This window comes from Ziziphus jujuba, chromosome 4 (assembly GCF_031755915.1).
Source record: "Ziziphus jujuba cultivar Dongzao chromosome 4, ASM3175591v1".
Taxonomy (NCBI): domain Eukaryota; kingdom Viridiplantae; phylum Streptophyta; class Magnoliopsida; order Rosales; family Rhamnaceae; genus Ziziphus; species Ziziphus jujuba.
In genome coordinates this window covers 12,477,031-12,549,119 of record NC_083382.1, presented here as the reverse complement: position 1 = coordinate 12,549,119, position 72,089 = coordinate 12,477,031, and the positions used below count along the sequence as shown (strand labels likewise).

The 72,089-nt window shown below is 34.3% G+C and overlaps 5 protein-coding genes across 6 annotated transcripts; 1 reads left to right on the top strand and 4 right to left on the bottom strand.

The window, feature by feature from the left end:
* Positions 1–24,487: 24,487 nt before the first annotated feature.
* Positions 24,488–25,950, bottom strand: LOC107432173 (putative calcium-transporting ATPase 13, plasma membrane-type). The gene is made up of 2 exons (XM_060816758.1): positions 24,902–25,950; positions 24,488–24,806 (listed from the first exon to the last, which is right to left on the bottom strand). Exons 1-2 carry the CDS (start codon positions 25,948–25,950, stop codon positions 24,488–24,490), a joined length of 1,368 nt encoding a protein of 455 aa, XP_060672741.1.
* Positions 25,951–32,000: 6,050 nt separating this feature from the next.
* On the bottom strand, positions 32,001–36,012 carry LOC107432171 (calcium-transporting ATPase 12, plasma membrane-type). The gene is made up of 2 exons (XM_016043246.3): positions 35,869–36,012; positions 32,001–34,721 (listed from the first exon to the last, which is right to left on the bottom strand). Exons 1-2 carry the CDS (start codon positions 36,010–36,012, stop codon positions 32,001–32,003), a joined length of 2,865 nt encoding a protein of 954 aa, XP_015898732.3.
* A 5,842-nt stretch (positions 36,013–41,854) lies between these two features.
* LOC107432216 (nuclear pore complex protein NUP133) lies at positions 41,855–49,508 on the bottom strand. The gene is made up of 8 exons (XM_048471403.2): positions 49,193–49,508; positions 48,873–48,997; positions 46,854–48,686; positions 45,488–46,209; positions 45,250–45,402; positions 44,219–44,555; positions 43,121–43,182; positions 41,855–42,585 (listed from the first exon to the last, which is right to left on the bottom strand). Exons 1-8 carry the CDS (start codon positions 49,357–49,359, stop codon positions 42,037–42,039), a joined length of 3,948 nt encoding a protein of 1,315 aa, XP_048327360.2. The 5' UTR covers positions 49,360–49,508; the 3' UTR covers positions 41,855–42,036.
* A 5,320-nt stretch (positions 49,509–54,828) lies between these two features.
* Positions 54,829–58,010, top strand: LOC107432226 (uncharacterized). 2 transcript variants are annotated; one of them, XM_016043322.4, is made up of 4 exons: positions 54,829–54,974; positions 55,259–55,339; positions 56,886–57,078; positions 57,565–58,010. In XM_016043322.4, the coding sequence occupies exons 2-4, from the start codon at positions 55,286–55,288 to the stop codon at positions 57,693–57,695; spliced, it is 378 nt and encodes a 125-aa protein (XP_015898808.1). In that variant the 5' UTR covers positions 54,829–54,974; positions 55,259–55,285; the 3' UTR covers positions 57,696–58,010. The 2 variants fall into 2 exon arrangements, with proteins under 2 accessions (XP_015898808.1, XP_060672532.1); XM_060816549.1 differs by lacking the exon at positions 54,829–54,974 and having other exon boundaries at positions 55,051–55,339.
* Positions 58,011–60,263: 2,253 nt separating this feature from the next.
* LOC107432208 (vacuolar protein-sorting-associated protein 11 homolog) lies at positions 60,264–65,701 on the bottom strand. The gene is made up of 6 exons (XM_016043292.4): positions 65,232–65,701; positions 64,765–64,938; positions 64,331–64,654; positions 62,428–64,197; positions 61,308–61,698; positions 60,264–61,221 (listed from the first exon to the last, which is right to left on the bottom strand). The coding sequence occupies exons 1-5, from the start codon at positions 65,451–65,453 to the stop codon at positions 61,309–61,311; spliced, it is 2,880 nt and encodes a 959-aa protein (XP_015898778.3). The 5' UTR covers positions 65,454–65,701; the 3' UTR covers positions 60,264–61,221; position 61,308.
* Positions 65,702–72,089: the final 6,388 nt, after the last annotated feature.

The following is a 72,089-nucleotide window of genomic DNA, read 5'->3' as shown; positions in this document are numbered from 1 at the left end:
TTTGTGTTGGAGTGAGGTAGGAGAAGAGAGGCTCCTTACAACAACTAATGCGGTCGGATCTGAGTATTTAAGGATGACCTTGGACAAGGTGAAGATCGTTAGGGATCGATTGAAGGTTGCCCAAGATAGACAGAAGAGTTACGCCGATGTGCGTAGAAAGGATTTGGAATTCGAGGTAGGAGATTGGGTATTCCTAAAACTATCTCCATGGAAAGGAGTAGTACGTTTTGGACGACGAGGTAAGTTGGGTCCTCGTTATATTGGGCCTTACGAGGTTACGGAGAGGATTGGCCCGGTGGCGTATAGGTTGGCGTTACCGGAAGAGCTAGCTCTAGTACACAACGTGTTTCATGTGTCGATGCTACGGAAGTATATTGCAGACCCTTCGCACGTACTCGAGAGTCCGGATATAGAGATAAGGGAAGATCTTTCGTATGTGGAGCAGCCAGTACAGATTTTGGATCGCGAGGAACGCACGCTACGCAACAAGACTATTCCTCTAGTTAAGGTCTTATGGCGGAACCACTTGGTCGAGGAAGCAACGTGGGAACCCGAAGCACAGATGCGTGAGCAGTACCCGTATCTGTTCCAGTGACGTGCGGAAATTTCGAGGACGAAATTTTTGTAAGGGGGGAAGGCTGTAACACCCCGTCCCGAATCGCACCGGAATCCGTGCACGTTGACCGAGGTTGACCGTTGACCGAAGGGGTCAAAAGTTGACTTTTTGACTCGGTGGGAATTTCGAGTTGACCAGGGTACCGTGGCGAAGTGCATGACACCCTGAGTTCGTAGACTAGTAGCACGTCGAAAACGGAGCTACGGTTTGAAAGTTATGGGCAAAACAAGTTGAAGTGTAAACTGTCTAAAAGGTGCCGGGAGTTGACTTTTTCTTGTGATGTAATTGTGAGTTGACTCTTGTATGGTTGTAAAGTACTCGTCGATACGAGTTCATAGACTAGCGGCACGCTTAAATCGGACATGTGGTTAAAAAGTTATGGACGTTTGAAGTTTACCGGATACCGTATTATTTTAATATTTTTTTTTGGATTGGTAAACAGTGAAACGCCACGTGTCAGTTTCTGATTGGTCCACGTGGCATGAACAGTGTCATGCAGGGGTTTTATTTGTTAAAACACTCGGGGAAGAGAGAGAAAGAGAGAGAAGAGAGAGAAAGAGAGAGAGGAGAGAGAAAAAGAGAGCCACCGCCGGCCACCGGATTTTGCCACTGTTCCGGCCGAGTTACTGTACACGCGCCGGACAGAAAGCTTGCCCACCTCATTTCCAGCAAAACCTCCAAATTTCACGGCGAACGGCCGCCGGACGCGCCCGGATCGGACGTCCGAAGTTTGGCGGCGATTTTTCCCCTCCACCGCCGGCCACCGTGAATCGGCACTATTCCGGCCGATATACAGTGCACGCGCCATACACCCAGCATCCTCTCCTCAAGTCCGGCCTACCCACCAAAAATCACGGCCATCGGACCACCGACGCGCCGGGATCGGAGCGTTTTCCGGCGAGGGGTCGAAAATCTTCAAACGGTGATTTCTCCGCCGTCCGACCTCCGTTTTGCTCACCGTTGGTCCCGTTGGATTGCTCTCCTCACGATCTACAAATCTGCAAAATTTCACAGCAAACGGCCACCGTCGGAAATTACTGTTCCGGCGACGGTTGCCGGTGACGTGGCGGCCCGCCGGAAATTACTGTTCCGGCGAGTACTGTAACACCCCGTCCCGAATCGCACCGGAATCCGTGCACGTTGACCGAGGTTGACCGTTGACCGTTGACTGAAGGGGTCAAAGTTGACTTTTTGACTCGGTGGGAATTTCGAGTTGACCAGGGTACCGTGGCGAAGTGCATGACGCCCTGAGTTCGTAGACTAGTAGCACGTCGAAAACGGAACTACGGTTTGAAAGTTATGGACGAAACAAGTTGCGGTCCAAACTGTCCAAGGGGTGCCGGAGTTGACTTTTTGTTTATGGGGAATTGAGCTTTGACTCATGCATGGTTGTGAAGTGCTCGTCGATACGAGTTCACAGACTAGCGGCACGCTCAAAACGGACATCCGGTTAAAAAGTTATGGACGTTTGAAGTTTACCGGATACCGTATTATTTTAATATTTTTTTTGGGTCGGTGAACAGTGAAACGCCACGTGTCAGTTTCTGATTGGTCCACGTGGCATGAACAGTGTCATGCAGGGGTTTTATTTGTTAAAACACTCGGGGAAGAGAGAGAAAGAGAGAGAAGAGAGAGAAAGAGAGAGAGGAGAGAGAAAGAGAGAGCCACCGCCGGCCACCGGATTTTGCCACTGTTCCGGCCGAGTTACTGTACACGCGCCGGACAGAAAGGTTGCCCACCTCATTTCCGGCAAAACCTCCAAATTTCACGGCAAACGGCCGCCGGACGCGCCCGGATCGGACGTCCGAAGTTTGGCGGCGATTTTTCCCCTCCACCGCCGGCCACCGCGAATCGGCACTGTTCCGGCCATTTTCCGGCCACACGCGCCTGACAGCCTTGATCCTCTCTTCAAGTCCGGCCTACCCACCAAAAATCACGACCATCGGACCACCGACGCGCCGGGATCGGAGCGTTTTCCGGCGAGGGGTCGAAAATCTTCAAACGGTGATTTCTCCGCCGTCCGACCTCCGTTTTGCTCACCGTCGGTCCCGTTGGATTGCTCTCCTCACGATCTACAAATCTGCAAAATTTCACAGCAAACGGCCACCGTCGGAAATTACTGTTCCGGCGACGGTTGCCGGTGACGTGGCGGCCCGCCGGAAAGTACTGTTCCGGCGAGTACCCCGAAAATTCCGGCCAGCTCCAGTCCGCAGTGTTCGACCTCCTGAACCCAAATCCGACTTCCGTTTCCACCAATTCGCGACGGTTTGGGAGAATTGCAAAGCCGAAACCCAAAAAGCTTCCCGATAAAATTCCGACCCCGTCGGGTACGATCATCGGAAATTAAGACCGGATCTGTGATTAGCATCACTCGAGCTTCGATTCGGTATATAATTCGTAAATTTTAGTTATCGTTTGGTGTTCGCTCCCCGGGTACCCATTTGGGGATTACCCGAATAAAATATTAATATTTGTGGTTTTGGTACTGTGGATGTTTTAGGTGCACGTGCAAGTAGCGGAGTCGATCCTGCGGAGGATCTTGATTGAGATACGTGCACAAGGTGAGTGACCCACCTTCAAATTAATTTTGGGGAATTTAATTGATGAATATATTATGTGTGAATTAAATATTTGGAATTTAATTTCTATGTGCCAAATATTTATTGGATTTATTGTAGAATTATTTATGAATTTATTGGATTTAAGAAAATGCGAATTCTACAAATTTATGCCGTGTGGAATTATTTTATGGTTTTGAGGATTTTGAAATTGGTGTGGTTTTAATGGTAAATTGGGTACGATTTGATTTTCAAATATTTCAAGGAAAATATTTGGTTATGTTGGTGATTTCAATTTTTATGAAATATGCCCATAAAATATTATGGGATTTGATTATGATATTTCGAGAAATTATTTATGCTTGGAAAAAATGTGGATATTTGAATTGATGGATTTGGGAGTTGGTGGATTTGAAAATCATGGAATTTATGGTATGGATTATAAGGAAATTGTGGAGAATTTCCCGGTTCAAGCGGATGGATTATGCCCGCTATGCTTATGAAAAATGTGAAATTTGTTTTATGATTTAAATTTATGGATTTTATAATTTTTAGATGCACCGTGCACGTACTGGTGTTCTGATTATGTGATATGGTATATGTGATATGGTTAGTGTGCACACGGTTGTGATTAGCGCGCAGGTGGGTGTGAGTAGCGCGCGGTTGATATTATGAGGGTGTCCTGTGGATGCCATCGGAGAGGGCGGCCACCCCCCTTTGGCCGGGACACCAGGTTAGCAGCGGCGCAGTGGGACGCCACGCGACCGTATGCCGGTTTCTTTCTATAACCTCCTGTCTGGCGGTACCTTGGGACGCTGGGTACTGTTGGCGCCACTGGTATATAGTGGGTGCATCAAATGATTTTCAGAACTGTGTTTTAAAAATAAAATGTTTGGAAACTGTATTGGAATTAAAAATATAATATTACTGTTCTGGTATTTAATTGATGTCTTGGTTTTCGGGAAATATGAATAAAGGGTTTTGTGAAAATGTTTTAAAAGGGGAACCTTTCCAACTGAGAGAATTGTAAGGGTTTTGAGAGACATTATTATTTCCAAATAATTATTATTTATATACCTATTACCGTGGTATGATAGTGTAGAGTAGTAGGGTCGCTCACTGAGATGATTAGCATCTCACGCTCTTAAATTTCGTTCCTCTAGGTACCAGGTAGTCGGTGTTCACTCGGAGCGGACTCGATCTTCCTCGCTGTATTTGTTCGCGCAGTACCTTGTTCTTCTTTTACTGCAGTTGTAATATTTCGTTCACTTTTGTTGTATTCTGTATTTTGTAGTACTTCATAAAGCTCTGTATACTGTATGGGACACTTATGTATTTGTATTGCACTGGATTACTGTATTTTTATTTTGGAGTGCTGAAATTTGTGGAACCAGTTCGTCGTACTGTGGGAGGAATAAGGGAACAATTATAGAAGTGTGTTTTCAGTGCAGGAAATTTTGTGGTAAGTCCATCCCTTAGGGGAGGTTCTGCCGGATCTTCCACAGAAGGGTCCGGTAGGGTTTCCCTGGGATCAGGGCTTGTCTAGGGTTCCGGTGGGGAACTTTGGACGGGTCCTGACAGTTGGTATCAGAGCATAGGTTCTTGTAATCCTAAGGGACTGTGCATTGCTGTACAGCCCATCCGTAAAGTCCTTCCTTTTGTAATCGTGCTTAAGTGTCCCTGTTTCTAAACTCTTGTTTGTTTCTTCAGTTTTTAATCGACTACGATGAGTCGGCGGGACACACGTAGAACTCGGGAACGCTCGGCTGAGAGTTCCGGGAGTCGATCAAGCCTTAGAGATCTGGTCTCTCAGCTAACTAGAGCCTTAGGAGGTTCAAGCTCTAGTAACCGATCCGTGGATCAGGCTCGACGTTTAGGAGCCGTGGAGTTCGATGGAAGCCAAGGCCCAGCTGCAGCCTTGAAGTGGCTATCCAGCATGGAGAAAATCTTGGAAGAGGGGATGCAGTGCCCCGATGAGGATATGGTGAGGATTTCTGGGTTCATGTTAGAGGGAGACGCCCGGAAGTGGTGGCAAATGGAGAAGACCCGCAGAAGGCATACGTGGGACCAGTTCAAGCTTGCCTTCTCTACTGAGTTCTGTCCTCCTGCCTACCGTGAGGCGAGAAGGAGAGAGTTCGAGGGACTGCGCCAGGGAAACATGACGGTGACAGAGTACGAGAGGAGGTTCCGGGAGCTGTCAGAGTTCTGCATGCACTTGATTCCCGATGATCACGCGAAGAAAGTGAGGTTCATAGACGGGTTGAACGAGAGCATCGGCTACACCCTTTCTGGGTCAGTACACCCCACCTATCAGTCCGCCAGGGATGCAGCGCTCGAGCTAGAGAGACAGGCGGAGATACACAGACCCTCGAGGCGCAGACCGTTCGAAGGTTCGTACAGCGGGGTACCCCGACAGGGGGCATCTAAGAAGAGTCATAGTTCAGGCTCAGACAGTGGTGGGTTCAGCCCTCGAGGCAGATTTCAGAGGAGAGGCGGCTATCGTATGCCCCAACCAGCGCGCCATTCCATCAGCGGCGGCACGAGCTCATATCAGCACTCTGGGTTTAGCCCCAAGCCATTCTGCAGACGTTGCAATAGAGCACACCATGGGATTTGCCAGTTTGAGGGTGTGTGCTTTCAGTGTGGACAAGCGGGACATATTAAGAGAAATTGCCCTTATGGAGAGGCGGGAGTGTTAGGGGCGAGCCCACCATCACATCAGACCAGTGGATCGCGGGGTCAGAGTTCCCGAGGGAGTTATGCAGTAGGAGGTTCATCGGGATCAGTCCCACAGCCTGTTGGACCGAGCAGGGGTAGAGGACGGAGGCCCCAGCAGACAGGGCAGGGTCGAGTGTTTGCGATGACGCAGCAGGAGGCCCTAGCTACACCGGACGTCGTGGCAGGTACGTTGAATATATTTGGTAATGATGCATTAGTACTTATAGACCCGGGAGCAACACATTCATTCATCTCCAAGGAATTCGTCACTCGGGTCGGTATGACCCCTACTCCTTTAGAATGTCTAGTAGAGATAGCCACTCCTGCAGGAGAATCCTTGTGGCCTAGCCAGTTAATCAAGGAATGTTTCTTCTGCATCGAAGATCAAGTGATGGAGGCGGACTTGATCCTGTTGGATCTGTCCGGACTTGATGTAATTTTGGGCATGGATTGGTTGGCAAGGAACCATGCATCTGTAGACTGTTTCAGCAAGGAAGTTACATTCAGGAGGCCAGGGTTGCCAGAAGTAGTATTCCGTGGAGGAGTTGGAAGGCCCTTACCGAGGTTGATATCTACCCTTACCGCCAAGAAGCTACTGAATAAAGGTTGCCATGGGTATTTGGCTCATGTGATAGATACCCGAGTAAGTGGGGTCAGGTTGGAAGACATGCCCGTTGTGAGGGATTTCCCGGACGTGTTTCCTGAGGAGTTACCAGGATTGCCTCCGGAAAGGGAAGTTGACTTTCCCATTGAATTGATTCCAGGCACCGTGCCTATTTCTCTACCACCGTATCGGATGGCTCCAGCAGAGTTAAGGGAGCTAAAGGTCCAGTTGCAAGATTTGGTAGATAAGGGGTTTATTAGACCAAGTATATCGCCGTGGGGAGCCCCAGTTTTGTTTGTAAAGAAAAAGGATGGTAGTCTAAGGCTGTGTATAGACTACCGACAACTTAATAAGGTCACCATTCCTAATCGCTATCCGTTGCCAAGGATAGATGATCTATTCGACCAACTCCAAGGTGCCAAGGTGTTCTCCAAGATCGACTTGAGGTCGGGATACCGTCAGTTAAGGATCCGAGAGTCGGACATTCCTAAGACTGCCTTTAGGACGAGGTACGGACATTATGAATTCCTAGTGATGTCGTTCGGACTCACCAATGCCCCAGCAGCTTTCATGGACTTGATGAATAGGGTGTTTCGTCCGTACTTGGATCATTTTGTCATTGTATTTATCGATGACATTCTGATCTATTCAAGGAGCCAAGAAGAGCACGTGAGGCATTTGAAGAGAGTGCTCCAAACTCTAAGGCAGCATCAGCTATATGCTAAATTCGACAAGTGTGAATTCTGGTTGAATCAAGTGGGTTTTCTCGGACATATCGTGTCGGCAGAAGGTATCTATGTGGACCCTGATAAGGTAAAGGCAGTGTTGAGTTGGGAGCGCCCTACCACTGTGAGGGAGGTACGAAGTTTTCTTGGATTAGCGGGTTACTACCGTCGTTTTATTGAAGGGTTTTCAAGGATTGCCGGGCCGCTTCATAGATTGACCCGAAAGAATGTTGAATTTAGTTGGACGGACAGGTGTGAACAGAGTTTTCAGGAGTTGAAGCAAAAGTTGACATCCGCACCTGTTTTAACTTTACCTGATGGGAATGAAGGTTTTGAAGTTTATTGTGATGCATCCCATCAAGGGTTGGGTTGCGTGCTAATGCAGAATCAAAGGGTGGTAGCGTATGCATCTCGGCAATTGAAGCAGCACGAACAGAATTACCCTACGCACGACTTAGAATTGGCGGCGGTAGTCTTTGCTCTAAAGAAGTGGAGGCACTACTTGTATGGGGCCGCGTGCCAAATCTATACCGACCACAAGAGCCTCAAGTATATTTTCACTCAGAAGGAGTTAAATATGAGGCAAAGGCGATGGATGGAGTTGTTAAAGGATTATGACTGTGTGATTGACTATCACCCGGGTAAGGCGAATGTAGTGGCAGATGCTTTGAGTAGGAAGGCTACTGAATCCCTTGCTCACATCCAAGTCATCCAACTACCTCTCATGGTGGAGTTGAAGAAGATGGGGGTGTTAATGCATATGCATCCTTCAGGAGTTCTCATGGCTAGCTTCCAGGTACGACCGGTGTTGGTGGATCGTATAGTAGAGACCCAAATGAAAGATCCTAAGTTTAGGACAATTAAGGGCAAGGTACAAGAAGGTCTTGATCCGGAATTTTCCATAAGGAGGGATGGAGCCCTCGTGTATAAAGGACGACTTTGCGTTCCGGATATCCCAGGACTCAAAAAGGAGATTTTGGAGGAGGCGCATAGCTCGATGTATGCGATGCATCCTGGGAGTACCAAGATGTATCGGACGCTTGTTAAGTATTATTGGTGGATTGGTATGAAGAGAGAAGTGGCAGACTTTGTATCAAAATGTTTGATTTGTCAACAAGTGAAAGCAGAAAGACAGAAGCCTTCGGGACTACTCCAACCTTTACCGATTCCCGTGTGGAAGTGGGAAGAACTCAACATGGACTTCGTATTCAAGCTTCCTTCCACACCTAGAAGGTACGACGGCATTTGGGTAATCATTGATCGTCTCACCAAGTCGGCACACTTCCTACCGGTACGAGAACGTTTTTCGCCCGAGAAGTTAGCCCAGTTGTTCGTGCAACGCATTGTAAGTCTTCATGGAGTACCGTTAGCCATCGTCTCCGATCGAGATCCGCGCTTTACTTCACGACTATGGCGGAAGTTGGCTGATGCACTAGGAGCAAGACTTAACTACAGCACCGCTTTTCACCCACAATCTGATGGACAAGCAGAGCGCACAATCCAGACATTAGAAGACATGCTAAGGTCTTGCATTATGCAATTTAACGGTAGCTGGGATGAACAACTGCCACTGATAGAGTTTGTCTACAACAACAGTTATCAAGCGAGTACTGGAATGTCCCCGTATGAAGCTTTATATGGGAGGCAGTGTCGGACACCTTTGTGTTGGAGTGAGGTAGGAGAAGAGAGGCTCCTTGCAACAACTAATGCGGTCGGATCTGAGTATTTAAGGATGACCTTGGACAAGGTGAAGATCATTAGGGATCGATTGAAGGTTGCCCAAGATAGACAGAAGAGTTACGCCGATGTGCGTAGAAAGGATTTGGAATTCGAGGTAGGAGATTGGGTATTCCTAAAACTATCTCCATGGAAAGGAGTAGTACGTTTTGGACGACGAGGTAAGTTGGGTCCTCGTTATATTGGGCCTTACGAGGTTACGGAGAGGATTGGCCCGGTGGCGTATAGGTTGGCGTTACCGGAAGAGCTAGCTCGAGTACACAACGTGTTTCATGTGTCGATGCTACGGAAGTATATTGCAGACCCTTCGCACGTACTCGAGAGTCCGGATATAGAGATAAGGGAAGATCTTTCGTATGTGGAGCAGCCAGTACAGATTTTGGATCGCGAGGAACGCACGCTACGCAACAAGACTATTCCTCTAGTTAAGGTTTTATGGCGGAACCACTTGGTCGAGGAAGCAACGTGGGAACCCGAAGCACAGATGCGTGAGCAGTACCCGTATCTGTTCCAGTGACGTGCGGAAATTTCGAGGACGAAATTTTTGTAAGGGGGGAAGGCTGTAACACCCCGTCCCGAATCGCACCGGAATCCGTGCACGTTGACCGAGGTTGACCGTTGACCGTTGACTGAAGGGGTCAAAGTTGACTTTTTGACTCGGTGGGAATTTCGAGTTGACCAGGGTACCGTGGCGAAGTGCATGACGCCCTGAGTTCGTAGACTAGTAGCACGTCGAAAACGGAACTACGGTTTGAAAGTTATGGACGAAACAAGTTGCGGTCCAAACTGTCCAAGGGGTGCCGGAGTTGACTTTTTGTTTATGGGGAATTGAGCTTTGACTCATGCATGGTTGTGAAGTGCTCGTCGATACGAGTTCACAGACTAGCGGCACGCTCAAAACGGACATCCGGTTAAAAAGTTATGGACGTTTGAAGTTTACCGGATACCGTATTATTTTAATATTTTTTTTGGGTCGGTGAACAGTGAAACGCCACGTGTCAGTTTCTGATTGGTCCACGTGGCATGAACAGTGTCATGCAGGGGTTTTATTTGTTAAAACACTCGGGGAAGAGAGAGAAAGAGAGAGAAGAGAGAGAAAGAGAGAGAGGAGAGAGAAAGAGAGAGCCACCGCCGGCCACCGGATTTTGCCACTGTTCCGGCCGAGTTACTGTACACGCGCCGGACAGAAAGGTTGCCCACCTCATTTCCGGCAAAACCTCCAAATTTCACGGCAAACGGCCGCCGGACGCGCCCGGATCGGACGTCCGAAGTTTGGCGGCGATTTTTCCCCTCCACCGCCGGCCACCGCGAATCGGCACTGTTCCGGCCATTTTCCGGCCACACGCGCCTGACAGCCTTGATCCTCTCTTCAAGTCCGGCCTACCCACCAAAAATCACGACCATCGGACCACCGACGCGCCGGGATCGGAGCGTTTTCCGGCGAGGGGTCGAAAATCTTCAAACGGTGATTTCTCCGCCGTCCGACCTCCGTTTTGCTCACCGTCGGTCCCGTTGGATTGCTCTCCTCACGATCTACAAATCTGCAAAATTTCACAGCAAACGGCCACCGTCGGAAATTACTGTTCCGGCGACGGTTGCCGGTGACGTGGCGGCCCGCCGGAAAGTACTGTTCCGGCGAGTACCCCGAAAATTCCGGCCAGCTCCAGTCCGCAGTGTTCGACCTCCTGAACCCAAATCCGACTTCCGTTTCCACCAATTCGCGACGGTTTGGGAGAATTGCAAAGCCGAAACCCAAAAAGCTTCCCGATAAAATTCCGACCCCGTCGGGTACGATCATCGGAAATTAAGACCGGATCTGTGATTAGCATCACTCGAGCTTCGATTCGGTATATAATTCGTAAATTTTAGTTATCGTTTGGTGTTCGCTCCCCGGGTACCCATTTGGGGATTACCCGAATAAAATATTAATATTTGTGGTTTTGGTACTGTGGATGTTTTAGGTGCACGTGCAAGTAGCGGAGTCGATCCTGCGGAGGATCTTGATTGAGATACGTGCACAAGGTGAGTGACCCACCTTCAAATTAATTTTGGGGAATTTAATTGATGAATATATTATGTGTGAATTAAATATTTGGAATTTAATTTCTATGTGCCAAATATTTATTGGATTTATTGTAGAATTATTTATGAATTTATTGGATTTAAGAAAATGCGAATTCTACAAATTTATGCCGTGTGGAATTATTTTATGGTTTTGAGGATTTTGAAATTGGTGTGGTTTTAATGGTAAATTGGGTACGATTTGATTTTCAAATATTTCAAGGAAAATATTTGGTTATGTTGGTGATTTCAATTTTTATGAAATATGCCCATAAAATATTATGGGATTTGATTATGATATTTCGAGAAATTATTTATGCTTGGAAAAAATGTGGATATTTGAATTGATGGATTTGGGAGTTGGTGGATTTGAAAATCATGGAATTTATGGTATGGATTATAAGGAAATTGTGGAGAATTTCCCGGTTCAAGCGGATGGATTATGCCCGCTATGCTTATGAAAAATGTGAAATTTGTTTTATGATTTAAATTTATGGATTTTATAATTTTTAGATGCACCGTGCACGTACTGGTGTTCTGATTATGTGATATGGTATATGTGATATGGTTAGTGTGCACACGGTTGTGATTAGCGCGCAGGTGGGTGTGAGTAGCGCGCGGTTGATATTATGAGGGTGTCCTGTGGATGCCATCGGAGAGGGCGGCCACCCCCCTTTGGCCGGGACACCAGGTTAGCAGCGGCGCAGTGGGACGCCACGCGACCGTATGCCGGTTTCTTTCTATAACCTCCTGTCTGGCGGTACCTTGGGACGCTGGGTACTGTTGGCGCCACTGGTATATAGTGGGTGCATCAAATGATTTTCAGAACTGTGTTTTAAAAATAAAATGTTTGGAAACTGTATTGGAATTAAAAATATAATATTACTGTTCTGGTATTTAATTGATGTCTTGGTTTTCGGGAAATATGAATAAAGGGTTTTGTGAAAATGTTTTAAAAGGGGAACCTTTCCAACTGAGAGAATTGTAAGGGTTTTGAGAGACATTATTATTTCCAAATAATTATTATTTATATACCTATTACCGTGGTATGATAGTGTAGAGTAGTAGGGTCGCTCACTGAGATGATTAGCATCTCACGCTCTTAAATTTCGTTCCTCTAGGTACCAGGTAGTCGGTGTTCACTCGGAGCGGACTCGATCTTCCTCGCTGTATTTGTTCGCGCAGTACCTTGTTCTTCTTTTACTGCAGTTGTAATATTTCGTTCACTTTTGTTGTATTCTGTATTTTGTAGTACTTCATAAAGCTCTGTATACTGTATGGGACACTTATGTATTTGTATTGCACTGGATTACTGTATTTTTATTTTGGAGTGCTGAAATTTGTGGAACCAGTTCGTCGTACTGTGGGAGGAATAAGGGAACAATTATAGAAGTGTGTTTTCAGTGCAGGAAATTTTGTGGTAAGTCCATCCCTTAGGGGAGGTTCTGCCGGATCTTCCACAGAAGGGTCCGGTAGGGTTTCCCTGGGATCAGGGCTTGTCTAGGGTTCCGGTGGGGAACTTTGGACGGGTCCTGACAAGTACCCCGAAAATTTCGGCCAGCTCCAGTCCGCAGTGTTCGACCTCCTGAACCCAAATCCGACTTCCGTTTCCACCAATTCGCGACGGTTTGGGAGAATTGCAGAGCCGAAACCCGAAAAGCTTCCCGATAAAATTCCGACCCCGTCGGGTACGATCATCGGAAATTAAGACCGGATCTGTGATTAGCACCACTCGAGCTTCGATTCGGTATATCATTCGTAAATTTTAGTTATCGTTTGGTGTTCGCTCCTCGGGTACCCATTTGGGGATTACCCGAATAAAATATTAATATTTGTGGTTTTGGTACTGTGGATGTTTTAGGTGCACGTGCAAGTAGCGGAGTCGATCCTGCGGAGGATCTTGATTGAGATACGTGCACAAGGTGAGTGACCCACCTTCAAATTAATTTTGAGGAATTTAATTGATGAATATATTATGTGTGAATTAAATATTTGGAATTTAATTTCTATGTGCCAAATATTTATTGAATTTATTGTAGAATTATTTATGAATTTATTGGATTTAAGAAAATGCGAATTCTACAATTTATGCCATGTGGAATTATTTTATGGTTTTGAGGATTTTGAAATTGGTGTGGTTTTAATGGTAAATTGGGCACGATTTGAATTTCAAATATTTCAAGGAAAATATTTGGTTATGTTGGTGATTTCAATTTTTATAAAATATGCCCATGAAATATTATGAGATTTGATTATGAGATTTTGAGCATTATTTATGCTATTGGGAAAATGTGGATATTTGAATTGATGGATTTGAAAGTTGGTGGATTTGAAAATCATGAAATTTATGGCATTGATTACAAAGAAATTGTGGGAAAATTCCCGGTTCAAGCGGATGGATTATGCCCGCTATGTTTATGAAAAATGTGAAATTTGTTTTATAATTTAAATTGTGGATTTTATGATTTTTAGATGCACCGTGCACGTACTGGTGTTCTGATTATGTGATATGGTATATGTGATATGGTTAGTGTGCACACGGTTGTGATTAGCGCGCAGGTGGGTGTGAGTAGCGCGCGGTTGATATTATGAGGGTGTCCTGTGGATGCCATCGGAGAGGGCGGCCACCCCCCTTTGGCCGGGACACCAGGTTAGCAGCGGCGCAGTGGGACGCCACGCGACCGTATGCCGGTTTCTTTCTATAACCTCCTGTCTGGCGGTACCTTGGGACGCTGGGTACTGTTGGCGCCACTGGTATATAGTGGGTGCATCAAATGATTTTCAGAACTGTGTTTTAAAAATAAAATGTTTGGAAACTGAATTGGAATTAAAGATATAGTTGTTACCGCTTCTGGTATTTAATTGATGTCTTGGTTTCGGGAAATATGAATAAAGGGTTTTGTGAAAATGTTTTAAAAGGGGAACCTTTCCAACTGAGAGAATTGTAAGGGTTTTGAGAGACATTATTATTTCCAAATAATTATTATTTATATACCTATTACCGTGGTATGATAGTGTAGAGTAGTAGGGTCGCTCACTGAGATGATTAGCATCTCACACTCTTAAATTCTGTTCCTCTAGGTACCAGGTTGTCGGTGTTCACTCGGAGCGGACTCGATCTTCCTCGCTGTATTTGTTCGTGCAGTACCTTGTTCTTCTTTTACTGCAGTTGTACTATTTCTTTCACTTTTACTGTATTCTGTATTTTGTAGTACTTCATAAAGCTCTGTATACTGTATGGGACACTTATGTATTTGTACTGCACTGGATTACTGTATTTTTATTTTGGAGTGCTGAAATTTGTGGAACCAGTTCGTAGTACTGTGGGAGGAATAAGGGAACAATTATAGAAGTGTGTTTTCAGTGCAGGAAATTTTGTGGTAAGTCCATCCCTTAGGGGAGGTTCTGCCGGATCTTCCACAGAAGGGTCCGGTAGGGTTTCCCTGGGATCAGGGCTTGTCTAGGGTTCCGGTGGGGAACTTTGGACGGGTCCTGACAACTAGAGTTTGAAAAATACAAGTATAATACAGAAACCACATCAAAAGAAAAAAATTCAGTTTCATCACATTACTATAACACTCCGTTTGGATTGAAGGGAGGAAAAGGAAAAAAATAAAAATAATAAGTTTATGAAGAAGGAAAAGGAAAAGAAAAGAAATGATAATATTTATTAATAATAGTTGTTTGAATAATTAATAAATGGAAAGGGAAGGAAATGTTTCAAAAATAAATTATTTACATCTCTAACAAGTCAATTAGATAATAATAAAAATATGGGTAATTTTGAAATATTGAAAAAAAAATTAATTAAAATGTTTTCCTTTCCTTCCTTTTCCTCTCAATTTTAGTTGGAAAATGGACTTATTAAAATAAAAGAATCAGTTTCCTCACTTTCCTTCTTATTCTCTCAATCCAAACATAATGTAAAAGTTCTTTAACCATAAATAAATATGTAGTTAAATATTCATTCATGTTTATCAAAAAAAATAAATTCATACATTGTGATTTATTTTTATGGTCAATTTATAAGTTGTGATTTCAAATATATAGTCTAAATACACTTTAAAATATTGCGAAAAGAGAAAAAAATAAATTAATTAAATAGTGATTATCCAATGATCAAAGTGAAATGTAAGTACATATGAGTTATATGGTTATAATATAATTTTTGTAATTTAAAACTTTTAATTCATTCTATACTTCAGTAATGAATTGTTCTATAACTTTGTATTCTACTGTTTTCTGAAATAATTAATGATCATAAATAGGGACCTCATCTAAAGCATCAAAAAATATTAATTAATTGTTTTCTATTGTGAAAGCCAAACACGCGGTGGAACTGTTATTGTCATGGCCCCATGCAGATAGTTGGAAGATGGTTCTTGGCAACAACACTACGATGTCCCAAGCCAATTTGTATACACCCTCTCTCTGTCTCCCACATATATGTTTCTCTACACGGATTCAGTGCTGGCCGTTTAACCTTTGGAAAAAAAAGCAGAAAAATGCTTGGGCAACTAGTCATGGTCAAAAGGCAACTCAGCCCAACGCCTGGACTCAATCCAATGAATATTAAAATTGAGACACAAAAATAGTAGAAAACAGTTATACTTCAAAACTACTGTTTGTTTATGCTTAAATAGCAGTAGTATTATAGGCACACATCCAAACAGTAGAAAACAGTTATACTTCAAACTAATAATAATAAAAATAAATTCTAACAAATATTACCGATCAATCCAATGAACAAAAGCAGCCCAATGTGTGAACGAAATATATTCACCAAAAAAAAAAAAAAAAGGCGTGAACGACGCACCGACACAGTAGAAACAGTTTTTACTTGAAAAGAAAAAATAATAATAATAACAATACAAATAAAAAAATTAAAAGAAAATTAAAGATTACGCCATGCCATCGATACAATCATCGAATTATAGAGAGAGAAATGCCGAAAAGTTTATGAGAGAGAAATCAGCTCTTTGACAATGGGGGTTTTTAGGGTTTGTTGATAAACAATTCCGATTCCGATTCGTTAAAAAAAAAAAAAAAAAAAAAAAAAAAAAAAAAAAAAAAACACGTAGCTCCGGTTTAACAACAAAACCAACAACAGGGAAGGTGGAGAGAGGGTTAATTCGATTGGGATGCAAGAGGGCCATATATATAAATATTTCTCGTCGATTCTTGGTAAGGATTGCTACGCCTATATATATATATATATATATATATGCTCTTTTTTATTTTTTATTTTTATTATCCTCATTGGCTTTGTTTTGTTGTCAAATTGTGTTGTGTTGTTGTATGTTACATGTTTATAAGGGTTTATGCTTTGGATTTTACTTCTTCACTTGCAAACTATAAGGGGCTAAGATTATCTGCTACTCTCTATCCTGTTCAATCTTAGATAAAATATTATGGACTTAAAAAAAAAATAGCTTTGGCTCTCCAAGATGTTTATGCTTGGGCCATCAAAATGTTAGTTAGTACCACTCAATTACTACTTGATGGATTGCTAGCGCCGCTAGATTTTTCAAATTTTTATGGCGGAGCTATTGTACGTATGGCTGGGTTGGCCATGTCCCCAAGGTTTTCAATTTATTATTATTAATTTTTTTACTTCATATATATATATATATATATATAGATATAATAAGAGGTTGTTTTTACAATTTCATTTGAACTGTATGTTAGATATAAAGCCTGATATATGTAATAAATATATAATAAATCTACATACTACTAGTTTAAATTTTTAGAATCAGTGGTAATTTAACACTGTATACAATTGTCATATATAATAATATACCAAAAGTCCCTCTGCCTTCTTCTCTCCTTATTTCTTTCTTTCTTCTATTAGGGTTTGGGTTTTATAGATATAGTAGTACTCACCGCCTCCACCATCAGAAAAAAGTCGCTGTCACTTTGCTTTCAAGTTCCAGCATACCTACAATGAGGATCTAATGGTTCTCCAACGCCAGCTAGGCTCTAGTGACATACAAGTTTTTTATTTCTTCTTTTTCTCAATTAATTCTTATGCATTCCCATGAAGCATCTAGTTGTTAGTGCAATGCAATCTACTTTTAAAAGTCTACTAAGTCGCCTAAAAAATTCTTAAGACCTTTTACTTTACATTTTTTTCTAATTTTTCCAAAAAAAAAAAGAGCTAAAATTGAAACACTTCATAGATTAACCAAAAAAAAAAAAAAAGCTTTAAAGTTCCATATCGCTAAATTTTTTATTAAAAAAACATGTCACCGTAGATCTGCAATTGGCACTATCATAGGATGACATTGCATATTAGAGGAAAGAAGGTTTTTTCTTAAAAAGAAAAAAAAATGAAAATGAAAAGGCTTAGGGGTAGAGGAAGAGTTTTAAAAAATGGAGATTGTATAGAGTTTTTTTGGTAGTTTAATTAAAACTTTTCATATATAATATCGATTAATATATTTTTAAAAAACTTAGTTAAAATTTTTTGGCCCCCTTAAATAATGTTAATAGTTTATGATCTAATAAAGTAGTTTTTTAGATAAATAAATCAGTAAGATAATTATTCTTTTGATTTAGATAATTTAGTTTTCCTTTTTTATGATATTTGTTATCGTAATCTAGAATCCTATTATAATTAGTTTTTAAATTTCTTGAGAGTGTAGGAGGTCCTGGGTTCAATTCTTGTGATGCTCCTATTTTGATTTTATTTTTTTCAAATGTTTAAACAAAAAAATTTTAAAAAAAAAAAAAAAAAAGGAACAGGCGACGCATTTGTTGAAGAATGCGTCACTTGTTCCTGTATTTGGCGACGCATTGTTTGAATAATGCGTCGCCTAACACTATATTAACCAATTTTTGCTGTATCAATATATATAAGTCATTTGGCCTGGTGGTGTGGTGATTTCTTGAGAATGTAGGAGGTCCTGGGTTCAATTGTTGTTATGGCTCTATTTTGATTTTTTTTTTTTAAATGTTTAAACAAAAAAGTTAAAAAAAAAAAAAAAAAAAAAAAAGAAAACAGGCGACACATTTGTTGAAGCAACGTTCTTGTATTTGGCGACGTTTGAATAATGCGTCGCCTAACACTATATAATCAATTTTTGCTGTATCAGTACATATAAGTCATATGGCCTGGTGGTGTGGTGATTTTTTGAAAGAGTAGGAGGTCCTGGGTTCAATTCTTATTATGGCCCTATTTTGATTTTATTGTTTTTAAATGTTTAAACAAAAAAATTGAAAAAAAAAAGAACAAGCGACTCATTTGTTGAAGAATGCGTCGTCTATTCTTGTATTTGGCGACGCATTGTTTGAATAGTGCATCGCCTAATACTATATTAACCACTTTTTGCTGTATTAATACATATAAGTCATTTGGCTTAGTGGTATGGTGATTTCTTGAGAATGTAAGAGGTTTTGGGTTCAATTCTTGTTATGGTCCTATTTTGATTTTATTTTTTTTTAAATATTTGAAAAAAAAAAGAATAGGCGACGCATTTGTTGAAGAATACATCGCCTGTTCATCTATTTGGCGACGTACTCTTTAAGTAATTCGTAGCCTAACACTATATTAAGCAGTTTTTGTTGCATTAGTACATACAAGTTATTTGACTTGATGGTGTGGTGATTTCTTGAGAGTGTAAGAGGTTCTGGGTTCAATTCTTGTTATGGTCCTATTTTGATTTTATTAAAAAATCAAAAAAAAAATAGTGAAGAGAGAACAGGCGACGCACAATCTTATTAGTGCGTCGCCTGTTAACTCTATATATATATATATATATATATATAAAAACCTCATTTTTTGTGCACTAATATTTTTATTGATTGTTATTATTAAAATAAAATTAGATTGATTAAAAGATCTAAAAAAAAAAAAAAGTGAAGAGAGAATAGGCGACGCACAATCTTACTGGTGCGTCGCCTGTTACACGTATAACAAAAAAGAAAAAAAAAACAACCTCAGTTATGTTGCTCTAATATTTTTATAGGTTATTTGTTGTTGAATTAAAATTAGATTAATTAAAAGAACTAAAACAAAAAGTGGAGGAGAGAACAGGCAACGCACAATCTATATAGTACGTCATATATTTATTGAATTTTTAGTGATGCATTAACCTCAGAGTTGCGGTTTTGTTTTTTCAGATGTGTTTGTTTCGTAGCGTTGCTAAATGAGTGTCGCTAGATCTAAATTTTCACGTAGTGAATGGTTATGGTAGTGGTGTTTTTAGTTATCTTATACCTCCAATCAAATAATATATTCATCTTTTAAATGAATCCATATTACCTTCTCTACTTGGATAAATGGTTAGTATTGATAGAAAAAATATTTTTGGCACATCTACAATTGGATGGAAAATTTCTCCGACATGATAAGCTCGAATACCTATCGTTATACCCATCAAACATCTGCATATGGTTATCAATTTGAATAACTAATGAGTACTTTTTAATATTAATGATACATTATGAATTATATTTGAAAATATTATGTATCTCAAAGCATGTTTGGAAGTGCTTTTTTGTAAACATTTATTTTTATAACACTTAAAAGTATTTTATAAAATAAGTGATAAAATGTTTAATTGTACAAAATAAAAAACACTTTTAATCTATTTTCAATATTTTTATTTTTTAATCTATGCATGGAATGCCTCTTTTTTCCCAATCCTGAAACACTTATTTAAAGAAGCACCTTTGGTGCTTATTTATTTTATTTTATTTTATTTTTGGCCAAAAAAATACTTTTTAGTTTTTTTATCAAATATAATCACAAATTTTATATTTATTTATTTATTTTTACTCCTGAAAGCACTCATTGTAGCTCCAAGACCACATCCAAATATACCCCTTAATATTTATTAAATTTATTATACTTTGGTAGTAACAAGCACTATATTTGCTTTATATACAATAATTTTTAATATTTATAAACTATTATTATTATTATTATTTTACTGTATTAAAATCTCATAAACAAAATTTGTGTTCTAAGTTACATATTTATTTTTTTTAATTTTTGCAATATTTCTATCAATATTAATATTTCCATTGAAATTTTTATAAAATTATATCTTAGACATTTTTGTCGATACCAACATTTTCATCACCATTCACTCTTTTGATTGGAAGTTTGAAAATTGTCGGCCATTTAACAAAATGATATAAAAACTTAATTTAAAAGAAAAACAAAGAAACAAAAGTAAAAAAATTCCTATTTCAAATATCAAATATCAAAAACAAAACAATCCCACTGTAGTAGGCGTGGACAATGTTTCTTTTTTTTCTGAGTAAAATGTAGACAATTTCTTGATTTATGCATGTCATCCATATAGAGTGCCACATTTGTCAGGACCCGTCCAAGATCCCTTACTGGAACCCCAGAAAAATCTTGATCCCAGAGAAACCCTACCGGATCCTCCAATGGAAAATCCGGCAGAACCTCCCCTGAGGGTTGGACTTACCATAATTTCCCTGCACTAAAAATACACTTCTATATACACCATCTTATTCCTCCCACCTTACCACAAGTATTACCACAATTTGCAGGACTTCAAATAAATGACAGGGAACCAATGCAAAATTAAATAAATAAACGTCCAAACAGTATACAGAGAGTTATTAGTACAATTGATTATGAAATTTATTACAATATAAGATAAAAAGAAATAATACAAGATAGTAATGAAAGGAAAAGCCTTTTGGTCTTTGACAACGAACCAAGACGTCGAGCTCACCCTCGGACAATCAACGTCAACTAACCTGGGCTTAAGGGAACGGAATTTAAAAATATAAGATGCTAATCATCTCAGTGAGTAACCCAATTACTATACAATAATAATAATAATAAAAGGGTAAATAACTTAGTTAATTGATTAATAAGAAATAAGTAAATAAATAATAGATAGTTAAAAATAATATTTTCCCTCAAAACCCTCACAATTCACTCAGTTGGAAAAGTTCCATTTTTAAAACGTTTTCGCAAAACCCAACATTTTATTCCCCAAAAATCCAAAACGTATTTAATTAGAAGGCAATAAATTAACCATCCAAAAATTTTAGTGAGAAATAATTATAAAAATAAGACTAATGACAAATATTAAATTGGAAATAAAGTATTGTAAACAATTAATACGAAAACACAAAAAAAATTATATTAACAAAAATGATCCAAGAAATATTTAAATAAATAAATAAAACCAAAAAATTAACAATAAAACTCAATTTAGAATACCAAAACAATTTAATTTATAAAACACTATTAAAAACATTTTAATTTAAATAAAATTCTAAAATATTGTATAACTAAAATCATGTCGTGAAAACCATATCATGCACCCACTATATATCATTGGCGCCAACGGTACCCAGCGTCCCAGGCACCACCATACAGGAGGTTAAAGAGAGAAACCGACATACGATCATGTGGCGTCCCACCGCGTCGCTGCAAAGAGGCATCCCGGCCATGGAGAGGCGGCCTACCCTCGTCCGATGGCAACCACAGGATAACCCCATAATCACCTGTGCGCTACTCACACCCACCTGCGCACTCACCGCATCCACCTGCACGCTAATCATATCCATGTATAAAGAACACTAGTACGTGTATAGTGCATCTAAAAATCATAAAATCAATATTTTTATTTTCAAATCTCAAAATCTCACAAATACTATCGGGTTTATTCTATCCAATTAAACCCGTAAATTTTCCACAATTCCTTTATAAATCATCGTCATAATAAATTCCATCAATTTCAAATCCATCAACTCTCAATTCCATCAATTTAAATATACAAATTTTCCAATGGCATAAATATTTTTGAACATAATAATTTAAATCAATATTTCTTCCTCAAATCTTCCAAAAAAAAAAAAAACAATTTGAATCAAATATGTCATTTCAACCTCATAAAATCCACAATAATCAAAATTCTCATAAATATACATTTTCAAACACATAATAAATCCATCAATGAAATTAACAACAATTTAAAATAAATATTTCGTAAATTCCTCAAAATTCAAAATATAATTAAATTCCACAATTCATCAAAATATAAATACATTTTTATAAAACACAAATTAATTCAACAATTCAAATTCATAATTTCTTTAAAATAGAATTTCATAAAAATAAAATCTTCATAATCTATCAAAATCAAATTATGATTTAATACACATACATTTCAATTATATACAATTAACACATGAAATATCACATTTTCAAATAATCAATTAGCATAAAATACATATAATTAAACACCCAAAATTAAGTTTGAAGGTGGGTCACTCACCTCGAGCACGCAATCCAACCAAGATTCTCCATAGGATCAATTCTACGACTCACACGTGCTCCTAAAATAATAATATTACATAGAATCAAATAAATTAATATTTTATTCGAATAAATAATACCCGATACTCGGGGAAGCTAACACAAACGGTAACCAAAATTCGTAAATAAGGTATCAACGGAAAGCTAAGTGGATGAGGAATACGTTACCGATCGCCGTTGGACTCAACTCGACCGGAGGTGGCCGGAAAGTGGACTGAAGGTTTCGGCCGAACTTCAACTTGTTGTGTCTCCCAAACCGCAGGGAATTGAGCTGAATGGACCTCAAAATCGAGCTCAGGAGGTCCAAAATAGGGGGAATAGGATATGAAATCGAGCTGGGTTGGCCGGAAAATGACGAAATCACCGGAAAAACAAATTGGGCCGCCGCGGCTTGAGCAACCGATTTGGGCGCGTCACCGGTTGGCCGGTCGCCAAACTTGGCAGCTGAGCTCACCAACGACTGGGCTTCACCGGTGGCCCGCGCGTGTGGCCGTCCGATGGTCAGAAAAGATGCAGCAAAGAGAGAGAGAGATTGACGGCAAGGAGAAATGAAGAGAGAAGGAGAAGAAGGAAGAAGCCTGTGGGGGCATTTTCCCACGTGGGGGAAAAGGAAAAAAAAAAGAAAAAGAAAATAAAAATAAAAATAAATATATATATATATATATATAAAATAATACAGTATTAAAAAAATACAGTATTAAAAAAAAACCTTTGTAAATCCATAACTTATAAACCACATATCCGTTTTAGGCATGCCACTAGTCTATAAACTTATATCAACAAGTACTTCACAACCATGCACGAGTCAAAGTTCAACTTTGCACGAACAAAAAGTCAACTTGGGCACCCCTTGGGCAGTTCAGACATTAACTTGTTTTGCCCATATCTTTCAAAATGTAGCTCTGTTTTTTACGTGCTACTAGTCTATGGACTCGAGTCGATGCATACTTTGCAATGGTACCCCGATCAAAGATAAATTTCATCCGGATCAAAAAGTCAAATTTTGACCCTCTCAGTCAACGGCGGTCAAACCCAGTCAACGTGAAAAAAAATTTCCGATGTACTTCGGGACGGGGTGTTACAACATTAGTCTTGTTCGTATCATTTCAATTTTATCATATTGGTGTTACATGTAATCTATATTAAAAAAAGAAAATTACTTTCTCAACCTCAAAAAATTGTCCATGTCCACTCCTTGTTTGGTAAATTTGTTCAAATATCATATATAAAATCAAAATTTGGCCATGCATGACAGTTAAAAGAAGATATATTTAATTAATAGAACAGAAACCAAAAGAAAAATTAGGTGAAGAGAGACAAGTGTCTATGTCAATTTTTTTTCTAATTAACAAAATAAATTAAATATACATGGTCCTGGGAAAATGTGTTTTTATTAGTTAATTAATTGTTCATTAAAGGATTAGGGAACTTGGTTTCGAACAAGAAATTGTACATTTTCTCTTTTAAAACAATAAAAATAAAAAATAATTATTAAACTATTGTCAAGTGATCTGTCAATTAGTACTAGTGCGAGAGATGACATACTATAAATAAGAGCAGGAATTTAGCAAGATTGCAAGCTTCAGTAATAATTAATTCTAGTCGATATAATTAGAACAGCAAGGAAAATAATCACTGAAACATAAAAACAAAAGGAGCTTATATATAAATTTAGTTATTCATATTTTAGGGAGAAACTCCATCATCGTCATCAGTTGCCCTCCCATGACATATACATAGATTAAGATCTAGATTACACACTTCTGAACCATGTTGACATGCGAAGAACAAAAGTACTATAAACATTATCCATAATAATATATGGAAAATGTAGACCCATATGCAAATATATGAACATACAGTTTTATTACAGTGGACATTTATGCTTATTTTATGATGTACATATCAATGCCCTTTATATATGAAGAGGCATATAATTTTTAACACTATGAGATAAGCATGCATGTTCCTATGGCAAAATTAATTATATATATATATATATATATATATATATATATATATATATATATATATATATATATTATTTAATTTTATATATATATATATATATATATATATAGATATATATTTAATATTTATATATTATAACTTTGAAATACAAAGGTCTGACACATAGGAATCAAAAGCCGACCTTTATATATAACTTTGAAGGGAAGCCAAAACCTGTTTCATTGCCCAATCAAAACCCCATGAAAAAGCAGCAAGAAGGAAACAGAAAGTCCATTGCACTGCATTCAGTCTCACACAACTGGCTACATCTTTTCCAACCTCAACAATCAATATGTGCATGACCATAACAGTCCCCAAAGCTACCAGAAAACAGTAGTATTTGTGGAAGACAACCTTTAACACTTCCTTCTTTACCAAGTCTATCACATTGAAATGATTGAAAATTTGGCAGAGGATGAAAGTATCAAAGATCATGGTTTTCCTCACCCCTTGTTCCCCCAAACTAGGCAAAACATTACCAACAAATTCAATTATGAGAAATAGAAGGGCCTGGTATGAAACTTGAGTGGCTATGTTTTTCCATATCACTTTGGTTACAAGTGATTGATTCCTCTTAGCAGCAGGCTGATCTGGGACGTATCACCCTCCAAGTTCATCACCATCATGAAGCCGCCGAGAAGGTAAATAATCAAATTCGTCCATATCAATTGCAATGCTGTTAATGGGGAGTCCCCGGAATGTATGGTGAAGGCAAAGGATATTATCAACGCGGATATCAAGGCGGTGAGTTGAAGCTGAAAGAACTTCTGGATGTTGTGGTAAGCACATCTACCATACTTGAAAATCAGACTCAATGATGACATATCATTGATGGAAATATCAGAAAGCTCTCTCGCCATTTCAGTGCACCTGAAATTCTCCGTGATTACTATATCACAACTTTTTAGAGCTGGAGCATCCCTTGCAGTCAAGCTTCCATAGAATGCAACAACATGACCATTTTTCTTTAAGTCCTCCACCATGAGAAACTTGTTATTAGGGAGACAATTTCCCATCACAGTAGTCTGATTTACCTTCTCGATCCTTGATGATGACTCAGTCATTTCTCGAATTTCTTGACCTTCCATAGCCACATTAATGTTTGAACTCTGGCTAGAGAATAATCCTAGCTCCCAAGCTATGGCTTTTACTGCTGGTAACTCATCATCTGATACCATTTTAATAGTTACTCCAGCTTTTCTCAAAGCTTCCATCTCGGACTTGATCTCATTCTGACAATGGTATTTCAGACCTATAATTGCCAACAAGTCCAATCCAGTATCTTCTTTAATTTCCTCAATATCTGTTTGTCCACAAGCAAATGCAAAGGGTCTAAGACCATTGTGTTCCATATCCTCAATCACTTTCTCAAACATTAATCGTTTTTGAGATATATTATTCATGTCATGTCTTTTCCCTTTGGTATCATAAAAGTGTGAACACATTTTCAATATTGTTGATGCAGCCCCTTTGTAATGCAAGTGTAGAATATTGCGTTCTTCACTATCTCCTATTTTCCCTATTAAAACCCCACTAACTTTCTTGCCAGAGGCTCCTGATCTTGTTTTCCGCGCGAGAATTCTAAAATTCGTATCCGGAAATTCCATATTTATATGCCATATGAAGTATATATATATATATATATATATGTATATATATACATATTTGGAATTGTAGTGGCCAAGGAGGTTGTTGTTGTCATTGAACATGTTTTTATCTGTAGGTACTACTGGGGTTATGTATGGATTATATAAATAGAATTTAAAGGGGAAAAAAAAAAAAGAACGCATAAGGAGCAGCCATTTTTGACATTTTGAATAGTAAAAAATTGACCAAAATTTGAAAAGACTTGTCATCAACAGTATAGAGTAAGAATATTATATAAGCATAGCTTGAAAAATACAAGTATAATAGTTTGAAAAATACAAGTATAACACGAGCTACATTAAAAAAAACGTCAGTTTCATCACATTACTATAACACTCTGTTTTGATTGAAGGCAGGAAAAGAAAAAAAATGATAAATTTAATAAAGAAAGAAAAGGAAAAGAAAGGAAATGATAATATTTATTAATAATTGTTGTTTGGATAATTAGTAAATGAAAAGGGAAGGAAACGTTTCCCCAAATAAGTTAGTTACAAAATTAACCATAATGTACATCTCTGGCAAGTTAATTAGATAATAATAATATTGGTAATTTTGAAATATTGAAAATTTTATTAAAATATTTTCCTTTCCTCTTAATTTTGGATGGAAAACAGACTTACTAGAATAAAAAGATCAATTCTCTCACTTTCCTTTCTATTTTATTTTAACTATCCAAATAAGGGATTTGAATGATTTCCTTCCTATTTCCCTCAATCCAAACATAATATAAAAGTTCTTTAACCATAAGTACATATGTAAATATTAATTCATATTTATCCCCAAAAAAAAATAATTCATACATTGAGATTTTTTTTTTTTTTGGGGATAAATTTATAAGTTGTGATTTCAAATAAATAGTCTAAAATATACTTCTAAAATACCGCAAAAGAGAAAAAAAGAATGTAAATAGTAGTTCTCCAATGATCAAAGTAAAATGTAAGTAGTTATATGGTTATAATATAATTTTTGTAATTTAAGATTTTTAATTCATCCTATACTTCTGTGATTTATTGTTCTATAGCTATGTTTTCTATTGTTTTCTCAAGATCATAAATAGGGATCCCTGTCTAGAGCATTAAAAAAAATAATAATAATCAAAAAAAAAATTCTTTTTTTTATTATTAATATTTTTTTTTTTTTTTTGGTGAAAGCCAATCGCGCGATGAAACTGTTATTGTCATGGCCCCATGCAGATAGTTGGAAGATGGTTCTTGGCAACAACACTACGATGTCCCAAGCCAATTTGTATACGCCCTCTCTCTCTCTCTCTCTCTCTCTCTCTCTCTCTCACATATAGATGCTTCTCTTGTCGGATTCAGTGCTGGCGGTTTAACCTGCGGAAAAAGCGGAAAAGGCCGTCGGCAACTAGGCATGGTCAAAAGGCAACCCAGCCTAAAGCTTGGACTGAGTCCAACGAATATTAAAATTGAGACATCGAAACAGTAAAAAACAGTCACACTTCGAACTTACTGTTTCATTGGGATTATGTCTAAGTAACAGCAGTAGCATCGAAACAGTAAAAAACAGTTATACTTCAAATTATTAATAATAATAATAAATTCCAAAAAAGATTACCGATCACTCCAATAAAAATTTAAGAGAATATTAAATTCCAAAGTAGAAACAGTTTTCATTTGGAAAAAAAAAACATTAAAAATAAAAAATTTAAGAGAATATTAAAGATTACGCCATGCCATCGAATCAATTGAATTGTAGAGAGAGAAATGCCGAAAAGTATATGAGAAAGAAACAAGCTCTTTGATTATTAGGGTTTGGTGATAAACCAATTTCGATTCCGGTTCATTATGGGGGAAAAAAAAAAAAAAAAAAAGAAGAGAGGGAGAGAGAGAGAGAGAGAGAAGAAGTAGCTCCAGTTTAACAACAAAACCAACAAGGGGGAAGGTGGAGATAGGGTCTAATTCGATTGGGACGTAGGAGGGCCATATATATTTCTCATCGATTCTGGGTAAGGATTGCCATGCCTATATACATATATATATATATATATATATATACATCTGTATATATATATATATGCTCTTTTTTTCTTTTCTTTTTTAATCCTCACTGGCTTTGTTTCGTTTTGTTGTCAAATTGTACTGTGTGTTACATGTTTGTAAGGGTTTATGCTTTGGATTTCACTTCTTCATTTGCAAACTATAAGGAGCTAAGATTATTTGCTACTTTCTGTCCTATTCATTCTTAAATATAATATTATGCACTTAAAAAATAAAAAATAAAAATAAATAAAATAAAATAAAACTTTGGCTCTCCAAGCTGCTTTTGCTTGGGCCGTCAAAATGTTTGTTAATACCACTTAATTACTACTTGATCGATAGTTGGCGCCGCTTGATTTTGAATTTTCATGGCGGAGTTATTGTATTTATGGCGGAGTTTTCATTTGGAAAAAAATAACATTAAAAATAAAAATTTAAGAGAATATTAAAGATTACGCCATGCCATCGAACAATTGAATTCTAGGGAGAGAAATGCCGAAAAGTTTATGAGAAAGAAACCAGCTCTTTGATTATTAGGGTTTGGTGATAAATCAATTCCGATTCCGGTTCATTATGGAAATAAAAAAAGAAAAAAGAGAGAGAGAAAGAGAAAAGAAGTAGCTCCGGTTTAACAACAAAACCAACAAGGGGAAAGGTGGAGATAGGGTCTAATTCGATTGGGACGCAGGAGGGCCATATATATTTCTCATCGAATCTGGGTAAGGATTGCTATGCCTATATACATACATATATATATATATATATATATGCTCTTTTATTTTTTATTTTTTTAATCCTCACTGGCTTTGTTTCGTTTTGTTGTCAAATTGTATTGTGTGTTACATGTTTGTAAGGGTTTATGCTTTGGATTTTACTCCTTCATTTGCAAACTATAAGGAGCTAAGATTATCTGCTACTTTCTGTCCTGTTCATTGTTAAATATAATATTATGCACTTAAAAAATAAAAAATAAAAAAAATAAAACTTTGGCTCTCCAAGCTGCTTTTGCTTGGGCCATCAAAATGTTTGTTAATACCACTTAATTACTACTTGATCAATAGGTGGCGCCGCTTGATTTTGAATTTTCATGGTCGAGTTATTGTATTTATGGCCTGGGTTGGCCGTACCTCTTTGGTTTTTTTTTTTTATTTTTATTTTTTTTACTTTATATATATATATATATAAGAAAATTCAATGGTGTGAACTGATCCGTATGCGAACCACATCTAAGCCAATGCTTTTTACAAAAAAAAAAATGGATTTTTGCTGTATATGTGTACACAGCGTACACAAGACGTTTTTGGAAAAAAAAACATCAGCTTAGATGTGGTCCACACTATAAAACTACTATATTTATATATATATATATATATATATATATATTGTTTAATATATTTTTAAAAAACTTAGTTAAAATCTTTTAAAATACTATGTTTTAGCCCCCTTAAATAATGTTAATATCTTATAATCTAACTAGGTAGTTTTTCAGATAAATAATCCAATAAGTTAGTTATTCTTTTTCAGATAAATAATCAAATAGGGTAGTTATTCTTTTGATTTAGATAAAAAAAATTTTATGAAATCTTTTATAGTAATCTAGAATTGTACTATGATTAGTTATTAAATTGAAGTGTTGTAGTTTTTGCCTTTTATGCTTTTGATTTTTGATATATAATTTTGTAGATTTCTTCACATTATTGTTTTAGTATTTTATGACTACGATAAGTACTTAGAAATAAAACTTACCAATGCACAGGTTTTTTTTTTTTTTCCAATAAACAGAACATGCATTTTCATTAAATTCAATTAACAATTTATTTGTGTTATTAACCTATCAATTAGCTAGACACTTAAATACTTAAATTTTTATGCAGTTTCCATATAAGTTGTAATTCATTCAATATCTAATAAGTAATAAATATTTTATATTGCATATCTATATATATATATATATATATATTTATAATTTTACACACAAATTTAGATAATTTTATTTAGTAAATTTAAAATTGTTAATAAAAAAATTGAAGCATCCCCCAAGGTCATTTTTGGCTCCACCATATTTGCACATGCTATTTAGGATTTTGATAATGGTACTTGAATAGTAGGTTATTGTTTAATAAGGTACCATTGAATTTCCATAATGATTATGCATTATCAATTATATTTTGGTATTGATTATGCATTATCAATTATATTTGAGAATTTCTTGTATCTTAAGATAAATCTAAAAATAGTTTTTAATATACACTTATTTTTGTAGTACTTTTGTTAATAAATGCTTTATAACATAAATGATAAAATGTTTAACTATACATAATAGATAAAACTTTTAAATCTATTTTTTATATTTTTATTTTTATTATCCAGAAATACTTATTTACAGAAGCACCTTTTATGCTTATTTTTTCAATTCTTTTTTTTGGGTAAAAAATGCTTTTATTTTTTTGCCAAATATAATCATAGATTTTATATTTATTTATTTTTCCTCTTGAAAGCACTTATTGTAGCTCCAAAAGCATATCCACATATACCCTCGATATTTTTATTAAATTTACAATACTTTGGGAGTAAGAAACACTATATTTGCTTTATATACAATAAATTTTTAACATTTATGAGTTATTTTATTACCATTTATATTTTAATTATTGTATTTTTTTTTTTACTATATTAAAATCTCATATATAAAAATTTATATTCTAAGTTAAATATCTATTTTTTTCTAACTTTTCCAACATTTTTATCAATGTTAATATTTTCATTAATATTTTCATAAAATTATACCTTAGACATTTTCATCAATATTAATATTTTCATCATTGATTCACTCTTTTGGTTGGAAATTTTGAAAATCGTCGACCATTTAATAGAATTACATAAAAACTTAATTTAAAAGAAAAACAAAGAAACAAAAGTTAAAAATTCCTCTCTCAAATATCAAATATAAAAAATAAAACAATCCCACTGTAGTAGGCGTGGACAATTTTTCTTTTTTCCTTTTTTCTGAATAAAATTTAGAAAATTTCTTGATTTATGCATGTTATCCCTACACAGTGCCAAATTAATCTTCTTTTTATCATTTCAATTTTATCAGATTGTTGTTACATGGAATCTATCTTTAAAAAAAAAAAAAAAAAAAAAGAATTACTTTCTCAACCTTGAAAAATTGTCCATGTCCACTCCTACTATAGTAAATTTGTCAAATATAATATATCAAATCAAAATTTAGCCGTGTGACAGTTGAAAGAAAAAATATTTAATTAATAAAACAGAAACCAAAAGAAAAATTAGGTGAAGAGAAACAAGTGTCCGTATCATTCTTTTTTCCGATTAGCAAAATAATTTAAATATATGTGGTCCTGGAAAAATGCGTTTTTATTAGTTAATTAATTGGCAATTAAAGGATTAGGGAACTTGGTTTCGAACAAGTAATTATACATTTCCTTTTTTTTTTAAAAAAAAAAATTATTAAACGAGCGTCAAGTGATCTCTTCTATTAGTACTTGTGTGAGAGGTGGCATACTATATATAAGAGCAGGAAATTAACAACATTGCAAGCTTCAGTAATAAATAATTCTAGTCGAAATAATTAGAACACTAAGGAAAAGAATCACTGAAACACAAAAAACAAAAGGAGCTTATACATAAATTTGCTTACTCATATTTTAGGGAGAGACTCCATGATCATCATCAGTTACCTTTCCATGACGTACACATAGATTAAGATCTAGATTACACACTTTCAAACCATGTTGACATGCGAAGAACAAAAATATATATATATATTATCCATAATATAATATACAGTTTTTACAATAGTGGAGGTGCATGCTTACTTTATTGTGTATATATATATTAACGCACTTTACATAAAATGAGGCATATAATTTTTTACACTATGAGGTAAGCGTGCATGTCCTTTATGACAAAATTATATATATATATATATATATATACACACAAAGGTCTGACAGAGAGGAAATCAAAAGCCAACCTATATATACAGAAGCTTATATATTATAACTTTGAAGGGAAGCCAAAACCTGTTTTGTTGCCCAATCAAAACCGCATGAAAATGCAGCAAGAAGGAAGCATAAAGTCCATTGCACTGCATTCAGTCTCGCACAATTGGCTAAATCTTTTCCAACCTCAACAATCAAGATCTGCGTGACCATAACAATCCCCAAAGCTACCAAAGACCAATAGTGTTTGTGGAAGACAACCTTTAACACTTCCTTGTTTGCCATGTCTATCACATTGAAATGATTGAAGATTTGGCATAGGAGGAAAGTATTGAAGATCATGGCTTTCCTCACCCCTTGTTCCCCCAAACTAGGCAAAACATGACCTACAAATTCAATTATGATAAATAGAAAAGCCTGGTATGAAACTTGAATGGCTATGTTTTTCCATATCACTTTGGTTACGAGCGATCGATTCCTCTTAGCAGCAGGCTGATCATGGAACGTATCACCCTCCAAGTTCATCACCATCATGAAGCCGCCGAGAAGGTAAATAATCAAATTCGTCCATATCAATTGCAATGCTGTTAATGGGGAGTCCCCGGAATGTATTGTGGAGGCAAAGGATATTATCAACCCGGATATCAAGGCAGTGAGTTGAAGCTGAAAGAACTTCTGGATGTTGTGGTAAGCACATCTACCATACTTGAAAATCAGACTCAATGATGACATATCATTGATGGAAATATCAGAAAGCTCCCTTGCCATTTCAGTGCACCTGAAATTCTCTGTGATTACTATATCACAACTTGTTAAAGCTGGAGCATCTCTTGCTGTCAACCCTCCGTAGAATGCAACAACATGACCTTTTTTCTTTAGGTCCTCCACCATGAGAAACTTGTCCTTTGGGAGACAATTTCCCATCACAGTGGTCTGATTTACCTTCTCGACCCTTGATGATGACTCGGTCATTTCTCGAATTTCTTGACCTTCCATAGCCACATTAATGTTTGAACTCTGGCTAGAGAATAATCCTAGCTCCCAAGCTATGGCTTTTACTGCTGGTAACTCATCATCTGATACCAATTTAATAATTACTCCAGCCTTTCTCAAAGCTTCCACCTGTGACTTGATCTCGTTCCGACAATAGTATTTCAGACCTATTATTGCCAATAAGTCCAATCCAACATCTTCTTTAATTTCCTCAATATCTGTTTTTCCACAAGCAAATGCAAAGGGTACAAGACCATTGTTTTCCATATCCTCAATCACCCTCTCAAACAATCCTTTTTGAGAAGATATATTCATATCATGTTTTTTACCTTTTGTATCGTAAAAATGCGAACACATTTCCAGTATTGTTGATGCAGGCCCTTTGTAATGCAAGTGTAGGATGTATTGTTCATCATCTCCTATTTTCCTCATTAAAACCCTACTAACTTGCTTGCCTGAGGCTCCTGATCTTGTTTTCCGAGCATTAAGGATTCTAAAATTCGTATCCGGAAAGTCCATATTCATATGCAATTTGCACTTCATCCAAGAAATGAGAAAGTCATTTGCAGGGCTAACTGATAAATCTGGAAGAACCTCCGGCAAGCCAATCCCTCGACGCAGTGCTTCCAGAGCCTCTTGATCGATACTACTGCTTTCAGAGTCCAACTGATCAATATTGCTGATATCTTTTCCACCTATCCATAATTCCTTCACCTCCATTTTGTTACAAATTTGGTCACCATTTGCATCAACTACTAGGGCTGTAACTAAACCCATGGAGCCACAAGCAGATAGCTTCCTAGGATATGCCTCATTTGTCGACTCCCAAATCTTCCTCCAGCGACTAAGAGAACCTGCAATCACCAAATGATTTCCATGTCTTATCCCTATTACACTAGCTACAAGAATATTCACCAAGGTGGAAACCTTTCTTTGAGGTTTGAAGAAAAATCTCTCAAACAAATGCATTACAAATTTCATTGAAACTTTCCCTTCTTCCTGTGGCAATTGATCATGATTAATATTGCTGCCGCTCTTGTATTTTAATCCGGGAAAAATTAGCAGGCGCATTAGGAGCACCATAGCAATCACTAGCGAAACACAAAGAGTAAGTTTATCAATACAAGCGTCTGACTTGTCCACTAAACATTGTAATAACGTCTTGTCATTCTCATTCTGATGGTGATCAGTAACCATCACCATGTTGGCACCAATTGTCGATTTTACACGCATGCGACCTCTGCCCTGCGTGATCTTCGATCCTGCAATAAGATTTGGGTTTCGAAACCGATCCATTTTGGAGTTAAAAATTTCATCTGATACCAATTCCCCACCATCTATAAGCAAACCATCAGCAGGAACACGATCACCTTCCTCCAAATCCAGCGTATCACCTACCACTAGATCAGAAATGGCAAGATTATGTAGGGTATTTCCATTTCTTACAACTGTCACTTTTGGCTTGCTCTCATGCTTCATTAATTTCTCCTTCGACATAATTCTTTCATTGTAGCAGTTTCCAACTGAAGAGATAATAACAAGCATAAGTATGATGATGAGAATGACAACACCATTGTGCCAACCATATCGGATTCCTTGCACCTCGATGTCGGTGGTGAAGACCAACATAGCTAATAGGAACAGGAGAAAGATTGTTTGGCGTTTAAGAGCTTGAATTAAAAAGTAAAAGAAGCCATTTGGTTTATTCGCTGGGCTACTAGTATTTTTCCATGCTTCTATGCCATGACCACCATGATTATTGACATCGTCTTTGTCCTGCCAAAAAATATATAGACAGCAATAAGTAATATGATTTTGAGACTAATGAGTAATATGATAATATGGGGAGTCAATCCAATAGCAGCTCGTATTGTGTTGAGATTTCGACAATTAAATTAACAAAGCTTTTCCTCAATAAAGAATTCATAGACTCAATTACAGGTTTATGAATCCAATCTTTATCACAAATATATGTATCTATATATATATATATATTGCACTACACCAATGTTCTTTGAATTTGTTTATATATCTTCTCCAATATTCTTTGAATTTGTTTATATATCTTCTCCTTTACTTGCTTCATAATGTTAGAGAAAATATAAAGGAAATGAAAGTCCATCTATTAGCAAAGAATTAAAAACACATGTAAGATTCAAAAAAAATTTAAAAGAACCAGATCTACATATGAAGATGAGTATTAAAGAAAATGTAAATAAAATGAAAATATATCTTTTTAAATTTTTGAAATCAATGGTAATTCAACTCACAACCATACTTATTTTATACATATTCTTCATTCTTCACTCTTTCTTTTTTTTCTTTATTTTGTTACATCTTTTATTCCCTTGTCCGAAGACACTTTCAGTACTATTTTTGAATTGGAAAACCTTCTTTATGAACTAAATATTCTCTGTAATTAAACTAATAATTATGGTTTTCAATCACAAGGCCGGAAGGTGAAAAGAACATCACATTTGGTTAGTAACATGTAAACATTAAACTTAGACCCCACAGAGATCAAGACACTAGTGGTATTGGAATTAACACATGTTTTAATTATTGATATTGTTCTTGATGTTGTTATAAAAAATAAAACATAAAAAATGGAATTATGTTCCCATTGCCGACGTGATATGTTCTTTTTTTTTATAAAAAAAAATTTGTTAATTCGTATAAAAAAAATGGTAATTTTTTTTTTTGAAGTAATTTCTAAAAGTCTCTTGAGCCTTTTGTTTCAGTAGTTTCTTTTCGCTTTATTGATAAACCAAACACTACTGATCAATACCCTTTCAATCCCCCACAACCAAGTGATCTCTTCAATATTCCCAGGTCTACTCACCACAAGGTCTGAGTCTACTAATTAAGCAACTCGATCGAATGTAGCGAATTAAAGGCCAACATATTATATATACTTATATACCTGAGGCTGAAGGCATTCATGATCACCACCGCCATTTCTGTAGTTTTCCTCTTTTACGGCCTGATGATGATGAACTCGCCTTTCTGGAAGCCCTATTCCACCAACTCCACCTGCCTGATTCTCACCTAGTTGCACTTTCACCATTTCTGACAATACTAAAGCAAATGAAGATGGTGCAGTACTGTAAGGATTGGTAATTAGGTCTACTCAGGGATAGAGAAGAAGGCACAAGCTGCCAGAGGGAGCCAGAAAGAAAGAGACAAGGGACACAGAGAGAGAGAGAGAGAGAGAGAGGGGAGGGGGGGGTGGAGAGAGAGAGTCTTTAATTTCCAAAAGACTTGTCTTTAATGTCCCCTTACCTCCAACAATATAAAATATTAGTGCCAATCAAAGCCTTAGAAAAAATAAAGAAGGAGGAGGCAACTTAAAAAGTCTTTGATATAATAATATTTTAAGAGCAACAAAAAAAAAGCCAAAGTATTTGTAAAAAGGGTATACGGCTTACTAAATAGGGTAAGAGTATACGGCTTACTAAATAGAGTACAAGACTTGCACAAAAAAACAAAAAAAAAAAAGAGCAAATGGCATTCTAAAACAAGAACAACTGTCATCCCTGAAGGAAGCACAGTGGTGAAGCCCAGAAATGGAAGAAAAGAAAGAAGGTTTTCGAGATGGGTCCCAAAGCCACCGACCGCTGCCAGCATCAGCATCAGCATCCCATTCGTGAAGACCACCAGAATGAATGTGCACAAGTCCAACGACGTCGTCCTCCGTTGATGAATATCTGGCCAACGGTCATGACAATGCCCACCAGAAGATTTTGTAGCATCAGAGCCACACCGCTCCCACCATGGACCCCGGCCAATCTATCTTTTCAGCTAGCAATAAACACGCTTCCGACAGCCCTGCCCCATCTGCCTCCTTCTCCTCCTCCTCCTCCGTATCTAGGAATCCCCACCACCACCCCCACATGAATAAATAATAATAATAATGAGTTGGGGTGATATATATATATATATATATATTCAAAAAATAAATAAATAAATAAAGCAAATTGACTCCAAAACCCTAAAAAGGAAACCCTACGGAGAACCACCTGATATGTTCCGGGTTCCAAGAATAAGAAAGAGGAAGAGAAGAAGAGCGGAGGAGATCACATCAGAGCAGAGAGAGAGAGAAGAAGAAGAAGCAGCAGTTGGAGAATACATATATAAAGTGGGAATATGGAATTGAATAACAACCACACTAGCTCGTCCTCCTCCATAGTTCTATCGTCCCAATTCGACACCCGAAAAAACGCCTATCTAGCTATCACACAAACCAGCTTCCAAAATGAAAGCAAGCATCCCCATAAACATAAATAAATAAATAAATAATACAGTGAGGAGGGTAATAAAAATATAAAATAAAATAAAGATAGAAAACCTTTCAGCGACGTAAATGATTTAAACATTAACCTAAGAAATGTAAAGCAGTTAGTTAAATTTTTTTGACTTAGGAGTTTTTTGATGTATTTTCACCGCCTATATAAAGCCTATAAATAGGCAAAACCACTTTCATGTAATGTAAGCTAATCAAGCCGTTTAAGTGCATTAGTAAAATCAAAGTATTAAATTATTTCTTCTCTCCTAAAATTCTATCAGTCTCTCCTTTCCATTTTTTCGAATATCATTCCAATTAATTCAAGTCTTTTCTAATACCAAAATAGTCATACCTCCAAGTTACTTTTTATAGCTTCCGCTATTATCCAACACTCTCTAAACCCGCACAAGCATATTCCTTCCCAAAGAAGTACGAGAGAGTTTCTAAAATGAAGAATTATGAATTAAAAAAAAAAAAAAATCAGGATCTTTTTTTTTTTTTTTTTCATTTGGGGTCAATAATTTGTTTTCTAATTGAGAAGCTATGCTAATGGTGCAACATATATAGATGCAAAAACAGGAAGCGGTGGTCTTGGGACAGTTGCACGTAACAACACATGACATGAGGCACTAGTGCTTGAAATGTAATCCTGTTATGGCGTAGGGTTGCGAGAAAGACATTACTATGGTGAAACTGCTATGGCTATGCATGATGATTATCGGAAAGAAACTTCTTCTTTGAAGATAAAAGAAAACGTGGTGGATCAGATTTAAAGAGCTATACTGTCAAATTTTCCTTCACCACTAAAATTATGTATTTGCTTAATAAGATTGAATCACTTGATTATACATGTTTTTGTTGCAAGAGTGTGAATATATGTATGTATATACATATATATATATATATATATAAATGTTAGTGTAGAGGAAGTTGTCCACCACTTGGTGGGCAACAGCCTTTCATTGCCAATTTCACCCATATATAAATTCTTCTACAATGCACATAAAGGATTGAGATTTATCAATCATTTTGATGGTAGTTTTCTAATTAGATCTCATTTATCACTGGCCTTGATGACTTTTTTAATGATTGAGATTTAAATATATAGTTGGGATTTAAATGATATCAAATAAAATAGGAAATGTCCCACATACATATATATATATATTTTTTTTTATTTATTTATTTATTTATTTATAAAATATTATATATGTATAATCATATTCATTTTAGATCTCATAGCTTTTATATTATATCAAAGACTAAAACTAAGATTTAAAATTTAATTATTAATCAAATATTAATTTAGTAATATACTAAAATTCTATTTAACAATTTGAATGGCTAAAAATTAAATTTGTAAAATTGGATTAACTTGGTTGGAATCTTGTCCTATTGTATATGTATATAAATATATAGTTTTATTTTAGTGGACTATCTAACTCATCTTATAATGTCAGATATTGATATGATACAAAATTAAATGGGGATAAAAATAGAAAATGCATAAAATTTTTAGTTGTTGTCTAATGAAAAATTCAATATTATTTAAATATCATGTGAGAATTTAATTAATTTCCATTAAATAGTTCACTTTTTCTAATTTTTAATATTTAAAAATGTAAAAAAAATATACTTTAAATTAATATTATCACTTATGACTTGTCTATCTTATCCGTAGGTAGAGATATATATATATATATATATATATATTATGTATCAATAAATTTTTCTATCATATTATAAAGGTTTGTGATCTTTAAAAATAAAATTGTAAATAGGTTCGAATGGTTCGAGATCGGCTCATGGTCAATTTAGATTTAGTTCGCTCAAACTTGACTCGGAAAAAATATGAGTCAATCTTGAGAAAAATAATGAAGCTCAAATTATATACAAGCCACTTGTAAATAGCTCATTAGCAACTCGAATATGTGTTTATACACATTTATAAATTATATTTTTATTTTTTTTAGCGGATAAAATATTTTATTAATTTAGCGTATAAAATGATGTAAGCCTCTTCTCTCTCTCTCTCTCTCTCCCCCAATTCCCACGGAAGTGGCCCAGCGCTGTCCAGCAGCCCAATTCCCACGGACATGCCCCAGCCCAGCGCTGTCCAGCAGCCATGCTCCTTTTTTTTTTCTTTTTTTTTCTTTTTTTTCTTTTTTTTCTTTTTTTCTTTTAGGTAAATGCCCAGCAATATTCTTTGTTTTGTTTGTAGTGAAACATATTGTAAATTAAAGGTACGTGCAATTTGGTCTTAAAGTTAGCTAATGCAATTAACCCTTCATCGTTTGCATCTTGTTGTAGGCTTGGTCATGGGATGTACATATGATAAATAATAAAAGAAAATTTGTTCAGTTACTCCGGCGGGGTTAGCAATAAAATTGCCCATAGTCTTGCTAGCTTCATCCATACGTTGCAGTTTAGGTGTTCACTTTCTTGATATCATAATTCAATTTGACCAAAAATTAAAAATATTTTTTATGCCCAAACCAAAAACAAAATTGGACCAAAATACCAAAAGTTAAAAAATAAAAGTTATTTTTAAAAAAAATTAAAAAAATACATCTGTTATTTTTTCATTTTATATTTGTTTTTTTTATTTGAAAAATTATATCCATTCCATTTTTATTTAAATTAAAATAACCACAATTATGATTAAAATATTTATATACCGTAAAGTAGACCAAAAAATAAAAATTAAAATAAAATTGGAATTTTTGATTGTTAGAAAAAAATCAAAAATTAAAAAATTAAAAAAATACGTTTGTTGTTTTTCTATTTATATTTATGTTTTTTTATTCGAAAAGTTGTATCCATTCTGTTTTTTATTTTAATTAAAGTACCCACAATCATAATTAAATTTTTTAGATCTAAAATTAGGTCAAAAAATTTAAAAAAAATAGAATTTTTGTCTAATAAGAATAATGTTATTGGACCAAATATTAGACAAAATATCAAAATAAAAATTAGATCAAATTTTGAAAATAAAAATAATAATTTTAAAAATTAAGTTAAAAAAAATTACATATTTTATAAACCAAAATGGGGATCAAAAAGGGAAAAATGGAAAGAAAAAAAAATTGATTAGAATAAACCAAAATAGAAAAATTTTAAAAAAAATCAAAAATGGAATAATGGTCTCTATTTAGTTTTTTTTGGTCTAATTTTTATTTTTCCTTTTTTTTCAGTTTTAGTCGTCATTTTGGTTTAAAAAAATAAATTTTGCTATTTATCACTACTACTGATGACGATCATAAGTTTATGCAGTAAATTTTTATTGAGATACTTAATTTTAATATTTTTTATACTTAAAGCCTAAAAGCGAGCCATTTAAATGGCCATATGACATTTAGATCCTACAAGTGATTATTTACCGATGGTGAAAAATAATACTTTTTTATAAAATAGTCAAATCTTTTTCAAATTTTTTTTTATAATTATTTTTTTTTTTAATGTTTGGTCTAATTTTTATTCTAGCATTTTGGTCTAATTATTTTTAATTTTATTTTCTAATAGAATTATTCTTATTAGATCAAAAATTCTAATTTTATTTTATATTTTTTGGTCTAACTTTATGTCCAAAAATATCTAATTATAATTGTAGGTATATTAATTTACATACAAAAAGATTGAATACAATTTTCCAAATAAAAACCTATAAATATAAAATTAAAAAAATAATAAATGTATTTTTGTAAAAAAGTTTTAAAAAATTATTCTTTTAAAAAAAATTATTTTTATTTTTATTTTTAAATTTTTGGTCTAATTTTTATTTTGCATTTTGGTCTAATTTCTTTTTTTTTTTTTTGTTTTCATTTGGGCATAGAAATTATTTTTAATTTTTTTATGATAAAATTGTTTTTATAAGACCACTAATTCCAATTGTATTTTAATTTTTATTTCTTGGTCTAATGTTAGGTCCAAATAAGATTGTGGGTATTTAATTTAAATAAAAATGGAACACATATAATTTTTCAAATAAAAAACTATAAATATAAAATGGAAAAATAATAAACGTATTGTCAAAATTTTTTTTTTTATTTCTGAAAATTGAATTATGATATCATACTAAAGTTACATTGATGTCAGCCGTTAAGTTTTAACGATTACTGTTAGGAATTAGATCAATTTGTATCGATTTTAAAACTTCAAAACCAAAACCGTTGAAATTAAAACTTCCGAACCGAAATCGCAATCTTAAATTTAGGTTACTAAAGTACAATTTTTCATGAATTTTTTCTTATAAAGATCAATGGTTGAGATTAAAAAATAAGCAAAATCAAGGATGAGGAAAAAACAAACAGGATCTTAATTATCCTCTGCAACCTGCAAGTAAAGCATTCGCATGGATAACTAGACCATAATAAATTCTCAAAGCAAAAGAAATAAATAAGAACAAAAACAAAACCAATGAAAATGCCAAAGAGGCCTATGGGCTGGTTTTAGCACAAAAATCATCCATACCCGAAACCTTCCATTTGGAACGTGTGGTCTCACGTAGCATACAAGCTATCCTTAAAATAAGAAGACATGGACAAATGGTTAAATGGCAATTCAAGGACTAACTATATAACCTGAAAAGGGATTGAAATTAACCCCGAAAATAAACTGAAAAGAATTAAGAATTAACAAATATAATCCTCATTAACTATACTGTCGAGATACAGATTTGATGTAACAGAACGTGAAAAACTCATCAAGACTAGAAACCTAGTGATGTTACAAACTTACAATCATATATATATAAAGAATTAGCGACAGATTCCAAGAAGTCATTGCTAAGAACCATTCTTCTTGATGTCACTCCATTGGAATTGGACCCTCTTCTTCTCTGCCACCATCATCCTGCAAGCTCCCCGACATGATTGCAGTCAGCATCAATTTGCCTGCCTCTGGATAATCCTTATGCTGCATCAGTATTGACTCCACAGACAAACCAGAATCCTTCAGACTCCGAGGCTCCGAGATTTCCTGTCTCAGCGGCAACACTTGGTCAAATCCTTCTTCATAAATTTCTGCTTGTGGTCCATAACACCTACTTGAAGCACTGAAAAGCACCGTTTCCTTCAAATTCTGCAATGTTATCTCATCAGCCCATCCTTCTGTTATTGATGCCTGATACAGTTTACTCCAATTGTCAATATCAGTAGCGTTCTTCCAGCAATCCTCCAAAAGCTTTTTATAGGTCTTACGGAAGGAGGAGCTAGTCCACGCGAACACATCAAATGCCCATAATGAAAGCTCTGGGCTTTTATGTTCAAGGCACAACTTGATAAGTTCTTCTGGATGGAGGAGCCGCTCTCCAATACTCTGCTTTTTTTCACTGGGAAAGAGCTTCAATATTTCTTCCTGCAGTAGGTAACCATCAGATTTGCAAAAATCCATAGAAACAACTCATCATAACTCAGTCTCCCACAATACAAGCCACATTCGCATTGGAGGCCCTAATAAAGGATAACAAGTAGCTGATAATCACAATATTTTGATAATTCTAAAATGACCTGCTTGTTGTCCATACTACTAGTTCAGGCAAAGACAGTCTTGAGGATTAAAGTAATAAAAGCCACTTGTTTAGAATTAGGGTTTAAAGCCAGTATGAGTAATTAATTGATTGTATTTTCAGTATTTGCAGAGTGTAGAAACGGTTATCTTTTCTATTACTTTATCCTTAGAGGTAAAGTTCCATTAGTTTAAAAATAAATAAATAAATAAATAAAACAACATAAAATTTAACATGGTTCATGACCAGAGTCGGTCATGTAACATTACTTACCAAAAAAAGGAAAATGGAAGGGGGAAGGACCAAAAAAAAAAAAAAAAAGGAAAATCCTCAAGCAAGTGTTAAAATGGAAATTGAATATGGTATCTCAAAAACAGAACATACTTGTAATTTAAGAATCTTCAAATCAGCTTCAATTCGCTTCACTTTGGTCTCAGCCTCCTTACCTACAAGTGAAGCAAATGAGGTAGAGAATTATATTTCATATCACCGTCGGTACATAAACAAATATAGGAATTCCATATATCATAAATGAAAACAACAGCCAACAGAAAAATGAAGATTGTTCTCTCCCCTCATTAATCCTTCAATCAAGCATCGATACCTCCAGAACCAACAAACCACATAAATATTACATCCTGACAAGAAGAGCTATATTATAGAAGACAGCATGTGTTTGCTGAACTATACACTTCTCATTGCCAAGCATCTTCCAGAATAAGCACCTCCAAGAATAATGAAGCTATTATATCCTGACAAGATGACCAAGTGTCGAAGACAACCAAACAACAAGCAAGGCTACACTAAACCAAGAAGCGCACATCTCATCTACAAGGTGAGCTTCTACCCTTCAAAATAAATGCCAACTTCTGTGTCCTATACTTGTTTCAAGAACCTCATTAGGCAACCAATTAGGTAATTTCCTAGTTTAGTTAGATAATGTAACTGTGGAAGATTACTTGGCGACAATTCAAATAAATTGTCTTTTCAACTGCTCATGCCATGCCCATAGAAATATTTCAAATAAAGGTCATGAGACCAATGAGCTTCTAAACAAAACATAATCTGATTCAACTTAATTACATGAAAATCATGTGCACAGGTAAATGGAAAGTGTCAGGTTTGGGAGCAGAAAAATACAAAGTACACAAAATTTGTTCAACAAAAACAAAAAGCAATTACCATAGTCTTGAATGAAAAAAGGAAGTTTCTAGAATTATAAAGAAAGAATGCCGGTGCTTAGCATAAGTGTGGCTTAAGTCATTTCAAACAACTAAACTTGCTGGTTCACACAAGTTAAATCTCCAGTTAATTTTGTGGATCAAACATAAATAAAATACATTTTAAAATTTTTTTAAATTAAAAGGACAAATAAAGGATAAAAAACACATGGTATGCAACAAAAAGAAACAGATGACAGAGAGATGAATGAGAGAGAAAAATCTTCAAAAGTGGTGAAGCAAAGGTAGTGAGTAAATCAACCTGCTATTGCAGATATCTTTGAGAGATTCAAAAGACGCTTCCTGTCCACTAATTTTGGTACCATATTTACACTGTGAGGGTGTGTCTCCTCTTCAGCATCTGAAAGTGAGCTTTCATCTTGAGAAAGAGCTAACGAATGAAGAGTTTCTGCAGCTGAGAAAAAATCATGAAGATGCAGTTCATGAAGCCAAAGTAGGTCCGGGTGACGCTTTAGAAAAATAGATAGCTCTTCTGGAAACTCTTCCCCAAGCCTTAGGAGTTTAGCAAATTGTTTTCTCACATACAGTTGTTTAAACACAAAGTAACTGAACCCTCCATTAGGTCCCATGCTCTCACGCTATACAACAAAACGAAAAAGAAAAAACATTTTTCAATTACAGAAGAAGTTAAGTCGCTTGCTCTCATGCTATACAACAATTCAAAAAGCACTTTCAACAAAATAGAAGCTTTAATAAGACAATGGAATACAAAAAACAAGATATATATCAAGCATCATCTACAAAGACATAACTTAATTTTGTTACTGACTTACTACAGAAAAAGAGTAATTGAACTCATACGATAATATATCATAAGTAGAACAAAATATAGAAAAGAAAAGAACATATAGAAGTATATATAATTATTGTTCTACCTCAAAAGAGAACATCAAATTAAATTTTCAGAAATTGGCAAAATATACTGTACTGTTTTACCTAAGTGAACCATCTAAAGGATACCATGCTGTGAAAATGTAAAACATCTGTGTAAACTAATAAGACCAATTATGGCATAGTTTCTCTGACACATCCTGAAAACTTACAAAAATGCAGGAGAATATGACATCAAAATGCTTATCAAAATTATGATATGAATAATGTCAATTAGCAGTTTAGCATCTACAATATAGCAAACAATAAAGGGGCACGAATAAGCAACTGGCAACATGCCTCATATTTCAGAAACCAAATAAAAATAAATGTGGAAATATGCCAAATAACAATCATAACCAGAATATTGAAATAACCAAACTTGAATGATCTTGTCCTTACCATCAGATTTCGAAGTAGTTCTGAATCATTAAGGTCGCAACATATTTTCCATAAAGTATTGTAGCATTCATGTCGCTTTGCAATGGATAGCAATTGTGAAGAAAGCTTCCTTAGAATTTCTTCTTTCTGCACATCAGTTCCTTCACTTAAGTCCTGCAATGATAAGCAGTTCAAGAATGAATATGTATTTAGCATGGGGATAAAAGAAGGAAGAACTGAGCAAAGGCAAGAAATTAACCTGGTGCCCAGATCCCACAAATTCTTTGACATGTTGATAAAGCGAGTCGAGAAGTGCATCCCTCCTATTCCAATACTCTTCCAACAGGCCTTTGTGTTCAAGTTCATTCTCAACTTTAGCTATGATTGCACCAGCATAAGTTTCAAGTAGAACTTCTGCCAGCTCTTCTAGATGAGTATAAAGATCTGATGTTGCGGACATATCAAGTTTGGATGCTTCCTTTAGAAGCTGAAGCATGAAGGAAGCAATGCGCCACATCCCGTTGCGTACCACAGGTTGACAATACCACGGTGTTAAGCCCTCCGGCGGTGGATACCACAAATGATGCTCATTTTTGTAGTGCATGGCTGTGCGTAGTACAGTAACACATGCATTTGACAGTTCACAAGCTCTCTGAATCTGAACTCCTAATGGCTGTTCCATGCCTATTATATACTCTCGCTGTCTGTCTAAGCAATAAAATACTTCTTCAAGATCAGAAACTTTACTGTAGAATACTTCAGCATTATCTCTGTCCATCAGAAGAACAGTACTTCTTCGGGCACTTTCACCAACTAATTGAATAAGATCCCACAATGCACCTGATGTTTGACTTTCTGAAATAGAATGGGAGGAGCCAACTCCAGAAGAGTGCTTCTGGCTAATAACGTTTTGCAATTCCCTTAGCTGAATCATTGCAGCAAGCTTTTCACCATGCTCCAAGATAGTCTGCAAAGAATATCCTGCCAACAAAAATTGAAGTTTAGGCCCAGTATATTTCATTTCTTTATGTTTTTCCTTCTGTTAACTTTCAAATCTCTTTCGTCTTCCTTTATTTGCATCTCAATAAATAGAACATGTTGAATCCCCAATCCCTCCATATGCTTTTATCTCCATGATAAAAGAGTTTAGGAAATATACTCATCCAAAATGCATAAATCTACACATGCACATATTGATCATGTTCTGATGACAAATTTGTAGTCAAACACAACAGTAAACAAGAAACTGCTCATATATATTACTACAAAGATCCTACGACACTAAAAGTATAAGATAAATATATGATAGCCTAAAAGAATAGTTCAGCTTCTTGCCAATTGCCAAAGACCACACTGATCTTGCTAAAGATTTTGGACATAATAACAATTCAAGATATATTCTGCACAGCTCCTGTGTTCAACAGTAAGCATGCACAATAAATGTGCTGCAAAGGGTAAAGGATTCCAGATATCCATGTTCATTGATCACAGTGGCTCACAAGCAATGAAGAAATTGCATCCCATCCATCATTATAAAGCATGACATGTCACACGCCAATCATACTGGAAAGGGGAATTGATAACAAAACATGATAAGATATAAATAAAATAGGTATTATACATACTCTGTTCTGAACAAAGCTCCTCATGGCACTTAGATAAAGCAAGAAACTGGAGAAACTTTTGATGCTTCTGCTGCTTATCCAAGAGTTGGGAGGAGACAACGGCCATAGCCAAAATCTCAGCTCCCCTGGTTGTTGTCCAGTGTTTAGCTAAACTGTCTACAATTGATTTGCTCATCCTTGCAAAAACATTTGTTTCTCCATCCCTTCCAAATGCCCCAGAGTTTTTAAGCTTTTCAAGCGAGGTATCAACCTGCCCAGACAATAGAAAATTGTGAAAAAGTTGACCCAGTAAGGTCTCTGATTCTTCATCTTGAGCATTTCGATGTGCAATCATGTTCATAACAGCCTTTTGTCTGTCTCTGGCATCAAATGCTTCAGAGCTAGCCCTTCTAGGAGCAATATTGCCCAAATATGAAAGGTTTTTTCTGTCTTCTTGTGCAGATCCTTCATTTGAGCTGCCTTTGCGGGACAAACTTCGTTCAGGTGGTTCAACACCACCAATTATAACAGCCTTCTCAGGTATTGCCCATATTCCTGCTTTTTCAGTCAGTACAACCCATGGCCCTTCTTCACCATCATTGGTGGAAGGAAGAATTGAAGCATCTAGAACTTTTCCAGCATCATAAGGCAGGTCAAATTGATAGAGCCTTGTAGAGTTTCTGTAATAATGGGATACTGTTGCCATTCCATCACCAGAAAGTATAACTGCTGAGCCTGAAGGCTTGCCTCCTACGCGAAGTCTCATGGAGAACAGGAAGTCCTCATCTTCAACTCTTGCTTTTGGAATTATCACTTGGATAGGAGCTTTCTTTTCTAAAACCGTTTCATGAGTAGGTTCTTCAATCACCCCAGATTTATATTGCATGGTCAGAAGAGAATATTGTGTGTAGCTTGAACTGCTAACCCGATCCTTACAAAAGGTAGCAACAAGAATAGTAATAACTCTACCATAATTGTCTACCTGCACATCAAGAGGCCAAATTCGTTTCTGTCCAGCCAGATCCTTTTTGATTCCCAAATCACCATCTGTGCCAATAATTTCATGAGACCAGACATTTGACACAGTTATATAAGGGTAAAACCCAACACTAAAACACTGTAACTCATGATCTGTGAGAAGAAAAAACCGCCGGTTGGACCCCTGTGCAGATAAATGTGAGTTAGACCAGATCATTGACCTTGGATACCCTTTGCTACGTACAATTTGACCACTATCACCACCTTGGAAGGATATACTTGGAGTATCCTGGTATACTTTGACACGGTCAATGCCAGAACAGCTGCAGTGGAATTGCCATAACTCACCATTTGAACTACATGCAAATGCAATGCATACATTTTGGGAATTAGGAACAGCAGACGCAATCAAAGAGTTAAACGTACACAATCCAGTCAAAATACCCCTGTGCCTGCTAAACTGTTGCTTCCTATTGGGGGTTGTCTTCCCATTAGCAGGTGAGGAAGTAACCTCTGATTCATCAGAAGTTGCAAAACTGGTAACTGGAACATTCTCCCCATCAGAGTAAATGTCGGGCCAGTATATAACAGCACGAGTTTTTCGATTACACAATACAATACCAGCAGAGTTACAATTTTTTACAGCTTTCTTCTTTCTCCCAGTTGTGCTATCCCAACCAACAACACAAAGCAACCAACAGTTACCATCATTCCTGCCAATATCTTCACTGCCTAAAACGTGTGAAGGGAGTTCGAGAACAACGCATTTCATTGAAGTTGCAGGAGATATGTAATTCCAAACAAATAGTCTGTTACCACATATAATCCAAGCAAGAGATGTTCCTTTTTCCATTCCACCAGATACGCTCGCATCACCTGACCAATAAATAACACAAGAATTCTTGAAATTTACACGGGACGGGAATAATACAGAGTTTAGACATTTACAATGATAGGAACTCTTTACCGAGTGTAAAGCCAATGATATAGCAAACCCAACTCAAATGTCTTCAAAATGAATATTAGCATTAACAACAAAGTGATGATGAATAAACTACTAACCACGAACACGCTTCTGCAGCAAACTGGTCTGCTCATCACGCACCACTTGGGGGAATTCTCCAACATATACAGGCTTAATCGGATCAACCTCCTCCCCTTTCTCATTTTTGCTCACTGTTGGAATTCTAGTAAAAAAGTACATTTTGCAGAATTATTGAAAAATTATCCAATTGCGTTGATAAAAAGGAACACAAAACAAACCCATTCTATATCTGACCAACTTAAGCTAGTTCTCTATAATTATCACTTCTATACTACCACCATTACAGTACAAATAGCCAAAAAGCTATATAATATATATATATATATATAGGAGGTACCTGGCGAGTACAGATAGTCGAGGAGCCCAAGGAGCTGGAGTGCCGGTGCTGGGGCGGTTAGGCACTGAATTATCGAAATCGAAGCGGCGATTCTCGGCAAGAGGAGTTGCCGGAGAACCCTGCCTCGTGTGCCCTAGATTCGGCCTCTTTGTTCCTGGAGAGAACATTTTTTCCTGCTCAGAGCCTGTGAAACTACAGAATGAGAGGGAAAGTTGGGGTTTTGGAGAGGTTTGTAAACTATGCGAGAGAGAAACAAAAGTTGCTGAACCCAGATCCGGTGGGTTCGGGTTCAAGTTTATGGTTCTCTTTTTTTTTTTTTTTTTTTTTTTGTTTAATTTTTTTATGGGTATCCCACTATAAATAAAGCTTTTGAATTGGATCTAATTTGTTTTTGAAATTTCTTTCTTTGCAAATACTTTAATTAATTTATAAGAAAAAATCAATCAATTAAAATTAAAATGTTTTTTTTTTAATATCACCAGTGAGTGATTTAAAACTTAAATTATTATCCAAAAAATAATAACTTTTATTATTGGATAAACTAAATACCTTTGATATTTGATAGTTGGATTTAATGTAATCTATAAATTAATTATTTTATACAGAGTTGTTGAATTCTATATTTTGTTTTGGGGTATTTTTATACATATTACAAAATATATTAGTTACAGTGCTATTTATATAAATTCATTTTAAAATTTATTTTGGCTAACTACATTAATATGTATACCTAATTTATCTTTAATAATTTAAAATTAAACCCACTACTTTTGTAATTTCCTTTAATAGTTTTATGAAATAAAACATTAAAATATATATATATTAAAAAAAGAACATTTTTTTTTCTTCTTCCTCTTCTGTAACTATAAATTGAAACCATGCTTTTTTTTTTCTTTTTTTCTTTTTTTTTTTTTTTTTGTTTCCCACTTTTTGAAGCTATGTATGATTTATGGTTTTAAAAAAACTTAAGAATGGACAAAAGGAGAACGATCAAATCTTGGGGGGGTGGGAAAAATCCTTCTTTTTTTTTTTTTTTTTTTTTCATCCAATCCCAAATTGCAAACCTTGATCATATTAGTTTCAGTGGCTGCTCTTTTAACTCCACCACTTATGAAGGCCCTCCATTCCATAAACCTTTGCAAAATCAGAACCCACCTTCTCTACTTCCTTTTCTCCATCCATCTCTTTTCTTTTAATTTAATTTTTCCTTATTATTTTCTTCATTCACTCATTCTACATATGATCTGCATCTCTCTTTTTTTTTTTTTTCCATTTTTTTTTCCTCTTCTTTTGTTTTGAATAAATTAAAACCCCACCCACACCAGCACTTTCTGTATCGGAATTTGTAAAATGCAAAATAAAGGAAGTAGAAAAAGCAAACCCATTGAAAATAAATAAATACGCAATAAGTTACAAATCATCATTATTTAATTCCATTGTGAACAAAATCCATTTAAAAGCAATTTTAAGTAGATATTATTTATTAAATAGATAGTTTTTTTATATTCCATGTTATACTTTAATTGATAAAATTATTAAAGATGCCTTTATGACAATCACTTGACTTTTTTTTTTAAATCATCAATATGATTAACATTTATATTTTGCTTAAATTGTGTTAGAGATAATATAGATGTAATTGAATAAACGAATTGATATGTAGTTATAGTGTATCTAATATATATATATATATATATATATATATATATATATATATATTTAATACTTAAGAATATTTAAAATATTTTACTCATGAATATTGCTGGAATATTAAAAAAATTATTAAAATTATAATGCAACTAGTATGTTTTGCAATGTAAATAAACTATCTACTTTATTTTTGGTACATTATGAAATAATTTTTTATTATTAAATTTTGAATATACAATTGGTTAATTTTAAAATATTTGAATTATATGACTTGGGTTGGGTTTTTTAATTTTCTACATGAAATAAGATATGGGCTTCGTAAAGACATTCATATGGATGCTCTTGGCCCCAGCATGATACTGAACATAAAAAAATTTATATATCATTATTTTTGAAATATTATTATTTAAATATATAAAAATATCAAATAATTTTATATAATATTTTTAATATCTAAAATATCTACAATTTATAAAATCTTAATCAGGTTTAAAAAAAAAACACATTTTTTTTCCTCATAAATCATTTACAAATCAAACATCATTCTACACAAACTTATAATAATGCTTTTGAACAAAAATGATAGTCATGAAAATTTTATAAAAATTTTTTTTCAGTTAGAACACTTTTGGACAATGGAAATATGTATTTTATTAGAGTATTCAATTTCAAAATTATAAATATCTCTAAAAATATACTATCGTATAATTCTAAACACATTTGAAATATTCAATTACATACTTCTGAATATATTTAACCTATATGTATCTAAAAACAGTCAGTTACATATTTTTGAATATATTTAAAATGTTTAGTCACATACTTACAGATATATCTAAGATATTCATATTAAAAACATTTAATTGCATGCTTCTAAAAATATTTAGGATGTTTAATCATATACTTTGAACATATTTGAATTATTTAATCATATATCTATAAACATAAATATGTTTAATTAATAAATATCTTTAATAATAATTTTAAATGAAGGTAAAAATATAAATTTATAATTGAACTATACATAGTTCATTTGATAATATAACTAGAACTTCTCTTTATCTTGATACAACTGCAAATTTTCAATTTTTTTTTTTTAAACCATCTAAAGCCTACAACTTTTCACTTTCTTTCTGGTTTTAATTCTTTTTTTTCTCTCTAAATCCTACTCTTTATATATATATATATATATATATGTATATATATATATATATTAAATGTTTTAATATCAACCAATATTATAAAAGGGCCACCATTAATCAAGATTGAAACAAACAACAAGCGAACAAAAAAATTATATACATATATAATTGAAATCAAGATTCAAGCCTTCTGTTTTTTTTTTTTTTTTTTTTTGTGATAAAAAAGTATTAAAAGTTAGGTTATATCAAGAGTGTGAGGGAAAAATAGTGAATGTGAAATTGCGTTGCATTTGGCTACAATACAAATACCCTTTTTGTAATTTAGTGTTTGCATTTGTTACTATATTTTTAATTTTCTTTTTTAGTTAAATTTAATTTTTTTGGGAATTTGGCAAAGTTTTTTGAATTGTTGGATTTGGCATATAAAAATATATATATATATATATATATCTTTTAATGGAATATATAAAATAATGCAACAACACATGGATATGTGTAAAAATTGTCGATTTATTTATTAAAATATATATATTTATTCTTTTCTTTTTTATTATTTATTGGGTTAGTGTTTGCTTTGGGTGGCCCAAATACATGCATATCCATGATCCAATTAAGGTCAACATTCTATGTGTGGTCCATGACAGCGATAATCCACCGTGAGCGGCGTTCCTGGACACGTGTTGCACATGCAGCCGGTTCTTCTTTACTTCTAGGGTCAAAATGGACTTTTTATTTACTGGAGGTCAAAAATGAGACTTAAAAATGCAGCTTGGTGAAATCATCATCGACCGTTCTTATGACTCCTAGGTTAATTTGATCCGTCAAATGGAGTAATATCGGACGGTCCCACTGGTCAACATCAAGATCTTGCAAATGTATGTGCAAGATCAGACATCTTGGACCCACCTGGAACCAGCCTAGACATCTTGTGATATAGACATGTGTCATCTCCATGTGAGCTCAACTGTTTTTTTGTAATAATTTCAAAGCTTTTATATGAAATATGACAGCAAAAAAAAAAAAAAAAAAAATGCTATATATATATATATATATATATTTTATTCCTTTGTTTTTTTCTACCAACTATTTTTCTTTTTCTTTTTCTTTTTTATTTCTTTCTAAAATTCTACCAACAACTTTACTAAATGTGCTTGTTTCAACTTTACCAAATGTGAATTGTACAGGTATGCATTAGATTTCTTTGGAAAACATGTATGAATTTTTTGAAAAATATAAAAAATTATATATATATATATATATATATTTTTTTTTTTTACCCCTCATTTAATAACATTTTCGTTTTTGGTTTTGGTATTTTATTGCTTTTTCTTTTTCTATCAAAAACTTTAACAATAAATGAGCGTTTCACAGGTCCATCTCATTTAATAAGATTTATGTTTTTGGTTTTTTTTTTTTTTTTGTCTTAATTTTTACTTTAATCGTTTAGTTGTCAATTGGTAGGCTTCTTGACTAGCTACAAATTTAAATAAACTATCTATAATGCTAAAGGAAAATAATTTCAAAATATTTATAAATTGAGGTTCATTTTGATAAATAATTTTATATAATTAGAAATGTATAATAATTATCGTGCCGTTATTTGTCATTCATGTAATTTTTTTTTTTTTAGCTTTTTAAAAACAAAATAGAAAACTAAAAACATAAAACTTTTACCAAACCTTCTCTTAGTTATACAATTCTATGTAAAATTAGCTTGGCATACCAGTTAATGTAAAATTTTCAATTTGTTTTATGATATTATATTAGTTACTAAAAGACAGTTGAAAAATATTAAAAGATTAAAAAACTAATTAATTATATATATTATTTACTGGGACAATAAATAAAGATGCTTTATCGGATCGATTTCTGTTCATTGATTTTAATTTTTAGGATTTTTGCACCGATTTTCTATGCAGTTTCATTTGGCTAAAGGTATTATATTTGATTGGATTTTTGTTTATCAATTTATTGATTATAATTTTTTGGGATTTTTACACAAATATTCTATATAATTGAATTATCACCAATTTCCTAGTGTGGCAACATCCATCCGAAACATTTTCAAAATATATTTTTTAATTGCTAAATTATATTTTGGCAGTTATAGGAATATCTTATACACAATGCACATGCATTTTAATAGCCTTTTTTTTTTTTTTTCCTTTGAACCATCATTTTATTAGTTAAAAAAGTCATAATATAAAAGCTTTAGATTAATGATGCAGTGTTTATAAATTTCAAAGAATATTGGTTCTAATTTGTTATATATGAGATAAAGTGCAAAAATATCGAAATTATTAGTAATCATTTCAAAATTTAGATTCAAAGCATGATAAAGAAATCACCTATTCAAATTGATAAAAAAAAATATTTTATTTTAATCAAATACAAAATTGATATTAGAATAAGAAATAACATTTTTTGTTTTTGATAAAACAAAATGATAATCTTCTAATTTAAGTCATATATTAAAAATTGAAGAGTAAAAAATTTAATAAGCTCCATCCAAAATGGAATGAGAAAGAAAATACGTGGCATAATTTTTTTTTTAAAGGATCAATCATTTCTATACGTAAGAAAGAGTAAGACTGGTTCCCAGGTCATCGCGAAGAAGATTAGAAGAAGATGAAAAATTGGACAAATGGGGGGATGAAAATGAGCGCGTGAAGTAAGGAGTGCATCAGATGTCGCGTGGTTATGGAGATGGAAAAAAAAAAAAGCAAAAAAAGGCTAGAAATAGTATTATGATGAAGTAAAAGGACAAAAAAATAAATAAAAAATAAAAAATAAAAAAATAAAAAGAAGAAAGGAAAGAGAGAGAGAGAGAGAGAGAGAGAGAGATTAGATGGGAGAAATAAAAGAGTGGGCGAAAAGACTATATGACTTTGTTACACACTCATCCTCACTCGCTTTCTTTCTCTCTCCCTCTCTGAAAATCAAATGTGGAAAATTTTTATTCCTTAGTTTTCTTTCACCTTATTTGCACGGTAAGTCCTTTTTTAATATACATATATCTTTTTGTAGTTTCTTTTTGTTTTTGGGTGTTGTTCCTTTTTTTTTTTTTTGTTTGTTTGTTTTTTGGGTTTCCGTTTAAATTGGAAAACAATTATTGGGATCTTAGTAACTGTTTTGAGCAAAACCCAGTTTTTATTTACCTTTCTTTCTTCTGGGTTTTCGTTGTTTTGGTCTCAAGTGGTTGTTCAATGGGGTTTTGGAGGGTCTGAGTGTGTGTCTTTTTTATGGTTTGTGTTTGTTTTTGTGAATTGTGAAGGTACTTGTTTTTCTTTTTGGAGGGGAGATGAGCAAAGGACGGCAACCGGAGCCTATTGATTTCTTCATTTGGAGTGTTGAGGTGAAATAATTCCTTTCTCTATTTTTCTCTGTTTAATTTCTTTCCCCCTCTGTGGTTTTCGGATCTTGATCTTGTTTGATAATATTATGTGATTTAGATTTTCTTCTCTTGAAGGTGAATTATTGGAAATACTGTTCCTAAGTTCTGACTGTGATGTTTGCCTTTTCTTTTAAATAGATAGTTTTATTTGTGTTACATCCGATCCTTCCTCGTTTAGGTTCTGCATATGATTTGAAGTTGGTAGTTTTCTTTGAGGTAATTTGTATAGAGTTGGTAGAAATATTGATGGGTTAAAATTCATTTTTTTTGTGTTTTTCTAATTTGACAATTATCGAAGTGGAACGATGACTGGAAACTTTTGTTTGATGGAAACAAGGTTGTATAATTTTTTTTAAGAAATGGAGGGAGGGGATATTCAATTCAATTATTTGTGAGTTATGCTATGTTGTTGTTATACAGTTTGTGCTTTATGATTTGCTTCTTTTGCCTAGGATGATATATCGTTTTGCTTTGCAATTATTTTTATAGGACTTCTATAACCTAAATCATTGATCTAGTCTCTGAACTAGTGGTTCAACAATTAATTTAAGTAGTTGCCTTCATTACTTCATTACACAAGTCGATGTAATAGTTGATGACCAGGACTAGCACCTGTTAATCTATGTGATGGTCACAATTAGATGGTCTGGTAGTAGCAATCCATCTTACGTTTATGTTGCCCAATAAATACTATTAATTGATCCTAGTAATTGCTGTAAATATTTCTGACTGCTTACTGTGACAATAGTGGGTCTGGAATTTTCTCAACAAACCACTTTATTCCGGCATTTTGCTGTAACTACACTTATTTTACATCACCATTCCACTTGTCCAGGGCCGACCATATATTATATGGACCTCACAGTATATTAACGTGTTTTGAGATACATGGGTATAATCTTGGTTATGCTTGCAGCATGATTATGAAGAAATTGTGTTGTATTGAAAATTATAAGACAAACATTGCTGATGGTGTGAGAGGGAAGTTAGTATATCACTTATTACATATATGTTGGCACCTAGAAGGGGATTCTTTAGTACAACCATGAGGACAAGGGTGAGTGTGGAATAGGGTAAATTTGAAATTGATAGTTCATCAGTTGAGGGTTGCTGTGACCTGAAATGATTCGTAAACAGCTTGATGAACCCCAAAATTGTACCGATGCTCGCAGTTTTCACGGTTATTCATGATTCTTTGAAGGCCTTAATGACTGGAGGAGCATAGTATAGCAGTTATAACTCTGTAGAACATGTACACAGCAACAATTGTCTGCACAACCATGATCACCTTATCCTTATTTTTTCCTTTATGAAGCATCTGTTTGAGTGAATTAATGATGGGCAAACTTTTGTGCAAAAGGATGTCACTTTGTGAAGTAACAGACTTTATCTTCTCTTTACTTGCAAATAGATTTTGTGCACATGTAAACGGAAGAGTGGAAATACAAGCTAATTGTTTGACAATGTGAAGATTAAACACGGCCTCATGCTTCTTTTTCCTTGACAGGATGTTGGTTTGTGGTTGGAAGAGATAAATCTAGGCAGTTACAGACAGGTTTTTAGGGAAAATGGTGTCAATGGAGAATACTTGGAAGGCATGTCCATGTTCACTACCGAACAGATTCTTCGGTTTATTAGACGATGCCATATGAAATGGGGAGACTTCATCACGCTTTGTAAGGAACTTAGGCGAATTAAAGGTCTCTCTCTCTCTATCTGTATCTCTTTACTCTCTGCATTTATTACTTCACATGAAGGCCCTCTTTTGGTTAGATACTCTCCATGCATTATCCGAGGAAATTAAATACTTTATCATGGCCTTAAGGAACTTATATTAGTGCATTATCTGACGAAATGTTCAACTCTTATCTCTATAAAATTTTAGCTGTGTTTAAATTATATTTTTATAATGTTACACATCTTTGATAAAAGCAATTCTGTCTTCTGTTTCTATATACCAACATTTATGAGTTGCATCTTACACTGGGGACGTTGCTTCTTTCCACTGGCTTTTACTTGTTATTTCTCCATTTCAAGTCGTTGGATTAGTCTTTCAAACTTTGAAAAGTTGTGAATCTGTGCAGTCTACCATTCAAGATTGTGCTTCTGCTAGATACAGATATTGTTTTGGATTTAAATTGTAATTTGGCTATGAGTTTTATATGCTGAAGCAAATTGTATTGCAGTGGCTTGCCTAAAAGGGGAACAAAAGGTTCGCAGGCCATGGTGGGCTCCATCTTGTCTTTCAGCAGTCTTTGTCAAGGTGGCGAAGCGTAACAGACAGTCAAGGGTTGTCTCTTTGAAGCTGGAACCGTAATGAAAGATTTGATATGTGTACGTATTTATATTTTGCCCCTTTTTTTTTTTTTTTGGCTCAGAGAACAATAGAGTAGGAAATAACTTTTTGTTTTGAAGCTGTCAAGGCCACTGTTTGTTCTTCTTTGGAGAACTCTGTTTTATATACAAGCTCGTTTATGTATTTATTTCTTAGTGGTTTTGTTCTTTATATGATTTACTTGAAAAAAGCATGGAGAAATCAAGTTCGTGTTGCAAATTACTCATATAACTTGTTTGTAAGTTACGGTGGCCCATTTGGCTAGCATAATGATAATGGAATCCACTTTTTTCTTCATTTTGGGCAATGATATTCATCTTCATTTTTATTTTGTTCCTCTTTGGATCACTTTAGTATAAACTTTTACAAGTACAGAAAAGAACACTTGGAAAATGACATGTCATGTATGTTAATCCTGGCACATAAATTGAATTCGATTAAGTCTATCAAATGCATTTTATGTGTTATTTGAAACTTTTGCTAAGAAGGTTCAAGGTTGACACTCAACCCCACAGGCCCAAAAAATTTAAAAGAAAAAGAATCAGGGTAGTTTTGATGCGTTATGGTCAAGAGGTCTATATACCTTGTGTGGCCTACCATAAAGATTATTCCATTTTATGTAAGCAATTAATTAGTTGTGGAATATAAAGTCGGCAGGTGAAGCTTAAGTTATGAAGGATATTAGGGGGACTATAGAGAATTGTCACTATAACGTCCTCATTTAATCATCCAAGACCAATTTGTATTTTCATAAACTTAACGGTCAGACATAGTCACATGGAAGACAACAAAAGACTAGATGTTTTGATTCGAGCATCCTCCTGTTAACCTGTAAAGAGTTAGATGCTTTTATCGATAATATAAGGTGGTTCTCAATTGAGTATGGGATGAAGCCGTTTTCATATGTTTCTTAACTAGGGAAGGTATAACTGTGCGTTGGGTTGCTTTGTGATTATTTGGTATATTTTGAGCCAACCATGGATTTGTTTGGATCTTTTTTTTTTTTAATGTTTTAGGGGTACCTTTAAACTTTGGCGGCGTGTTGAAGATCTTCTTACAAAGATATTTTTGTAAAAAGATTCTAAGTTTATAAATAGGATACCGAGTAAAAAAGTTACAAAGATTCAAAAATTCAAGCTTCAGCTTCTCTCTCGACAACTATATCACCTAATGGAGAATTCGAACTCAAAATCAGTTCCAAGCATGTATAATTATTTCTAATTTAGAAAATATGTACCCTACAATACCCATTTTGATTATTAATTGTTCAACAATGGAGCGGCCAATTATTGGAGTAAAACGAATGTCGAATACAATGAAGGATGTGCTATGGACAAGTGATTTATAACTCTTAAAAGATTCTCTGATAAATTGCAGACAAAGGAGTCTATACAAATAAGTAGGTTCAACTAGAAAATCAATTTGGTAGGGACACCCCTGGAAGAATCCATTCAGGAACTTCTTTCACAGTAATACCAACCAGTGTTGGCTGAATCCACACAACTTGCAATTTTGAAAACTTAGGTGATATATATAACAGTATTACTAGATTGGTACTACTACTAGGGGTTGTATTTAATTTAATTGAGAGTTTAGTTGATTTTTTAAAATATTTTTATGGAATTCAAAAATCATGTGGTATTTAATTCAACTTTTTAAAAATTTCATATATTTCATATAGATTTTAAGTGGCTTTTCAAAAATCTGTACATCTTAATAAGTATTCAATTAAGATTTTTTACAAATTGATAAAAGTAACATAAAATTCAAAATATTAATGATTTTTATTGATTTTTTAAATTCATGACTTTTATTGATTTTTAAGTCAAAAATGATAAAAAATATATTTAAAAAACTCTCCACTCATTTAACTCAAAACTGTTGAAGACTTTTAAAACAAATGCAATTAAATTATCTCACAAATCATTTTTGCAGCCCATTCTCAATTGAAGAAACCTTTAGAACCCCTATAAAGATGGTAAACTCACAAGAATCTATCCCTGTTTAGGATAGAGAAGAGGTGGGATCGAAACGTACACTACTCCCTGCCTTGAATATATGTTTATTTAAATTTATTTACACATTTATAACTATATTTATATTTTTAAATATTGTTGTAGCTTTTAAAAGTATAAACTCATTACTAAAATATATATATTTTTATACTAATAAACTAATATTTTTTTAAAAGAATACTGAATATTATTTGAAAAAATAAAAAAGCGGAGCGTCACGTTTCGTTTCCTATTTAGGAAATCTCTATCCTATCCCACCCCATTGTCATTCTTATACTCTTGGAATACTTCTTGGTCACTCCCTACTTCTTCATAATAAAAAAACAAAAAGAATTATTATAAATTGTACATAAAAAATCAAAAGAAAAAAACTATAAATTATGGATATTTTCTAATTAATTTTATAAAGGTTATAAAATTACATTTCTATTTTTTTCTAACAAATTTTTCCTTTTTTTAAGTGATTCTTATGATTTTTTTTATTAACATTATATTTAAAAGTTAATAAAAGCTTATCAATATATATATATGAAAGTCCATAAATATTTATAAAAATCTATAAATCTCCATTAAAATCTTTTAAAATGAGAGTTTACATAACTTTAACCCTATAAAAGTTTTGTAAACTCCACAAAAATTAATAGAAATCTATAAATTTTACAAAAGTCAATCACTAAAAAAATCCATGAAAGTCATCCCAACTAATACATACCCTTAGATTCCAATCTCACCATCTCATCCAAAATGGTTCTCATGGTTAAATTCACTGGTTTTACTTGAACACACACAGAGAGAGAGAGAGAGAGAGAGAGAGAGAGAGAGAGAGAGAGAGGACAATGACATAGAGAACTGCATGGCTCATGCATGGTCATTTTCTTGCCCCAAAACCTGACCGGTGACACAGAGGAAAATAATATCATACTGTTTCCGTTTATAGTTCAGCAGACAAGTCATACGTTAAAAGCCAAGATTCCGTACCCGCGGTCAAAATCAATAATCCACGGTAGAAGGTGGCCTGCCCTATAGATGATCTGAAAGCTAACCAGCAAGCATTTTCTTCAAGTCTAACAACTGTAATTGCAGTAGGTAAAACGACAAATAACTATGTAACCAGGCAACATGGCCTTTGAAATACATCCATCACCCATCACCACACAGAAAATTTCTACTATTTATTCTCTTTTTTCGCCTGTAAATGCATGTTACAAAAAACTTCTCTAGTTCATATTTGAAGAAGTTTTACTCTAACTGAAAAGCAATCCACTCCCTGAAACTAAACTCGCTTGGATATAAACAAAGAAGCTCCACACAATCATACCTTTCATGAGTGACAACCCCTTATTCAAGATTTACGCCAATGAACCTTCATTCTCATTTCTGACAGCATAATTGCACCATATAAGGGTTGGCACAGCTAGATAAGTATCTGCTGTAATGTCCACCAAAGCAGAGAATCCAGAAGTCACTCAATCACACCTTATATCCCTGAAATTCTAAACTTCCATGGGATTGGATGGAGCTTGATGCCAAACACTTTAAGAATTAGCTAGATACTGAAAACTCCTAAAAATTAACAAACCTTAGAAGCCACTTGGAGAAGATACGGTGCCTGATTCAGAGGCAGCTGTCGCTGCAGTACTTGTTTTGCTAATAACCCCCTTCCCAAAATACTCAGCAATCACGGAAAATCCATCTTTTGAACTCTTCACTTGCTGGAAGAAACGATCCTGATCTTTGGAGTTCTGCTCCAAGTTCCTTTTCATTTCTAGAACAGATCTATACTCAGGAGCACATTCAGGACACTCTTTTTCATTATCACCTAGGCAGCGCTGATGGAAAGAGTGCATACACATAAAGTGGACAGCAGGGAGATCAAGTGTGAAAGTGCATGCAGTGCACTTGCTAAGTTGAAAGATTCTGGCATTAGTCCTAAGATCCTCAATTTCTTTCCTCATGGCCAATGTATCTTCCTGCATAATTTAAGAACACATTGTAGGCTCAATTATCATCATATAATGGTTTGGGTTCAAAACTTAAAGTCAACTTTTATATCAACATGAAAGCGAAAAAACATTCCTGCTCAATCTTTAAGCCAAATGGCTCCATAGAATCGAGTGAAATTTTTATTACATGAATAACTGGCAAAACTCATCCACATGTATATTGGTTCTCAGCAAATACTATTTAGGTAATCATAGTAAAGACCCACAATCAAACATGTGTATATATCCATGACATGCAATTTGTTTAGATCAGGGAAATTAAACATTGACCTTTTAAATCTACAAAGAATAAACTATCTCTTTCTTCCCCATGTTTAAACTTGGCTTGGGTTAAAAAATTTATATTTCATTCACTTCACAACAATCCAATTTCCCTTCAAAATTCTCAAGTTCTGGCTTGGTTTCCCATTTATCCCAAAAATAGCCCACTTGACACACACTTGTAAACATCAGAAATATTTTTTTAAAACAGCACGTGTTTTTAATAGCTTTGAGTTTATTTGGCTATGCATGTAATGCAACAGAATGGTTGAGAATGGAACAACTTTTACCGTCACCAACCATCCAAAATACAAATACCCTTAAAAGAGGGATAATAGAACCATGTCCATCATTCACTGATGGCTAACAAAAACGGCTGAAATAGGAGTGTATAAATAAAAATAAATTGTTATAAGAGATGCAACAAATGCCAACCTGGTACTTATCAATAGCCCGCCGGTCCTCCTCAATCAGCTTTGATTCTTGTTCAAGTTTTCGAGCAATATAATCTTTAATTACAGAAAGTGTCAGACAGGGATTTCTTGAAAGCGTTTGAAGAACAATAATAGGAGGCAAGATGTCATCCCTTTCTATATAGGTCAAAACTTCCTTCACTTCTTTAGAGCAATCTTCTCCAAGTTCACCGAAATATTTCAAAAGGTCTGCCCAAAGAGATGCATCACCTCCCTTCCCTGAATCCCCCAATCTTTTGCAACATGCAATCAGTCCCTCATGGTCATGGGCTTGCATGTAGCAAGCAATTACCTCTTTGTAGAGCTTCATCTTTTCATATAAATATAAAAGTCCTTGTTTAACTGCATTCATTTCACAGAGAATTATTGCAAGATCAACATCATAAAGTGGATGTTCCAGCTCGGATGGCCATGCACTTTTAAGCAAGTTTAGTCCCTTCTTATGTCTTTCCAAACGGTCCTTTTCCTTGATTGAATCTTTGCTAGCAATTACTTTCCCATTGGACTCAGCTTTTGACATCACAGGTGTTCCTGATCTTATCCTGGAATTTCCCTCCACACCATTGGTAGCTTGTGAGAACGATGGAAAGTTTAAGTCATTGGACAAGTACAACTCCAAAAGTGTGTTATGAATTTCTACTTGAGCAAGTGAATCTTTCACCCTGTTGGTATACTTTTCAAGAAAATCCATAAGGGACTGTGGATAATGGATGAAAATGTTAAGAAAATCAACAGGAGATGGTAGCACGGATAAGTATGAACCACTGAAGGCTTTTCTCTTGTCTGATTCTCCATCCTCCGTGCAAAGTTTCATGAGTATCTCAATTGTCTCAACTGGCTTATGTTCTATGAGAATTTTACCATACTCTTTTACTGTCACCCCAGCTTGACTTGGTTCAAGGCTTGAAATATATAGCAAGGCTTCGTCATACCTGCCAAGGTCTTCAAGTAAGATTTTTAAGTACCATTCATGCCGCCCTGCCTTCTTAGCAACATACATTGCATGCTCATGATAATTCGCAGCACGGCAGACCCTTATAGCAGTCTCAACATCAAACTTATGCTCCCCGACACCATCCTCACTTTTTATGAAGATGTTCAGCTTTTCAACATCTTTCAGTTTGGTGTAGCAGTTAAGCAGAAGAGTGGTATGATCCTTAGATGCCAGCCCCTTTTCATGCAAATTTTCTAAGTAATTTGTAAGGTTGTAGATTCTTTGTGCATCTAAAAATTTCTGTATCACATAAGAAGGCTCTAGGTGGCCAATTGTATGAATGTATTGGGCCATAGCCTCATCATAATCTTGTTTGCTATAGAGATGATCCGCATACTTTCTTAGCACCTCAGCAGTTGCAGCGGCATCAGCTTGCTGACTTTGGACTAGGTTGATAGCTACAGTATAAAGATTCTTCTTAAAAAGCATATCTAACTTGCTTTCCATATCCTTCTCTCCAACACATAAAACTGATTTGTCAGCCATAATTAGTATTATGTTCCCCCATTCACAAAGCATGTGGGAAACTTCTTTAACCACTAGACTGTGGGCAATCAACCGATTCTTCAGATCATAAATGTTGAATGTGTTCTTGCTGCTTCTTTGATCTGCAATGACACACAATAGATATCCACGAAACCACCCTAGGAATTTTTTCTCTCCTTCAAAAGCCCAACAAGGACCACGACCATCAACTTCGTAAAAATACACAGCCTCATGTCTACCAATTATCAACTCCTGATTATTAGAAAACCATGTAACAGTCAGCATTCCATGATAATAAAATAAAAAAGAATTCTAGTCAAGTAACATGATTTTACTTTTTTTTTTCCCCCCTTTTTCGAAATTAAGATCAGGAAGAATTGCATACCGAACGATCACTCATTGCAACACTATTGACATTGCATCCAATCTGATCAAGGGTTTGCCGTTTTGGTGGTTGACTTTGCAAGTTGAATAAGCTCACCGAACTAGGAGTTACAGCAAATAACAGAAGGGATTGACCATCCACTCTGAACTCCAGACCTGTAATTGAGGATTGGCTCTGGTCAGGCGGACCATCCACCTGAAGCTTGAAGCGGGTGATTCGCTCCCGTGCAATATCCCCTTTAATGCAGTAAATGCAACCATTATCTAAGCCTATAGCCATAAGCAGTATTGGTGGGGCTTCTTCTAGGACTAAAAACGATGTAATCTGCGTCAGTAATCACAAGATTCAAACTTTCATCACCACAAGAAGATTCAACAAAACAAATTTAAGCATCCACAATATGGAGAAAGAACCTAAGCAATCAGATGAAATACCTTTGCTTCAGGAAACTGATTAGTGAAAATGCGCAAGATTCCAATACAATCAGGACTGCTTGAGCTCGAGCCCTCAGGCTCCATCCTATCAAGGTCAAAAACCTTGAGGCACATAGCTGATTGCTGCGGAGCAATTTGCTCATCTTCTCCAATTGTTACCAAAAAGTTTCTTTGCTGGTTTCAACAATAAAAGAAAGATCAAACTTTCGTCAATGCCCAATTCATCAACTAGCTCCAGAACAAATTACAGAAGAACCATAAGTAATTTTACCCATCTGGAATAGAAATTAACACCGTAGTTACTTCTAATAATCCCTATATCATATAGACCACACTATTCCCCAAAGGACAAATTACACTTCATAATCTTTTTTCCTTTACCTACATTTTTCTCGGCAACCAAACAAGAGCAAGAAAACAGAGAAGTGAATTTACAACAGAATTTTTTGAGGAGTTGTTAAATGGACCTTGAGCTGCTGAAGGAAGAGGACGGAGGAAGAATGAGCTTGAAAGGCGTAATTGAAATGGAGACCTCGGTCGAGAAGGCTCACGGTACCGTCGTCGCATCCGATCACCACCTTCCCTCTCCCGCTGGAGCAGCACTCGACTCTTCCACCGACCTCCTCGGGAATCGTAGCCTTTCCCGCCAATTTCTCCTCGAAGAACTCGAACTTCCTCCACTGATACATCGGTGGTCCTCTCTTTTTTTGGGGGGTCTTTTGGATCGGAACGAACAACCGGAGATCGGAGATCGGATATCGCACGGTCGTGGTTCTACGAGCTCAGATCGGAAAAGCTGAAACTCTCTCTCGCTCACTCTTTTTGTTATAAATTACTCGTCGTCTTCATCAGTTTCTCTGGTATTCGGGTCGGGTTATGGGTTTTTCTTTTGGGTCTGCAGGTATCAGCAACCATATCGAAGAACGTTCTCGGGATCAACAAGAAAATCTTCAACGTCGTCGTATTAAATTATGAGGCTTTAAAATGGGCTCCACTGTGAAACTCCAGTTCTTTTCAGTATCCATTTTGGGCCCATTTCTAGAGCATTTGGTTGGGTTGATAATAGACTGGTTGAGGGCCTCGAGGCCCACTTTCTAAATCTTACTTGAATTTTTTTTTTTTTTTAATATAAAAAAAGGGGTTAAATAATTAAAGATCTTACACGGTGGATCAATCCTATGACGATTTCACATACATCTAGTTTACATAGGGGTGAGCATTTTAACTGACAAAATTGAAAGACCAACCGACCGAAATCCAAAAAAAATTAACTAAAGCCAGTTGTTAATTCAATAAAAAAATGTGTGGTTAATAGGTATCGATGTTTGGTTTTAACAACCAACGGTTAATCGAAATTCGAAACTAATTAAAAGATATAAATTAATATTTTATATGTGTTATATATATATATATATATATAATATTTTTACCCATATTTATATATATATTTAATATTATTTTATAAATAAATTGATATAAAATTAAAAAAACTGATCAAAAACTGAAATAATCAAACGAATACACCAACCAAATTAATTTATTATTTTTTATTGGCTTTGTTTGTCCAAAAATTGAAAACTAACAGAAACCAATCAACCAAATTTCAAACCGTTTCTATTGGTTTTGAAAAGCTCAAAAAAGTGTTTAGCTGATATAATCAACCGACTGATCATTTTTTTCTTACTGATCAAAATTAATTGGAATGGATTAATATGTCATCCTTGGTTTACAATCTCATAGATATAACTAAACCTTTGATCCAGATAATGATGGTACTTAAATTATAAATACAATCAAATTTTTAATCCAAATGGGTATTATGATACTCGGATCTCGACCGTCTTGGTCAAAATTTATCTTATAAACCATTTACTAGCACCTAGATAAAAAAGCTTAAAATCTTCTACTTGCAATTGGGATGCTTTTGCTTGGCTTACATGGTTATCAACAACCATCAATTTGTGGCCTTGGATGCCTTTCAAAATTCAAAATCCTGCCAAAAAAACCTCAAAACCCAAATTAGTGCAATTTCTACCCTGCATCATCTGGCTTGATTGGCTGGTGGACCAGGCTCCATGTGCACATCATGTGGTCCTATTTCATAGAAACTTTTTTTTTTTTTTTCCCTAAATCTGATCGTACAAAAGCTTAATGGCACTAAACAAAAATAATAATAATAATAAAAAAATTCTGTTGCAGCTTTTGTTATCATATGAATTTTCAGCAATATCTATTGGTATACCAACTCACCAAAATAAGCTGATGGTGAATAAAAGAAGTCAATCAGTATGCTGCGAGCCTGCGAACCCATTAAACAAATACAAAAGAGTCCTTTTCTGTTTTCACTTTTATAATGCAAAAAAATAGTAGCTTGGAAGTGGGTCACAAGTATTTTGGAGCAAAATATTCAACATCCAGTTGTTTGATGACATTGCGGTTCTAACAAAGATTTTCAAATTTTAGATTTTTTTTATTGGTTGTTCAAATTCAATCTTTAAAAGAGCACAAAACATATATAAATTTGATCTTGTAAACCATTCTTTAATTTGTATAAGAGACATGGTGGCATAATATATTTTAAGAGGTTGATTGTCATGTTTAAATTAGATTTTTAATCCAAAAATATCTGTACAACTTAACATATTACCATGTCATTGATATTAAAGAATACTAATAATAAAAAATAAAAAAATAAAAAAAGTTGCAATAAGGAGAAGAAAACCTAGGAATATATGTATAGAGTATGAAAGGGCCTGTGTTGGTGTTAAAGGCAGGAAGATCCTGATAAGGTTGCTTTATGTAGATTGTAGCCCCATGGCCTCCACTCAATTAGCAATTAATGGACCATGTGAGCGATACCAAGAAGCTGCACTGATTGAATATTATCTGGAAAGCTACACCTTATTTGTTTTAGGCCATGTGAAGCACCTATCAAATTTTCCCTCTTCTAATTTCATCTGTTATTTGCTTTATTTCTTTTTTTTTTTCTCCTTTAATTTTAATATACATTTTTTTAAGTGAATGGAAGATCATATTGTCACTATTTATTTTTTATTTTATATGCATAAAATATATGAAACTTCTTTCCTATTAGTTTTTTTTTTGGTTATAATTAACGGTTTATATGCATAAAACATATGAAATCTCTTTCCTATTAGTCTTTTTTTTTTTTTTTTTGGGATAGAGAAAAATAAAAAAAATATGATCTTTACCGACTCGACTAGTTGCATCCTTACACCTCTTTCTTATTAATCACTTTCCTATTATTATTATTATTATTATTATTATTTTTTAAGAATCATTAACGGCTTCGTCAACTTATCACAAATTCGAATATGTTAGAAGAAGATAAAAAAATATGGTCTTTGCCATCTGTTACCTATTAGTCACTTTCACTCACAAACTCCATCTTGATTTCCAAAGCTAGGACAAAGGTTAAGAATATATCACATATGCTTTCAAAATCATTATTATTATTATTATTTTGCTCATCTAAAATAATTATTCTAATTACCAAGCAAAAAAAATATATATTGAAAATATAAATATGATATGTAATTTTGATATAACAAAATTGATAATCTTAATATTATTAACTTTTTTATTTTGAAATAGTTAAGACTTTTATAAAAAAAAAAATGATTTAACTTTTTTTTAAAAAAAGGCAAATAGTATAAATTAATTAATGAGAGCTTTGACCACTAATAAGTAGGCCGTACACATAAGAACATGATGGTGGGGAAGATTTTGTTCGAAATGAAATTAGGATAAGGATTTCTTTCATCCAATTAATTATGTTGGTTGATTAATTATGAAGGGGGTGTCGTAATCACCAGCCTTAATCATGCTTTAGATATATGTGACCATCTTCATCTTGCACCCCGCTGACAACATTAATTAAATAATAATAAATATTGTCCTAGCCCATATGCCCATTATTTCTCTAAGGTCCCCGTTTCCCTAATATATAAATTAAATCCTTGCCATTTTTCTACTAGTTTTGGTGGTCCTCTAACTCCTGGTGTGAGAAAACTATATGCTTGTTTACTTATTTATATATTTTATTTTATTTATTTATTGATTGGTTTGAATTTTGTCAATTTGTTATAAAAACATGGTGTTTTTTACTATCCTTTTACCTTACTTTAATCATTTCTTGAAAATCTAAATGATGATAAACAATTGAAAGTAATTAGTAAACCCATATAAATGGATATAATATATAATAGGACACGAAAATCAATCTCCATTGGCATGGCCATATCGATTTGATCATCCAATTAAGCAACGTTTTACACACGGAATTTTTTGATTCGTAGATTGATTTTCAAGCAACCTTGTGAACAAATCTTATGTGTAAAGCACTCTTTCTTTCAATATATTTTTCCCACTTTTACTCCTAGTTTTTACCATACTTCTATCAACTTTGTATGATAACAATAGTAGTAAAATCACTACTTTTTCACAAAATGATCCTTTGAATTTGAATTTTCAATGATAAAAAAAAGAATTGCTCTAAAACCCAATAAGTTTTAATTATTTCGATCAACAAACTTCTGTTTTTGTGTAATTAAAATTTTTAATTTACAATGTTTGCAGATCATTGTTTATTTATTATATATTTTTGTATGACATAATTTTATTCATTTTTACCCTACTCAAAATATTTGCTTACAAGTCACGGTTACAACCTATCAATATTTCATTGTTGAATAATATTAGAAGTAGCAATTAATCTAATAAAATATTTAACAAGTGATATGTTATTATAATATTGACTTATATTTAGCTATATTTATCATTTAAAATATGTTAAAATTTTAATCAATAAAATAATAATATATCTTAGTAAATATTTTTCTTAGTTAGTACCTTTAGCATCACTTTTAACAGTTTGTAGAACAAAATTCCATAATAAATTGTTTTTTTTCATTAAATTTTATTTCTTTTTCTTCACAAATGGACCTAGAATTTCTAAGCAGAAAATTTTAATGTATAAAAAGTGAGTACCATAACCTGCTTAGGAAATGAAGAAACACAACAATATTAACATAATCATAAATTCATATTCAAATTAATTATATATGCACCGTCCCAAAAATAAATAAATAAATAAATAAATTAAGATGTATGCATGCAAATGCAAGTGGAGTTTCCAATGTCTATAAAAGCCTTGGGAGAGTTTCCCCCCCCCCCCCCCCCCCCCTTTTTTTTTTTTTGAATAAAAGCCATCGGAGAGTTGAGAACAATTAAGCTTGTTATCGTTAATTGTTTTTTTTTTTTTCTTTCCTCTCTCTATCTCTCTCCCTTTACTAGAACTAATTATTTTCTTTTTTCTTTTTTTTTTTTTGGGTAATATACTAGAAATAGTTCTTAACAAGACATAAAGGAGACAATGAAAAAAAAAAAAATCATGTCTGTCTTCAAAATTTGTGTACATATCTACATGTATATATACTACTAATTAAAATTAACTAGCATATATGTACAAAAGTAGAGAAAAATTCATCTCATAAACGTCACTTCTGCTTTCTAGTTAATACTAGATTCTTTGGTTCGTATTGATATAGATTTGAGAAAAAAAAAAAAAATCCACAATTGGCCAATATATGTATATATATATGCATTCCAATGCCTCTCCCCTGAAATCCCCATCTACACATAAAGGTTTTTCATAACTTTATTTTTGGGACCCAGATATATATACAAGAATTTGAGAAAGATGAAACTCAAGGAGTATATGGTTGTTTATCAAATAAACAAACAAATAAATAAAGGAGCATATGCTTATATCTATCTCATCCAAATTTTTAGATTTAACTTCCAATATTATTATTATTATTATTATTTAACGTATATAATTTCTATATAAACCGTTATGTTTAACTGAATTACAAATTCTTAATACTTGCCATACAATTATTTTTCACTTTTTTAAAATCCAGAGAACTTTTTGAGTGGAAAATTTGTGTGTGTATATATATGTGTGTGTATATATATATATATATATATCTGTGTGTGTGTGTGAAATTGTGAATATATGAGAATAAAGGTGCAAGAAAGTCGTTAGTCATTTTAGAGCGTCAACAGCTCGGTGAGCGGAGACAAATGCAAAGTAGTCATGCAGTAGTAGGGCCTAAGGAATCAACGGCTGAGGATTAAATGGCCATATATATATATATATATATATTCAGGTATTTGGAATGAGGATACAATATCCAAGATTTTCTACTTTCCCCGTAGCTTTTATGCTATCCTTTTTGTCTTGTCTGTTTTTGTTCACCATGCATGTGAATTGCTTGAATCTTGCTTTCTTTAAACATATCCAACATTTTTTTTTTCATTTTAAATTTTCTTTTTCTTTCCATAATTTACTTTTTAATTTTTCTAAAATCATACGAAGAAGAACCGATAAAAGATACATACATTATGGACTCGTTTGGAATGTTAGAATGCATGATGGATTTGAATTGAACCGTTTTACATTTGGTTTAATAAAAATTTATATATGTCCAACATTCCAAATGGAATGTGTATATATATATATATATATATATATTTTTTTTTTAAGGGAATGTATATTTCTTATATGAGATTGGACTGAGCATGATAGCTAGAATGATTTATTATTATTTATTTTTAAAAATGATAATAGTATGATTTATTTATTGGATGCCTTTTTAAGTTTTTAGATTATTTATACTAATTATTAACTAATCCCATCATTGTTTTTGCTACCAAATATATATGTAAAAGTAAGATATATGAAAAACAGTTGCAACTAATGGAGGACTGAACTCCTTCTCTTGAAAAAAATAAAAAATAAAAATGTAGGACTCCTCACAAATAATCTTTTTCGGAAATTCACATATTAAAAGTGAAATAATCTAATAAAGCCATAGGTTTTCAATTTAAGTAGGAGTCAGGAAATTCGAATTGAAGATTATTAAAATTGCCACTCTGAATGATTTTGTACCATTAACTAGCTTATAATAATCGTACGAATCCTTTTTTTTTTTTTTTTTTTTTTTTTTTTTTTTTATAAATATTTTGTCTTAACTAAATTCTCTGTATTTTGACCCTCCTTTTATCACCTGGGCTCCCAAGTGGCATAAATTAGATATGAAATTAGACTGAGCAAAACTGATTAAACTAATTGGCTTTAACAAGAAAGGTCCTATTCTAATGGAGAAAAAGTAAATTAACTTCCCAAAATTCTCTCCAAAGAATAAACCTAAATTAGATTCATCAGAATCATGCTTGAATCTAAAACTAATTAATCCTACCTTCTTGCATGTTGAATAGGTAAAATTAAGCAAATCTTT

Coding starts and splice junctions, on each gene's coding strand:
- LOC107432173 (XM_060816758.1), bottom strand. CDS start 25,950: ATGGAATTTCCGGATACGAATTTTAGAATTCTCGCGCGGAAAACAAGA. Junction 24,807..24,901: donor CTAAGAGGAATCAATCACTT/GTAACCAAAGTG, acceptor TGTTTTGCCTAG/TTTGGGGGAACAAGGGGTGA.
- LOC107432171 (XM_016043246.3), bottom strand. CDS start 36,012: ATGGTGAAAGTGCAACTAGGTGAGAATCAGGCAGGTGGAGTTGGTGGA. Junction 34,722..35,868: donor ATGAATGCCTTCAGCCTCAG/GTATATAAGTAT, acceptor ATTTTTTGGCAG/GACAAAGACGATGTCAATAA.
- LOC107432216 (XM_048471403.2), bottom strand. CDS start 49,359: ATGTTCTCTCCAGGAACAAAGAGGCCGAATCTAGGGCACACGAGGCAG. Junction 43,183..44,218: donor AAAGATATCTGCAATAGCAG/GTTGATTTACTC, acceptor CTTCACTTGTAG/GTAAGGAGGCTGAGACCAAA. Junction 42,586..43,120: donor TGAAGATTCTTAAATTACAA/GTATGTTCTGTT, acceptor TACCTACTGCAG/GAAGAAATATTGAAGCTCTT.
- LOC107432226 (XM_016043322.4), top strand. CDS start 55,286: ATGAGCAAAGGACGGCAACCGGAGCCTATTGATTTCTTCATTTGGAGT. Junction 55,340..56,885: donor TCTTCATTTGGAGTGTTGAG/GTGAAATAATTC, acceptor TTTCCTTGACAG/GATGTTGGTTTGTGGTTGGA. Junction 57,079..57,564: donor GGAACTTAGGCGAATTAAAG/GTCTCTCTCTCT, acceptor ATTGTATTGCAG/TGGCTTGCCTAAAAGGGGAA.
- LOC107432208 (XM_016043292.4), bottom strand. CDS start 65,453: ATGTATCAGTGGAGGAAGTTCGAGTTCTTCGAGGAGAAATTGGCGGGA. Junction 64,198..64,330: donor TTGCAATGAGTGATCGTTCG/GTATGCAATTCT, acceptor TCTAATAATCAG/GAGTTGATAATTGGTAGACA. Junction 61,699..62,427: donor GGGCTATTGATAAGTACCAG/GTTGGCATTTGT, acceptor TAAATTATGCAG/GAAGATACATTGGCCATGAG.